The following is a 72089-nucleotide window of genomic DNA, read 5'->3' as shown; positions in this document are numbered from 1 at the left end:
GGAGTGATGAACGTGGGTAGTTTAAGAGACCGTGAACAAATGCCCCGTACAAGCCGAGGTAAAAATAGCACCACATGACCATTAGTAGATTCTTGAGGAGCACAGAATATAGGCGGTTTTACGAAAGTATTCACGAAGCAGCAGCCAAAGGGATCTCAGTATAAAATGTCCCATATTGTAACAAAGATGAGTGTAATATACATGTAAATGCTTCTCAAATTCCACCAGTTTGAGTCTGGAAAACCTCTATTGTGTCGTTGTCGTGCAAATCCAACTAAAGAGCCACGTAAGAAGATAGAGGACCACCTTACCGATTCTGGAGTATCTTCGTACTGAACGTGTTCGCCATCGCAAGTAAAACGGACATTTGAGAGGGTTAAACCCTGAGGCTCAGATAATCTGAATATGGACATACCAGCCGCTGGCAATAGGCGTTCATAAGTTTTTTGAAGGGCGTGGTACGCTTGATTTTAAAATGAATTACTGAACCATCCTGACCATGTACAGTAAGGTTTATTGGTTCATTGTTCTTTTCCTGCAAATAGTTACAAAATCATTGCAACGACACAAATGAAATACGCCAGGAAGCGAAGCAAACTCAAATACCTTCGGAGCGTTATCGTCACCCATCTTTAAGCTTAAAAACCTGTTCAAAGTGATTTTAAGTGATGGCGCATTAAAACGAAATCTGAGTCATTTGAGAAATATTACTACCACAAAAAAGTTGCAAACTAGTTAAGATTCGTTAATTATTTTGTTTTGTGTTTTGCACTTCTAAAAATTGCGGATAGTACTGGGTTGAGGAATTATATTTGACATGCAGTATTTAATATTTTAGTTTTCATGAGTTGTTGCCTCACCTAGCTTGCAACGAAATTTGCCAGATGAATCCTTTTTCACTAATTTAATTAACTTTTCCTGCTGCTTCTTGAGCATTAATCCTTCTAGCTAAATCGTAATTGCAATGAATTCCAAGGTTATGTTACAGTTGAAAGAAGGGCTTAGGCACTAATCAAAGACGTTTTAGGGCTTTTTGGACTGTGGATTGTCAATCACGATATACCGCTTCAAAAAAATTAGTACGAATTTAAACATTATGCGACTCCCCTGAAGATGAAAGCCGACATTTACTATTGGCATTCAGAATTGGCTCGGTGCCTCTGGCGTGGGGAAAGGGCCCAACCCCCCAGCGAAAGTACAATTGTGGAGACCTAAAGTGGATCCGTTACCAAATCTGGCAATTAAACTCAGAGCCAATTTGCCAAAGACCACCCTTTCTCTTTTGAGCTTCGTATCGAGGCTCCCCTCGTTCGATCCCCCTTGTCAGCTATCACAACATCGCCGGTGCTATAAGGAGATAACGTACAAGCCTCATATGCCACTTATCGAATTTCCAAGCAACGTTGCTGATCGGCAATTTTACTGGATTTGGATTTTCATCTTTTATGGAAATTGTGGTGGGGGGAAGCTTGTGGCCATCAAGCCTATCCAATTCTAGTCGTAGGAAAACTGGTTCAAATGTAGAATCATTTTACAAAGGACTGGGTTTAAAATAGAATTTCGTGCCTATCCCGCCTTGACACTTTCTTTCTAACTTCACTGCTGCCCAATCATATAAATTTGATTCCTCCACAGTCGGTAGAAAAGTGGAGTACATATCCCAAGTTCACATAATTTTCACATTCATAAAAAGGCGATAGGCAGCTCCCTAACGAGCACTTCCCAGATAATTACGGCTGGTGCAGTATCATTTGTTAATGGTTTTCATCCAGGACGTTGGACTTGAATAGTTGTTAAAGGTGGACCCCATTTCCAGACTTTCTGCTAGGGGCCATCACATACTTCCCCCATCTGCAGCACAATCAGTCCTTCCGTCCCGTTACGTTTTACCACTCAGAAGTAGAAATCAGGATAGTTGTCCTTTAAGATCGGGTTGGCTTTGTACTGCCACCGATGCGGCGCCCTTAGACTTCTGTGAAGACAAAAGAGGTCACAATACTTGGGCAGAACATGTCATGTCGGCATAGTAAAGGGACTGCGGCTACCAACATGGGCTGAAGTCTCGGCTGCCCAGCAAAGGTACGATAGCCACTGGAACACTACATAAACAATGCCTGGATCTTTTCCCAGTTTTCGAGCAAGAGGAGCGATCACCACCTGGTCCATTTCTTAAATTCACGATCAACCCCACAAATTATCTAATCAACTTAGATTCGCGCTTCTTTTTTATCGCTCACCAAACAATGAGTCATAAATCAAAAGCGAGAGACAAAAATCCCCTATTCTTTCCCAAGCCTTTTACGATTCGAAAACGATCTAAGTTTGTGCGTGAATCCAGAACAGTTCCAAGAGTTGCTTTGCCAGGGTGGGTAAGACATCGAGGTAAGCACTTCTATCTGGCTGATTAAACGCCCGCACACAAAACCGCTGACCTAAGACGCGGTGAACTCGACCTCGAGTCCAGGAAGAACCATGAATACGGCAATCACCTTTTTTGCCAAATGGTGATTACATAAAAACCAAAATTGATTTAGTGCAAACGCCTACGATTTAGAAATTAGAAATCATCTTTATTCAGATAAAATATATAAAAAAATGAGTGCAATGCATCCAACGCCCACTTCTTCAATGTATCACAGCCAATTCATTGAATCGTGATTGATACGCCGTCGCGGCCTTCAAACAGTCTCTTCGGACGTTCTGAACTACCTCTACGAGCTAAAAAGGCAAAAAAATTCCACAAGCTTACTTAACTTTTCACATTCACATTTGGTGGTAAAAGGTGCTCTGTGATGTTGGAATAAACTGAGCCTTTGTAGAACAAGCACGAATTGAGATTAAAGCAAAAAAAAACGGAGTGAACAGAAGAGATGGTAAAACGTCCCCAGTACGTGATTAAGATCAAGGCGTACCATACGATCGTTGTCTTCCTCCACATCACCCGCCGCCTCGTCATAGTATTTGTACAGATCCTTGGAGACCCGCAGTGTGAGTGATTCGTAGTTATTTTGAATAATTTCAAACACCTATAAAGTCAAATAGAAGACCTATTATTTGCCGAATTTTGCCTGTTTTGTGTGATATCAGAGGAATGGAGAGAGGACAAACCTGCGCTTCAGTCAATGAGGTAATGCTACTTTTGGCAACGTAGGCAGAAATCTTGTCATTGAAATGCTTCACAATGACCCTGCGCAATTAACCAAAGTCAGTAAATTTTGATAGCTAGTAATTACAAATAAGGCGCTATGTGGTACAATGAAAAACAATAAAAACAGCAAGACTGTGAACGAACTTTAAATTTTGCGCAGATTCACGAAGATCCCTGGCTGAGGATTTCCAGTCGCTTTTGGGTGAACAGGAGTGTTGATCGACTGCAAAAGTTTCACAAAGAAAAAAACAATTAGAAGAAAATTCCGGATTTTATGAAGCAATTGGTTGATTGCCCAGTCGCCATCATTTTGTGGGGTTCAGCCCACGGTCTGTAGCAACCCAATCCCTCCGTAGACCTTCCAATTCGGCGTTGAGGACGTCCGCGATCCCAGTAAACGCTCCCAATTCGATTCTCGAGGATTCCGGAACGTCTCAATCCCGACTTTAAATGTGTTGATAATCACTATAAAGTCGAGACTAATCAAGACACCGCGAGTAGGCTGGAAGGGAATCACTTCACGCCCTCGGTAGTCAGCCAGCAGTCACGAACACGCAAATGTCATATCTCCGACCTACTCATACACATCGGCAAATAAAGACGCCCATTTTGGGGCGTCTATGTCGCCTGATTATCCCGGTCCAAGAACCCAAAAGGGTTCAAGCTCACACACCTAAAAACCGGTGTAATAACAAAATTGGCAGGAAATTCGGTGCTGCAGCAGTATCAAAGCCGTTTGCATTTTAGAGACAATGAAAACAGAGAAAAAGCCCGTGAAGTTCACGAGATCAAAAACCATGTTTCCTTAATATAAGTTAATAAGTCCCACCAACTAGCCTTTTCGTGAAACTCTATTACTAAATCACCAGCGATTTAAAGTGTTGATAATAAAGCCTTTTGAGATATTGACACTGAAGCACTGACAGCAGCCGTGGGAAAATAAAAAGTGCGTCAACTGTACTTCAAAAAGACCACATGCCTTACTTTAGTCGTTCAAGAGTTCTACGTCGACAGTTTGTTAACTGGCTCCAGTCGAAAGTGGCTGTGGGAAAAGAACTGCTGGCGGCATTGCTTAAAAATTGAACGATGATGAAAGCAGCGCATTGTGACGCTTTTGATACTTGTTGATCGACAAATTCAAAGAAGGTGTTCCAACAATAGCTTTCACATTGGCTACCACCACCATGTGTGTGTGTACGTGCACGAAACCTCGATTTGCTTATATAAGCCCGCACGTCACACATATGTGACGTGTTTCCTCAAAGGGAAATAATTCCAGCAGAAAAATGTACAAGAGAAAACAATTAATCGTGACAATTGTGGTGGTAGATTGTCTACAGAGATTCCGTTTTTAGTCATTTTATTTAAATTAAACCAGCATTTTCGGAACTGTTTGATCACTCACCAAATTGGATCAGTCGCTCCACCACATCCTTCATGCGAATCAGTTCATAGTAGAGATCGTCGTAGGTGTTCGGATCCGGCAGAAAGCAGTCTCCAAAGGTGATGAAGAAGTTAAATATGCCCACAATCTGAAATTTACAGGGAAAACCTACTAAAACAGTAAATAGCAGTAGGAAAACAGAAGAGCACAAAGACACACCTTCAGGAGAGTGGTAAAGGTCTCCCCACAGACGCACGGACCGTCTGGCTTGATGACATACCGCATAAGGTCGAAGAGAGCTAGGAGAAATTGTAAATAATGAAGCTGTTGAACCCACCTTTCCATAACTGCCTCCAATCATAGTTTAACCGAAGACCGTGCTCTTTTTGATGCGAAAGTAGGTGGTAGCAAATGTTCAAACATTGTCTAAGTTAAAAAAGAGGATCATAACGACTGTTTACATCCGTTGCCTACCCATGAATTTCAAAAGGGAAGGACTTCATCAGGTGTGTGCAGAAAAATTCGACCAGAAGATCTAAAATGAGTAAAAATAAATGGATACTAGGATGGACTTAAACAGGCAGATGTGCATTTACTTCCACAGTAAACTAGCACACCATGATGTTTGGGGAATGGGAGCTACTCAGCTTCAATTTCATATCAAGCGCTACTTTCACACTCAGATGGTCAGAATTAAGCGCCATCTTTTCATAAACTCTGATCTGCTAGAACTTTGCAGTCAATTGATGGTCCACTGGCCACATTTCCCAAGCCGCTCCAAAGTAAGGACGACGCCATGGAATTAAAGGATCAAAGTAACCGATTGGTGGATAGTTCAGATGAGTGGAGAGAGGAGGGAGAAGGAGCATACCCAAAAGAACAGCAGCCATGGTGTTATTGGAACTGCGATCGAGAAGAGCAATACCAGATTTGCGATGTCGAAGAGGCTAAAATAATTAAATAGAAAAAAGAAACTCCAAGAATGAGCGGTCAAAAATTGCCGGGAATGGAACGATGGGGACGTGGTGGCGGGATCGCACCTACTACAGCGTCTTCAGACCTTTTAATCTTCAAGAATTTCCCATAAGTCATAAAAAATACGGCCAAGTCCCAAAACTCGGCAGCAAAGAATACTGAATCCTAATATGTTCTACTAGGCACCGACGCAACAAATCCAACTTTTCGTTGAAGCCTTCCTCACATTAAGTATGTCTGGTGAAGCATAAATTCGAAGTGGCATTTCATAACTCACCGCTCTGTGCAGCTGGATGGTAAAGTGAATGTTGTATTCGTGCAGAAAACGGCAGACGGACAGGTTCTAGGAGGAAGTAAAAAGGAGTAGCCGGCAGAAGAGAGAAGCAAATTGGTGAGAAAATGTGAAGCCTTTACCATGGTCGCATGGGACATGATTTTGAAGCAGAGACTACACGTACTCAGGCCCTCAGAATCTATAAAATGAGGAAAAAAGCGTGCACTGAAGTAACGAATCAGGAGGTGAGGTAATAACAAGAGCTTAAGAAAAGCGGATCGTGGTAACGAAGACGTTGCTCAGTGACTATGGGCAGTGGCCTTTAATGAATGCGCAGGGACTATGATGAAGAAGTATCAGGGGCAGGATTAGGAGTTAACCGTCCCTACAAGTTCTCCCAACCATTGAGATTTACTTAGTAGCAGGAGGTAGAGCAAAAGACAAAGGCTTGGAGGGGGGGGTTAAGGTCTTTTCATCTACTTATTTCAAAATTAAGTAGCATCGCCTCGAGTTTTGTTCAACCCTGAAATAACCTTCTGATAACATCAACACGAAATTCTATCCGGTGAACAAAGATGTTATCGCTGTTTTTAATTCATCGTAACTTGCAGTGCCACCGTTCATGTCCATTATAAAGGGAAGTCATACGTCCACCTATCAACCGCCATCAAAAATGGCGTGTGAGCTAGAACCCAACGACTGTGATTCAAGCTCGTCCCCCTAACAGATCAAGTTGAAATCAGTTCCAAAGTTGCGAGAAACGCTAGCCTATCGTCAATTTTGTAGGAAAGTGTTTGGAGGGGAGCACGATACACGTTAAGGGAATGTACCGTCCAGAAACAGTTATAAAACATGGCTTTTAATGATGAAAGATCCACCAATTCTTATTGATGCCAAAACATGCAATGCCACTGTTTGAAATGAATGAGAGCTAACACGCCAAGACAGTAAGTGTTGCATCAAGTCACACGTCAGCCAGAAAGGTCGTGAAAGCCTGGCAAGTAGGTGTCACACACATACCAGGGGTCAATAGATAACAACAAGGCAACAACAGCTTGCTTGTCAACTGACTGACCTGTGATGTGAATGACATTCGTGCTGGAAGCGTCGTTGAGTGAAGGAACACATCATTGCCCGGTTATCCCCAAATGCCTTAAGTTACTACACAATCCACGCTTCTAGGTCTCCAAAAGATAAAAAAAGGATGCCTCCCAAGGTTGTGATGTGGAAAGAAGTAGGAACTAACTATTTCAACGAATGAGCTCTTTTTTATTGCTCTAAAATCACACAATCTTGTTTTGGTCGCAAAGTTTACGACGGACTACCACTTCCACACATTCATACTCATCTAAGGCTTCTTCAGACAGTCCAAAGAGTTCACTTGGAGATGAAACTTAACTCCAGCTACGATCTGGTTGGTCTATGACCTCTTAATTAGATTTTGCCTAACTTTCTAGCTTGTAGTTTACCAGGATTTGGTAACAGCAAAATCCCCCTTCACCAATGCCGTCGTTTAGGGTGAACTAAAGATGTCGTCTGTCAGAGCCCGAGAAAACGACCAAAAACGGATTGGCTTATGATAACCGAGCTTCGCCGTCTTCTCCATCACATCCTCAGCCACCCGCTTTGGGGCCCCCAGTGAATTCAGGATGCGTAGAAGTTAGCTATTTATTCCAGAAAATCAACATCGCAATGGATTATAGGCGCCTGAGTTTAGGTTCCTGCCTTTTTCAGTTGCTGAAGCACCCACTTTACGTAAACCCAGGTGGATCTAACACTCACATTAAGCTTTAACTCAACCTCCTCAGAGGGTTGGGCATCCAACATACCGATTCGAACATCTTTGAACTTTTCAATACATAGGCCACTTCAGAAGAGACACGTTTGTCCTCGTATGGAGAATACATTCGAAATTTCGTAGACACATGGTTCCAAGACACCTTTTTCATCAAATGCCTGATGCGTAATGGCACATTTTCAGCCACTTTTACCTAAGGAAGACAGTTCTTACCATTTTTAGTACCGAAATGGCATTTTAAAATAATTATTAAAGCGCGGAAAGGAGAGGTAAATGCTTGACCTCATGCTTCTTCTTTATTTGCTGAAAAAACCTACTGAACATAAGACGGTTACGAGGCAAAAACAATTTGTCATAACACCTACGATCTTCCATTTTCGAGAACCAAATCCAGAGTTCTGCCTTCATTTCCAGTGATTACGGACGTAGGCAGACAAGAAAAACCTTCCGCATTCGCAGCAGCAGTACAACCTCTGCTTAACTCCATAATCTACTTTCAGGAAGAACCCTATCACAGCACTTTATTAGCGGTTGAAATCTGCAATCGTCTTCACTCCAGCGTGGCAAATCACACTTGAACAAAAAGGCCTCCACCTTGACGACAAGGAGTAATCACACGTCACGCAACTAAATCGCCTTTTAGATGCATAAACATACACAAAATTACTGGATTAGAGAAGAATGTTGTTTCCCTTGATGATAAAAATGTCGTAAATCGTTTTGCAATAGAAAGAGGTTATTATTAATTGCACGTGCTATACATTCTTCATGGGTTTCACTTCTACCCTAGCGGCATCACCAAGCACCTGCACCTACAGCTTTCTAACAGTTGGCCTTCCTTGCGAATGAGACTTGTTAAGACTTCAGGGAGGGCTTGGGAGCATCACATTCGTCGCAGCGACAAACAGCTTCGACCCGAAAAGACAACTGCCCTGAATTTCCAATTTTAGCATCACAGAAGTCATCTGCGCAGATCAACCACGGAGGAGTTGTTAAAGCAGTATCCAGCCATGGTAACTATCCTAATCTAGTGTTTTGTAAGAAGAGAATGTTCAACAGAAGCAACACTAGACAGGATTGACTTTAAAACTCCAATTATGCAGCTGCCTACAGCACTTATAGGGAATTTTATGTGTTAAGTAAACGGAAGACACCTGCTTCACGTCACTCCACTTAGATGGTTGGACGGGATTTAATTGATAACAGGATGGAAAGGAGAAATAGATACAGGATAGTTGCCTCGAGAAACCTCTCAAAATTATGTGTTTTGTTCAACAGCTGGGCTCTTAGGCCAAGGTTCCGACAAATATCAAGTGGTGCATGAAGTGGACCCATTATGGAGTGTTAGCCAGCCTTGAGTAGTGCGAAGCCAATGCATTTCAAGAAGAGAATGGAAGTTCGGATACAGTAGAATTAACGGAACCAAACACTGATGAAGGGAGTAAAAGTCTTTTTGGTTCCACGAAAAAATTAATGGCCACTGCTCCTGATGTTTTAAACAGAAGTGGCCAAGGAGAGCGCTGTGGATAACGTCCAGAAGAAGGGAAGACAAGTGGTGATTTACCGTCTAGTCAACTGTACATTTAACCATGGGTGCCCCCTAGTCCCCAAGATTTGTATTTCAGCTTTAGTGACGCGGCTTTGTCGTTGTCTAGTTTAGTGCCGGGCCTTTCCTAACAATGCTATGGGTTAGTACGACTTCAGGAAAGATTCGGTACACCACAATTCAATCAATTTATTACAAAATCAAGTAGAGACATGGTTGAATGGAAAATTGACAAAAGCTATCAAACGATAATGCATAATTAGGGAGGAAAAAATGTTAACTTTTATCGAATTAATGGTTAGGTCTGACATAGTTTAACGTCATCTTTGATACAGAGTTGCCAATCAGCTTAGATCTGCACTTGGACTAAAAACGACTCATCCAAGGAATATCCATTTGTAAACAACTTAACTACGGTGTCTCGATTATAATTACAAACGAATAAGTGGAACTCTTTTCAATTCACTTGTATCAACGGTAATTAATTAATGCAAAAGAGCATACCCCCCCGTATGCCCTGCATAACCACCGAGGCATATTCAATCAGATCAGCCATCAGATTGCGCGGATCTACAGTCGGTTGATACGGCGCGTGATTCTCATTTGTCCAATCCACATCGCCGATATCCATCACTTTTCCGCGCGAAGAACCTGTAGGGAGGGGGGACGTAGACATGAGACAATGCCTGCCTAGTGGACTAGTGAGCACCACCCTACCTCTATCAAACCTCATCACATTGTGTTGGTGCGCATCGGTGTGGGTGTGGGAGCAGTAGAAGAGAGAGGGAAAACGCGGATTGTGCAGAATGATCACGTAGAGACACAGTAGCAGTCCGTCATGCATGCTGAAATTGAAGGGCACCATGCCCCTGAAAAGTCTCTTAAGTAGCACGGAGTAATGGAGGGCTAGGTGGATCAAGGCCGAAAACTGACTTGACTGGTTTATTTTGGAAGTGCATAATAGATTAGTATTTTGTAATACTTCACAAAGGAAAAAGGGCTTAAAATCTCCGGTTGCAAAAGTGGACAATGGAAGTGCTCTACAGGGGGGCCGACTCAGCTCATTTGGCGCAAAACTGTTTTGTAAACAAGAAACGTTCTCAAATCTTTGCAGAACTTATAAATAATGACGTAAAGATGTACCTGAAGTCCTGTCTCTGTCCTTCGATTTTACGTCCACCAAGCTGAATCCATGAGAAAGAAAAAGAACAGGGAAGTTAGAGTTAGTAGTAAGTGTTACTGCACTCAAATTGGATTAACAAAGTACCCGAAATACAAATATCATTTATTTCCACAATCGACAAATATAAAAACTGCTTCGTCTGAACTACAGCAACAAATCGAGGTGTGGATTAACCCGATAGATAATTTTTCCCAGTTTACTGCATCGTCTTCGTGAAGTAAGTCATGCTGGACGAAAACGTCTATGGCAAAATAATAAGCCGTAATTTTACCAACTACTTTTGTAATCACTAAAAGACAAAAATAAGGTTGTGGGTAAATCGTTAAAACAAATCGACACTTGAGCCCAATGAAACAAACATCACAGCTTTGGAGAAAGCATGGCAAGCAGAGGCTAAGAAGCAAAGGACCGGGACCGGAATGAAAAGCCTCAAAAACTAGTCACAAGACCCACAACGCTTAAGAGTTCTACCAGAGAACAAAAGTTGGTGAAACAACAATCGCGACTAAGTAAAATTCCCACTCCAAAAAACAGATTATCACCTCTGACGTTACGACAGTCGCCCAAACGCAATTGGACGTTGATCATGAACCTTATCACACATTCAGAGGACTCAGAACAGTGCAAAGCACTTTAAAATAAGTAGATGCCTTCGACAATACGTTCTAAACGAATTAACGGAATAATGCAACATGAGAAATGCTACAAAAAAGCGCGGTAACCGATGCAAGTCAATCATGACACCTCTATTCGTAATCCGAGGGCGGTTTCAGACGACCCGGCTCCCCAACACAACAACTGGAAGTGTCGAGAATGAGATTCAAAGCAGGGTGCGGACAACCCGAATTTAATGATTTACACTTCAAGAGTGGAGGACAACAAAAAGCGAACACCACAACACCAACACCAAATGGACACAACTTTAATCCGGCCATCCTCGATTCTGTACTCCCCGTTTTTCGGTTAGTTGTAAATAAACTATTTACACTATACAGAGTCCAAGTAGTTCAACTCCACGCTTCACCCTATTCCTGACTTTTACCGTTTCGGACCCCAAAAAACTCAAAGTAAACAGACATAGAGAGGAACACGGATACCGTTTTATGGAACGCCGTCCAAGGCCTTTTGATTAGACATAAGTCAACTAATCTCACTACTATTATTTAGTTGTCTCTTGAATGCACCTACACTACTTCCTGGTGAATCATTGAACAGTGATGACCTCTTTTGCAGCTCATTTGGCATCAGGGATTGGAAAGAATTTTGAACATCGCAGACCCAAATGCTGCAATGCGCAAAAGTGACATCATCGAGACTTGTACCACCGAAGTGACCGATTAAACTCCTGCCCCGAGGCTAAACAAAGTGCAATTGTCCTCACAAAGAGAAAACGCCATACCTATCTGGCTGTTTTAAATAGGTTTCGTGCCACAAATTGATAAAGACCACATCACAAGATTGTAATCTCGAAATCAAAATATATGCATACATATTAAAAAAGAGAACGATTTTACCTTAATCCGACAGGAAAACAAGTTCCTTGATTACTTCGGTTGAAACAAACTTACCATATTTGAAAGTGAAGGGAAAATGCCACTGGAGGGATGAACATATTCGTTGTATTTCCTAGAACAAAATCCGTGAAAGAGCCTTCTTGTACAAAGTTCCTCTTCATGAACACTGAGGGCACGTAACGACAGGAAAACATACCTCGTGGACTCCGAGAGGGCAAATGAGATCACCGCAGATATGCTCTGATGGAATATTATTAGGCATAAAGTCAGCTTACATTTAGGAGGATTTCATCCTTCACTTGAGCAATTTTCATCAGAAAAGGGTTGTTCACCTACATGGAGAGGACGAAAAAAGATGAAATACGATGGGATCTAACACGTTCGCTATTGAGATCTTAGAGACAGGTCAACTACCACAATCCAGACGTTTTGCTGTTCTACCAAGATACAATCTTTTTTCCAGACAGTTCCTTCTCAGCGTAATTCAGATTCGGGTAAGAACAGCGGAGCGTCACATATAACGCCAGTAGCAAGAGTGTTAAGAGGATTTGAGAAGACACACCTCCTTCCACTGAAATTGGGAGACGAGTCCGAGGAGACGACAAGCACCAAAGCCAAAGCGGTGTCGTAGAACGGAATCACTGATAAGTGTGCCGAGGAGTTCGAAGAGGCTTTCGTCCATTAACCACTCGAAAAACGGGTTTTCATGTACGTGATTCAGTAGCTAAGAGAACAGTTAAGGTAGGGCAACATGACGTTAGAGGGGTTCAGAGTGTGCTTAGACAAATCTAATGCAATTGAAACCAAATGGCACGAGCAATGGTGAACAAACCTACTAAAGAATGATGTTTTTTCAACTTCTGGGACGTCTTGAGGACATAAAAAGATGCAGTTATGTGGCTACTAGCAACGCGAACAAGCCTGGTCACGCTTATAATGTTTTAAGTTATGCAAAAAATGTAAAAAGCAAATGGACTAAGAGAATAAAGGCAACGCATATTTTTATTCGGACGACAAAAATCACTCAAATAAAGCGATGCCTTTAATAAACGGCGCAAGAGTAAACCAATTTAGCTAATTTTGTAATAAAAGGGGGAGAAATACCGTATTAAACCATGTCTTCATTCCGAAAATGAGTTAGGAAATGCAGTTAAGTTTTCATAATTTCATTCCTAGAAAATGTATGCTGTTGACTCTAAGTTGGTCACAAAAGACAGAATAAGATGCATCAAATAAACATCAGTGAATGGTTAAAATAATTGTGTTTAAGTAACACAAGTCCCAAAGGGCACTATAGAGATAACATAACTAGCAAAGCGGGAAACATGAGAATAGTTTGAAGGCACAACTTTCGGCACTATTTAAAACACCGGACTGGCATTACTTACCACACAACGAATGGTTAGAGAGTTTATTACAAGTTCTTGCAATAACGGCGGCCAGTCATTCACGAAGCTAGCTGTACAGAGCTTCATGTATTCCTAAAAATCAAATATTTGTCAACCATAATGGAACTTGCAAGAAAACAAATAATTTACAACTAAGAAGCTTCATCCAGTCCACTAGACACCAAAAAAGGGACGTATTTATTTACAGCGATTATGGCATCAAAAGTGGACCTACAACTTTGGCGGGCACTAAGCATTCAGTGGGAACCAGCAGTTTGAGCCTGTCTTCTGATAAGAGAGTTATATTTTTGGACTGAAAAGTACCCAGTAGGAGGCAGTCTGACGTTTGAAGGGCATTGGCAATGCGCAGCCAATGAGAGGTATTCAAAGCCTTTTGTAGACATTCGCCATATAATCGACTTAAGTGAGGCTTAAAAGAAAGTAATTCTTTGTAGAAAAGAGACGACCAAGACAGTGTTCCATGATGAGGCACATATGAACAAGTTTTGATTGAGGCGAGTATCAACACATGCTTATCAAATGTCATGGAAAAGTAAACTGAAATAGGATTCATGGAATCAAAAGCTATCGGTAAATATGCCAACTAAAAAACTGTATGCTATTAGTGGACTTGAATCAAGCTAACCTTTAAATTAGTAATATGCTCCTGTGGGACTTTATCAAAATACGAAAGTAGCACTTTGATGTTCACTCTGAGGAGAAAGAATTCATCCCAAAATTCTGCTCTTCCGGAGGTAATATCCTGCCCCTGGGGAAATGAATTTGATGATGAATGAAAGAAACATACAGCGAATAGCTTTTCGTATACCTGAACGACTTTCTCCTTTAGCACCGACCTTTGCATTCGTCAATGACTGCAGTCTATTAATAATTAAGAAAAGTCATTCCAACACTTATCGCTGAAAATGTTAGAGGCGTGTTGTGCGCATTGGTAACCGAAGTAGAACAAACTGCTTTAGATATTAAACAATTTATTAACAGCATTATCCTAAAATAAAATCGGCAATTGAACAACAAGGCATTCACTCCACTATACACACGGACCTAAGCGAAGGGGATACGTGAAGGTCAAGATCAGTTAGGATAAAGACAAAGGTGACTGTAAAAGACCATTTCTCACAATAGAACTGTCGATAATTATCAGCAGCAAAGTCCTTATATAGAATCCGTTGTGGTTTTGGTATTAGATGGGAGCTTTATGCAGACAGGCCCAAAAACACACAGATACAACCAGTACAATAAAAACTGCATGCGCCTAGACTATCAAAAAAAAATTAAAAATCCTGAAGCAAAAAGAGGTCACCTGTGTTATAAATTTCTACCAGGCCAATAAGTAGCAGATGCAGCTGAAAACCACACACACCCATCAAAAATGTTGGGGTAATACGATAGTGGTTTATCCTCGGCATTGGTGAGGCGCGACTTTTGTACTTCGAATTAGCCCCCTTGTAACCGGCTGGGTGGACTGGCCTTTTGGGCCATGCCAATAGCCCGGACACCTTCTCCGCGCTGAATACATGTATTCTGCTCGAGTATTTCATCTTCTCTTGACTTCAGGGAGTCTCAGGGCGCTAAAGTTAGCCTTACTAGTTTAGCAGTTTATATTCTGTGGATAGCGTAAGAAGGCTGTTTATGGAACGGCGGGAGAACCGTAAACGCATTTTTTAAAGACAGAGCTTCGTGGCCATTTTTAAAGTGTTTTGAGGCAATGCAAGGCTAATGTAAGTCTTTCGAAAAAAATCGTTTTTTACATGGGTTTGATAATTTTTGCTAAAGTAATGGCTTTCTAAAAAGGAAAATTTTTAAATCCCATCACTTTTGGAAATGTAATTACGAATAATTAAGGGTACGCATAGGATAATAACACTTAGGCTATGCATTCTAAGGATTATTGTAAATAATATGAACTAGATATGTTGATATTGATGTTGCTCCTACTTATCCAATCATTTGTTAAGCCTGCTGGTTTGGAAACTCTGCTTATAAAAAATACGCGAATACAGCTTATGTGATGATTGCGGAACAATCCTGGGGAGTTCAGCTATGGGTAGTGCAACGATTCGGGTTAACCATAGTAGGATCAGACATCAAATCTTATAAAATATCAGGAAAGTGGTATTTCACTCCATGACAGATTACAAAAATTTATTCTGGATATCGCAAAGTTGCAAGGGGAGTCTTTCACCATCCAGAAGTAAGTATATTTTTTCTTATCTATTTCTAAGGCGCGTGTGTGAAAAGGCCTTGGTTAATATCAAAAAGGCTGTTGGACTGGAAACAACGTATGGTCGAGGTTATAATGCTTTTATACACGCAATCGCCAAACTCATTGATACAGAGAATTTATTGCCGGTTTCATTTAATCTACAAGCAAACGGTGAAACTAGGCAGTCTCTTGAAGAGGAAAAGAAGGGTCTGAAGCAGTGGAAACAGGAGAGAGATCGCTTTCAAAATGAAGCCAAATGTCAGGCCAAGATAATAGATGATGAGGCCAAGAGATTTCGTGAAAAATACTGGGAAGTTATTCGGAGCAAAGAGGAGTATAACAAAATCGACGAGGACAAAACATATTCGAAGCTGGATGTTGAGAAAGTAAACTAATTGTTGTAGTTGCTTTGAGTATTTTATCAACAAATGTCTCGAATTTGTGGTTAGTAAATGAAATGTAATTATTTTATGCCACTTTTTAAAAGACTTGATTTTAATAATTTTTGCTGTTTCTGCCTGCCCCAAATCATCTCCACGTATGGAATTAAACTGATAAATATTTTTTTACTGATGCGTCACCACAGTTATCTAACAAATAATCTATAGCTAGGAATCACTAATCTATGTAAGCGTTCTTTACTTTGGATTTACATTCCATTAGAATAAGACTTGCAAAGTAAATAGGTACCCTTGTATGACGATATTAAATAGTGAGTGCAAAGCTATTCCCCATAGTTGATTGTCGATTACGTTATGGTTGTGAGACCTTCATCTCTCCTCCATTATTGTGCACTTTATGTCTAAAATTCAGTTTTTGACGGTAAGGAAGAATTCTCACACCTTCATGTAGACCGCATTCTAATAAAATCCATGTTATAGCAAATTCTCCCTTTTAATTTCAGGGAGGAAAAAGTACACTGTAGGTGCATGCATGGATTTTTTGCGCCAGTACTGTATCTTAACAAGGTGTATCAATCTCTAAAATAAACGGCTGCCATACTTGATCAGCCCTTAAGAGAGAAAAGTGCATTTTCACTTTTCTAAACGTGTTGCAATCATAGTTGCTTTCGGAAAATGGTTTTCTCATAATGTGATTAACGATCAACAGCGATTGTTCTAATCAACCTCAGTTAAATAATGAAGAATATGTTCCTTAAAAACTAAAATTTTCGATGAAATTTTATTTTTAGCGAAAGTACCCTACGTGTATTGGAGTTATTTCTGTCCAGGCACTAGGCCTATTTTGAGGTAAACGTCCTAATGAATAATAGTTACTTTTACCCGCCTGGTTTTAGTAGTGAGATTAAACAAAAGCACCTTCTCCTTTGCAACAAAACGGGAATGCGATGCAAGGCTCTTGAGATTAGGTACGCAATTGTGATAACGCGGAGATTATTAGAACTTCGCATTTTAGAATAATGTGATATCGAAGGGATATTATTGAATTTATAGCCCTCTATGAAGTGAAAGGTGTAGATGATCAAGTTGGGAAATCTAGTCAGCCGGTATCACAGCTGCAAAGTAGGGTAATAACTTTGCGCAAGTATCCAAAAGATTCAATGAATCCGACTATTTAAAAGAGTTTTTCCACTATTTTGTCCTCATAATTTACAATAAAATCATCCTTCACAATGTATGTAGAATCCGTTTTTATAGAACAAAACCTTTTTATGGCAAAAGGAGCCGGGTTATAAGGCGCAAAATCGGGTACAAACAGTTTGCTAACTGTATTTCTGGATCCTCATGACACCTTTAACATAGAGCTGTTTTCTGAAAGCATCAAAAACAGTTCACTTTGACAATTTCCCATCTCTCTCATCCAGAAGAGGTATGTATAAACAACTAAACGTTATTGGCTAACAGTTTTCCTCTGCGAGTAAATTTGTTTATGTGACGTAAAGTGGACTCACTCACTTTCTTCACAAGTTAAATGCCGGGCATATAAGCATGTTATCAATGTCACAAATAAGGCTGTGAATTTCCTACACGATGTTCCAGGCTCTCCAAACCTACACCCAGAAGCACAATGAATTCAAACGAGCCCGTTCAGACTATACGGCTGCGCTGGATCAGTTTAACTTCTACCGTCGCTATCACTACAGCACAACGCTAAAAAATTGGGGTGAAGCAGGCCAAACACTGGAGTCCTATCGAATCACGAAAACGCAGGAAATGATTGGAGTTCTTGTGGAACGGCTTCGAGTTATGATTGACCGACTGCTAACTGTTTGCACGGATCTGGAAGCTGCCGTTGCTATGATGAATGCGGAGAAAGTGAGTTGATGCTTAACGCCTTGTTTAATCCATACCTCGTACTTTGTCTCTCACATAAGAAGCCTGCATAATCAACTACAAAAAGCAAAGATAACAGAGGAATTAAAAGTGGTTAAGTTAAAAAATATGCTTCTAAATTTTCTATAATGTCTGAATGATATCCGCCTCCTTTGTGCAATGACATTGTTCAGAAGGCGTTGCAGTTTTCCCGTAGTGCAGTTTTTGAGTTCGATTGCTGTTGTTGGTGCATTGTTGCTTGCACAAAATATGGTTCACCGATGTCTTGAGAGATATTCTTATTTAGCTACTCCTGTTGACTAATATTAGTGGCTTCGCAGCCTTCCGTCATCATTATTATTTCATACAATTTAAGGCAGAAATGAACTACCCAGTGCAATAGATCTGAAGGGTCTCATGAAACTCTATTTGGGAATGTCAGGAGGTTGATTCAATTCGTAGAAAACCGCGATACCTATCAACTTGTAACCAATACTCATGTAGATTGGAATGTATTCATGTCCTCTTCAATCAAAGCTACATTCAACTCATCATTGTTCACCACAGTTTGACTTCATATTTCTTAAATAAATGCATCAGTTTTTACATACAAAAACTAAATAAAATGGGAAATTAAAAACCCTTTACTAACATACACTTGCAACAGACCTTATTAACTGATATTTTTGATTATTTTCTTCTGCTTTTACATGAGTTAAAGTAGTACTCGATTTGTTTAGTTAAATTTAGAACTAAAAATAGGTAGCGGTCAAAATTAAGAACCAAAATGTCAAAGGCTTTATAACTAGTCTATTGTAAATATCGGGATTGACCACTCTCAAACTTGGCGCCTAAGGAAGTAGACTTTTTTCTGGCATTACAATGCAATACCTTTTCACCAGCATCAGAGAAAAAAAGCACGTCTAACCCTGTATTGCGCAGGATTTGATAACTTGAATATCGTGTGACTTGTAGGCGAGTTCGAGGAAAAATAGTCATTCAAAGTGAAAGCACTGTTTAGAGGTTCAACAACTAGTTCTCACTTAGCATCAGTCATGCACTTCTGTCTTTCGAGGGTAAGGAATGCGAAGAAGATAGTACCTGATTTGTTTTCTAGAATTTATACAACAAATAAACATCTACAAGCACATGTCATCAGCCAGAAGGGAATGGCATTTCGTAGCACATCGTCCTGTGCCACATAGGAACAGTTGCTGTACACTTACTCTGTCCTCAAAGCCACAAAGGCCCCAAAGACAAAATATTTACCACTAACATTATGACTTATTTGCATTTTCGCCAGATCGCGCGGTTGGAGTGGAAGGTGTGTGCTTCTCTGGTGTGGAGAAGTTCAGCTTGTAGAAAGAAAATCTGCTCCCTCATAAGCAAGCCGCAAATTTAGGATCCGAAACACTTATCACCTACACTTTAATAAGGAAAATAGCAATGTCATATTTTATCCTCTCTATACATGACTCCTCTGTGATAACAAAGAATGGATGAAGTTAACTAATTTTACTTTCCGGAGTCCTTAAATGTCTAATAAACTTCTTCTACATGAGGCATATTTAGAATTAGGACATTAGTCCTCTTTGATAGTTGAGTAATTTAATCTGTGTACGTATTGAAAAATATGATTTTGTTTCTAACGCGCAGCCTCTATGATCGTTTTCTCCGATTTCCGTGGTCTTACATCAAAAAGGTTAACGCTTACTGTTTAGTGATGTCAACATGGAAGGCTTTACTTTAAACTGATTTCATCGTTCCTTGGTGGTTAGAGGAGCAGGTAGCAGCATAAATAAAAACATCGTTATGTCTTCAATACGAATTCTGCAGTGCTTTTAAAGGCAAGGGTTTACATCCAATCGCATGTGCTAATTAATTCGATTTGGGCCTTACAAATCATGTCGGTAAACCTGGTACACTTAATGAGATACTCTTTGAGGTTCAGTTAATGCGGCAAGGCAAATCGCATGCGTGCAACGAGGTGAACTTTTCTGACTATGCCGTACTATCTGTGTATCTATTTTTTTGCTCTCTATTCATTAATTACTTCAAGTTGAGATCAAAATACTAGGCTGGCTAAGTGTCTTCTACATTCTGCGATTTTTTCTCGAACCCAAAAGCAGCAGAATTTGCGCGCTGTTTCAGATGACTCCTGACGCAAATGTTGCTTTTATCTGCGATTGCATTCTAGGTGGAACAAATACAGAAGATTGTCTTTTTGTTCTTTCAGACCTAAGATTATGTGCATAGTTTGACACTAAAATCTAGACTTGTGTCACGCACGTCGTAATGTGCAGTTTTTTTGGGAACAAATAAAAGTTTGGCTACAAATTCTGTTTGACCTAAAACGGCCTAGAAGCCAATCCTAGAGGGCAGGTAAAGTCCCCATTTCGTCTAAGTTTTAAAGTACACTCCTACCCTAAAATTAGGTAGCTTAAACCGTGGAGCTGTTTAATGTCCAAGCCTCTAAAGTTACTCAGCCTTATTATATTATTATTATTGCTGGTATTAGTCCATAAATCTAGGCGCCTAAGCACAGCGATGAGGTAGTACTGGCGATTGAAGTAGCCTGACCCATTTGACCATTAAATTCGGCACTGAAGATAAGAAGAAGAGAATTATTCATAGTCGTGTGAACTTGCTCACATTTTCAGTGTGATCTGTTCAAAGTTAGGCCAACTACACACCCAGCTTCTGGACGGCGCTAGGCACATGTACATGCTTGTTCACATATGGAGGAGGTTAAATGCTTCTAGCTAGCTAAACCTACTTCTCTTCTTTTCAAAAGCACGTCAATTTATTAGGTCATAATTTCACTGGTGCATCAAATCCATTTATGGAGAAGAACAGCAGCCTCAGAGAATGGGAATTCGGTTTACTCATAAACCTAGTTAAAAGTGTTCTTGCTAGGTGCTAATGCGGTTACCATCCTTAAATTAGCTAAATCCAAACATTCTTCCGATTGTAAGAAAACAAGCGATCAGCCGCTTCGTAGTCTGCTTGCTCTGAAAGAGGTGCGGTCGGGATTGTATGCTATCTGAAAGCTACAAATAGGCAAGGAGGCCAGTGAGCCAAGTTCCGCATATTTAAATGTGGATAACTTTTAAGACAAAATAAATAATAATGTCTGACCTAGCTAACAAACAGAATCGCATTCGTACATTTTAAGAACTTCCTAATTATTACCCTCTTTTCATTGAGTGCACACATTGTAGGGTAGTTTTACCTCACAGTGCTGAGAAAATCTGCTATGAATAGGTTTGGCGATTTTTTTCCACTTTCTTTAGAAATGGTCTAGACGTGGAGAGTAGTAACCAGGCTTGTCTGAAGGTGGTTTATGACTGTTTTCACCTCACAAGCCTGCTGTCGTTGCATTACGACGTCAGGGTTGTCACGTCAGAATGTAGGTGGCAAGACAGAAGCGTCTTTTTTTCTTGTGAATGGTAGATGCTTTAAGAGCATAAGTTGGGGTCATTGGAACTGTAGACATTGTAGGGGAACAGGGTTTCCTCCGTCTAGAAATCGGTTTACAAAAAAGAAGTGAATAATAGGTAAGGAGGTTATACGTAGGCTGGATGTGTGCGTTAGACTAGTTTATATCCTAAGCCGTGAGAGCCGTAGACTCATTAAATTGTGTGCATACCAGATCGGTGTTTGAGTGAATGATGTAAGCAAGTTGTTTTGCAATGGAGTGACGCAAGGGTTTCGTTGCAGTAGCAGGAATGAAAAAAACTCGATGAACAACTTTAACTAGGCAAACAATCACATGGCGTCACCTTAGTGACCCTAATATTTGACTTCTCCTTATGTCTGAGGTCGCTTTCGGCCTCTTCCTAGTCCACCAACTTTTGACCACTGTGTCACGATATACCCATACCAGTTAGGTACACATAGATACGGCAGAAATATTGTACAAATTGACTATTTTTGAAGGGATTTCATGTGGTTTGCTCAAATTAAGTAATATTTTTGTAGTATCGGCGTCATGGACCCACTTTGTTGCGTTTCAAATAACAATTTGCCCTCAAATATCAACAATATCATTACTCCTGAATGATTTCTATAAAGTTTTGCTTGTATCACCACCTGTGGTTTTTCAAGGCACGACCTAACATGTTCTGTGTTCAGCTTACTCGAAAATATGGCTTCATTCAATTATCTGATTGACACTGCAGTAAAAGACTGAGCTTTGTGAACCTCACTAAAACCAGTATTGGCCTTACAGTCCACTAAATCGCCATTGTAATGGTACTTACAAAGGCTAGACCTTCGCCAGATTTCTTCCAATCACTCCACTCAACGGTTGGTAATGGTACAGTAATGATGACCACTCGTTTTTTCCTTGCTGCCGAAGCCGTGACACTCATTAATTACCTCGTCGAAAGTGGACATGTATGTGCTATCACCCCTCCTTTGCCTTGTCTGCATTACAAATTTGTAGCGTCAGTTCTATCACACACTAGTCTGTTTAATTTATTCATACCATTTTTCTCACTATCACCCCCTCGTTCGCATTCCAGGTGATTCTCCAACAACCCCGCCTAGCCTGGTTCGCCTTACAGATAGCCCGAGCTGTCCCCTTTTTTCCGATGTTAGGCACAAAGCTACGAAAAAATTTCACTTTCTTTTTAACAGTATGCGTCTTCCTCAGGCGAAAGTAATGATTTCTAAATTAACGGTAGTAAATTTGAGAAAAATTATTCGTACGATGAGCCTTATGATGTCCGTGTAGGCTTGTCACGATGTACAAGGTGACCACACATTTTAAAGTGTTTTACCCTTTAAAATTATCAACATCACAATCTATAAGCATTTCCCAGTGAGACACAAACGTGCTAAAAATTCTAAGTTAATAATGCGTTCCAGCCCTAGAAACAAAACTTATTTTGGCAGTATCCTGGGAATGAGATGCCGCCTTAGAAGTGTGAGGTGGTAGGTAGATCATCCGAGACTAACAGAGGGCATGACCAGAACGTAAATCCGATTTTTTATAGCAGGTCAGTCGGTCGCCAAGCCATCCACTAAGGGTCCGTTTTATAACACCCGTTAGAGAAGCCAAGAACGAAGTGGTAGTGCCCAGCATTTATTGCCACTTGTTAATGCATAGCATGAGGCGTCTATTCGCCCAGTAGCTTCCACCACTCTCCCTTCCCAGTGGAGGCAGATGCAAATGGGTAGACATGACTGAAAGATCATGACAATGTATTCTTCAGTTGTTTCATCCAATGGCGACTCTTCATTTTTCACTGTCAAAGGCAGAGGGTCGTCTATCTTGGGGTGATTCATTACCAAAATTGAATTGTTTAATCCACTTGACCACGTCCTCTCCAAATGTTATGCAACAAATTTGTCATGAAGTGGCTATAAGTTTAGAGCAGAGTTTAGGTAGGTGAAGCAGAAAAATTTTACTGACAAAGTGTAAGGTAAAGAATAACGTAATAGCAGACTAATGCACTAAAATTCATGTGTATAAACGATCACACCTATTTTAAAAGGTGGCTAGAAGTTAAAACTTATGATTCCAGCAAGCAGTGGTGCGAGTTATGCCAATATTTCGGTCATCTGACAAATTGCGAGATTTTCAGACAAACACTGCTCTCACTAGCACTTATTCGATCAAATTGGTAATTTCCGGCTCCAATGGCTTGCGTTTATTTAATTACTTGGATGATTTACTCATATTTTAAGGTAGATCCGGAATTTTCAAGGTTACTTTTACCAATTCACCAAACTGAAGAGTCATGGTGAAGCGCTCAGTCGTTGCTATTTGCCGATAAGACATTCCCCTTTTACAATTCCTCGCCTCGACTTTCGCCACAATTTTCATCAAATGCACCTCAGTGTTTGGTTTTTTGCCCAAATGCTGTACTACCACTTACTTTTTGTACAAAGAGGAGCAGAACTCCATCCACATAAAGTATCATTTATGACTATTTTCAAAAAAGTGCCGCATTTCGCATACAAAGCGGCAGTTCAAGCACATCTTATTCACTTAAAATCATCACAATTTCTCCCTCTTCTAGTGACTTTTCTCACACCAAACAGACCTAGTTGTGGTGGTTAAAATTGCTTTCTGTATGGGAAAAATTTCCCATTTCACCTTGACACACCCACTGCACCTAATTCTTTCATATGCATGATGTTTTGACCAGCATGCGACATCTTTTCTCCTACTTAAGTTATGTGATATTTGCTTTAGTATACTTCTGCCTGTGCCGGCTGTTCACTTTGCTTTTTCCATTGGTATAGCTTAGTGAAGTTTCAGGAAAGATGCGGAGTGCTACATTCGGTTCTCAACTCCAACTAAACTCTCACGCATTCTAAGCCTAATCCTACGAACAAAACAAGTTCTCTTCAAAGCCAAACTTACAGACAACATGCTGCTAATTGGTTACCTAAAAGCTGCTAAATTAAGCCTTATTGTAAGGACTAAATCTAACGATTTTGTCGCCTTTTTTTCCCAGTTCTAAGACTATTCTTGCACATAAACGCCGGATCTTCAGGTTAATTCTAATGCTAACATTACACAGTTTATTAGTAATAGCAAAGCTTTATTAAAGACCAGCCCGACTGTACTTGTTTGAGCATATGAGTCAAACGAACAAGTCCACCTCAAAGCAGACTAAAAATAGCCAACAAGCCCTACACCAGTAGACCCACTTAGCCTCAATGATAATGAACTGTTCATCCAATTCCTTAAAGAGAAAACAATCGTTGAGGTTACCGTTAAAAGCAAAGACACATGACAGTATGATGCCGGAGATGCTTGGAATATTTACACGTACATGTGGCAAGGTATACAATTAAGCAGTTACCTTCAATGTTGACACCTATTTTTTTAAAGGTGAGTGTTTAGTCAGACGAAAGTAAGTAAGTAGGACCCAACCGGATTTATCGACTTGATGCACATTTACGTTCTGGCTTAAAGAGCTCACATTCATTAAATTGTCATGTCACGTCAAAATGCATGGAAAACCTGGAGATGGGGTCGATTGCAGCCCATCATCGACGACCCCTTTTCTGATTCTTTGTGGCAAACGCCATTTACCTAGGGTGCATTTTGGATTGTCACCTCCCTCATCAAGAAATTCCACGCCTTCTTTGATTGTAGGTAATTTGTAGACCCGATCAACTTTTTTGAACTTGTTTATAGGGTATTCGCCTTTATTACATATTTGAGCATGAACCTGTCACGATGATTTTTCGAGACGATGACATGTCAATAATGACTCCTCTTCAACATTTCTTTGTATCCTTTGCCTTGAAATTGAAAAACACCTTTTAATCGCATCATCTTTAAAGTGACATATACTTCCATATGAAGGAAAATTAAATGAGAATTGTTTCATTACTGATTTTTCAAGTAAATACTTTTACTAATCTTTCATTTTGCTACTACTTTCTACACTTTAATGCTGTAAAACAATGTCAGCCTTGAAACCAAGCCGTCATGGGGGATGACCTGATGCAACACATTTTGACATCAATTGGAATGTGTACTGGAGTGGCATGACCTCGTTTTTAGTCACCTGACAGTGAAAGGATAAGTTTTGCGGTTCTGGGTGGTTTGGTTGTTAGTTAACATCATGGAATTTTATTTAGTACCATTCATTAACAGTAACGGTTTGACCGAGGTCATGAGCTTACCATGGTACGATTCATCACATTCTAATCACTAATTGTGATGTACATTGGAATGATGAGACCGCAACTTCAGCCAGTAGCCTAATGAGGATAGACCTTAGCTTATCATTTAAGGTCTACACGATGACTGTGTGATTCCATAAGCACTTGGTACTGCTCATCATTAAACCGCAAGTCTGCTAAATTAATAGGAGAATGATGGTTGTTCAGTGCTTTGTCTTTTTTACTTAGGATTCTGCAGCATTAATTGAATGTCTCCGGACAGGAAATGAGCCTCCGGGAGACGTTCTCATCACTCACCCTGACATTGATGCCCCTCCTTGCACACCGAGTCGGTCCAGTAATGACCACGGCATATCAAATCATCGATCCGCCAAGACCGAGAACGGCGATAGTGGTACTTACTACGCCTTAATTCCCGTCTCTCCGGGGCCTTCTGCTAACGGAAGTTTTTTCATCGGTGCTGATCCCATTGTGGAACCCACGGAGACACACCGATTGCCGACTGTGTCTTCTACCTCTTATCCTAGTCTCTCTCGGTCTGCCCGACGCTTCAGCGTAAGTTCGATGGGTCTGGGATCCAATGGCAATGCAGGCGCCCATTCCTCCTTTCTGTGGAAGGTTTTTGCTCGAAGAAGTAAGGTAGGTGCACACAAATTTACAGAATATGTAAGAATAAGTCTTTTAATACGCACTCCTATCAGATATGCGTTAAGACTTTTTCCAATGTAGATAGGATTTATCCTTTAAAATAACCCTCATCAACGAGGTCATCGGTGGTATACCATTACAAAGCATTTATTGCCTTTTATTTGACTTTTTTACCGAGATATACAACCCTTATTTAAACGAAGTGTTTTCAGACAATATGAGAGCATAGTTGGGAGAGTGACTTTTGGGAACTTCTTTCGACACAGAATCGGCTCCATAATTTGAATTGTCCCCACTTTGATTCCCCCTTCTCGCCTTAATGGTAGGTGATATACACATAAAACGAGGCAGGCAATACCTAATTATGTTAAATGACGGTGCCATCCATGTGAATTTCACGCACAAACACCCTTTTAAATGATAAAATTCCCCACGAGGTCAGTCAATTTGGTGAGGTTGGCTGTTTTACCGCAGTTTTATGAGGGTGTCTGTGTTTCCGACCTCAGCTGTCATGACTATGGCGCTTGAAGTTGTCGTTACCTGTCCCGCTAAATAAAAAAACTGCCCAACCTCTGAAGATAGAAGTACTAAGTATCTAAAATTCGAAAGTGCCGTTTTCGATTTGCAGTAATGAGAATGCGCTAAATGGAAACACACACAACGGGCTAACAATTCATTTTGAGCTGTTTCAAATGCATTCGAACTGTGTGAAGCCAAATCTTCGATGTTTGCTTCAGATACCCTCACATGTGTAGTTGTTACAATCCTGAGTTTGTGTGCACCCACGTTACTATGGTTCCTGGCACGCCGAGTTGCATACAACCGTGCAGAAAGCATGATTGCATTACCAACCCCATCGCCTTGATGTGGGTAGGGCCGAAGAACAACCTTCCTACAAAATTTGTAAAGCCGAATTGCCCTCTGACAAATGTAACCATGTTTTGAAGAATTAGTTTAACTTCCCTATGAAAAGCAGATGAAGTTGCGCTTATCTGGGCTATTTATGTGTGAAAAAGTAAGTGAATGTTTAAAAAAACCTGATGGATAAACAAGACAAGTGATAGCAACCTGATTTTGTAATCAGCATTTTATGATTCAAACTTGTTTCATAACTGGTAAATAAGGGTGGGTTTGTAAACGTTATTTTAACAGAGGAATTTTTAAAAGAGGTTAATTAATGAATTGAAGCCAGAGTGTGGAGCATATTAATGTAAGGGTCCTTTACTTAGCTTATATGACTACTAGTTGCAGCGGTAACAGTTGTACCTTGAATTAAAATTTCAGCGAAAGATAAACGTAAGTTTAGCTCTTAACCTGAGTAATAAAATTCATGTAAATAGTTTTCACCTAACCTTTTCTTCCTAAAATATTACTAATAAATCACTTTCATGTAAAATTTTACTAATTTTTTCTCAACAATAAAACCACCTTTTAATTTCTTGCAACACTTCATCTCACTTGGGGGGCTGTCACATGTCCGGGTGTCAGTCACTCCATTCATCGTGGCTGGCAATGCGACTGCACGAAGCCACTACCGTCTTTACCTTTGAATTTAGCGCATTTTCTTGGGGGATGAAGGCAATTTCCACAATTTCATCCCCTTTGAGACAACGAGACCATGGCGACGAAGTCGCAGATCAAAAAGTGTCAGCAGTTACCGGATGCCGGAAGATGATGTCGAATTGACGAATCCGTCTGGTGAAGGCATTATGTGGAATCCGGCTGCATATAGGGTGATTGGCAGGCTCAGTGTGACTTGTAGTACGGCGGAAATAGCACCATCTTGCCCTGTACCACATTTCAACACATTCGCACAATAGATTGATCGGATTACTGTACACCGTGTTGGACTGCTCATTCCACTTTACAACTCCTTCACAATGATTTTAATGCAATTCTAGAGTAGGGAAGCGGAACGACGATCGGACGCGACGACGCATAATGCACGAGTTTCAGGATCACAGTCACAACGAGCCTCACCGACGAAGAAATTGTAAGTCCGTTCAACGTTCTACTTAAGATTTTTAAGTAATTAAGTTGTTTTTAAATATTTTAAGCACAGTAGAGATTTAGACATATTGCTGGCAAATTTTACCGTCTAGTCGTTTGAACAGTAGGTGAATTGGCAACCCAAGTTTATTTCAGTGTAACAGAAACACTTAAAGAAAGCAATCTATCAGTAAAAGCGCCTTATTGTTGCCAAATAAGGCGTTTCCCGACAAAACTGTCATCTTCTAAATTTTATCAACGGCAGACTTTGGTTATGGGTTCACATATGGTGAAAATGTTTTTCCCTCCTTGAAAAATACGATGGTTTTCAAGCTCAGTAAACTACGAAAAATACTACGACATTATTTATGGAGAAAGTCCTCATCAGCACTTTTTCAGTCCTTATTTGTGCCTTAAAATAAGGGGTATTTGAAATTCAAATAAATTTTGTCAACTTATTCAGTTACTCGCCTTTCGAAAATAAATTTCAACTAACTGACCCATTTCCGAAACATTTTCTCGGGCTTCTTTTTAATCCCCCACTCGTGATTTTATTTGCCTAGTTCCAGGTACTATTTTCACGTAACTTGCAAATGAACAGATTTGTGCTTTACAATTAATTTTGGCGAAATCAGGCGGAACTCTCACCAGGTCCTTTTTTGCTCCTCTTGGCATGAATGGAGATTGGTGATGGCACCTGGCTCATTCCCATGTTGTATGGAGCTAATTTCCATTATGAAATTACTTTGGATTTTTGCATTTCCTGTAAATATGCAAATTGGCTGAAGGTGATGTCGATGTAACTGATAGCTCTACAAAAGTATGTCTGCATCAATGTTGCAAAATCAGCGCCACATTCTGTGATTTCATTGGTTAAACTGTCTGAATTTGCGTGCCTAAGCGACTCTCTAACAGTCTTGCCTAATTCACAAATATAAATAGGTCGAAACTTCTACAAAAAGCGTGATAAAATTAGCCTGGCTTCTTCAAGAATAACTCTACGCGAGCTAAGCAAATTCGGAATTGTCAAGTACTTTTAGCCTTCTCATTGCCACGGGCTCACCACACACCGCAAACTTTAGGTTGCGTCAATATAAAAAACATCCTTCTTTCTGTGCCTGTTCTGACTTATTTTTTTGCCTAAAGTAGTTGTGATTAGCTTTATCACGGAATCCATAAAAAAGCCACTTTGCTGGTCGAATTTAGCCTGGCTGGAAAGCTCAGGAATTAGAACAGTACCAGTTAGGCGTTCGCCTGACATTACTCAAAGTCTACTGGGACTTTATCATGAAAACAAAACTGCACTACTTGAAGAGGTATTCAATTAAAAATAAAGGCGGATGTTGCTGTAGCAATAGGGTCACCTTGATGTATTAGGAGAGATAATTTCATGGGAGTTAATTGTAGTAAAAGTAATAAACCGTCAAGGAACTCACTGAGATGGTTGTGACGTTCTATAAACACGACCTTGAAAATACCGTTCGCGCGAGTGGGGAAGGGGAAGGGGAAGGCTTGAAATGGCTGCTTCACTGGGCTGGGAGTAATAAGCACATCCACTTGATCAACAAAAATAATTTCTCCCCTGTTTTGACTGGAAGTTAAGAGCTGAGTAAAGCGATTTTTGGATGGAATCTTTGCCTAGCATCATGATACTCAAGTAATGCATATGTCAAGGGGGTTTTTCAAGTAGTATTTAAACCTTTCGGGTTTAGACAAGCAGCCTGTGCCCAAACACCCACCCGCAGAATTTACGTCGTTTTCATGTGTAGCCTCTGTGAAGCAAATTAACTCTACCAAAATCACACAATTTTGGGGAGGACAACCAAGGGAACCAATGCTAATTAATAAATCTACTAGCATCTGTGTAATATTGGAGGAGTCATTTAGAGAAAATAAAATGTAGATTTTTGAAAGCTGCCATTCACCACAACTGATGGGCCGTTAACTTTATGGCATTTGCCTAATAAATACTTCGGTTGCCTTATTTATGGACTTTTAACCACCTAGATTGCATTTTGTCACGTGTGAAGACCTTAGCCCAAGTTAATGAGGTGCCCATTCATTACTGTTATAACAGCTACTAATATCGTTGCCTACGTTCTTCGGAATAACGGATAGATAACTAGTAACCCATTATGCAGTTGGGGACGGAGAAGAAGAAACTGGTTTTTACTTAGTCTTGCGACATAAACGTGGTGTAGTAGTAATAGCAGTGTTCTTCAATTATCATAAGCATTTTGTTTCTCATTCTATTAGGCAAAGGAAGTTTTGTAACTCCTTTCAGTAATTTGTGCTGAACGAGTGGAATTCATGTATCTGTTTTACTGGTTGGTAAGCTGGGGGGAGGGAGGATGTTCCTTTTTTTGCATGAATGTGCTGTTTTTGACAAAAAAGGTATCCACGTGTGAATAGAGGTGGTAACAAAAGGCGAACGTACAAAAATGCATCTATTTGTTAAAGCAATATTCAAATACTTCTTGTTTCTTTAGTCATTTTCGAAGCAGCTATTTAATAGCCCTTGAAAAAGTAAATTTTAGACTCAAAACACGGAATTAGTCGTGCTACTTTTTTTTCAGAAGTGTTTCATCCGACTCTCCCCAAGGGTCTCGTGGTAGCCATGGGAACCTTAGCTGTGCCAAACAAAATAAAAGGCACGTACTTCGTTTAGCTACTTTGGAACCGTATGATTATGTCTTTGGTCGAGTTTTCTGGCATTCAAATAAATTAGTTAGTTAAAACTTGTCAATGAATTGTGAAATAGTGCGACGACGCCTGATCTAGTACTCTGCTGAGTTGGTAAAACAATCTGCCAGCCGCACAGTGGAAGACGCTCAGACACTACTGGTCTCCACGGGCATTCAGCCCATGTGTCAATGTTAGTTCCATGGAATGGCATCCAAGCGAGATCAATAAATTCTTCTCAGTCTCCCTTTTTCTCTCTGTCATTTCATTGACTGTTTTCTTCGGAGTTGGTATGGGGCCATCTCGGAGACAGGTTATTTTTTTCCTCGAGTGCATATAAATCTCAGTCTTTTGCACCCGGCCTGTGTTGCTTCAGCCAAAAACGCATTCCCCAGTCATCATGGTTGAAGGAGATGAAAAACTGCTGCTCAGTGTATTTCAAAGTCGTTAAAAAATAAGGCTGTAAACAGTTCTTACTGTGAACATGATTTACTACTTTCATTTTTTGGTTAAATAAAAGGGTTTAAAATAAAAGGGAATTAAAATTAGCTGGGTGCGATTAGTCATTCTAATTAAAGCTACCTGGTAAGGATAATTAATATTTCTGCTTGCTCTCCATAACAAGAGGCGGGTCTTTTTATGCAAAAAACGACATTTTTTCCTTTTGAATTACAATTAATAGTGAATTACAGGAGACCGTACCTCCTGTGCCTAACCAAGGTTTGGTGGTAAAATAAATTTTGACTTTTTTCGAATAGTGGTAAAATTCTAGAACACATTTTTTGGCAAAAAATATTTATGCGTTTATTTCCCCGTAGGCATAGTGACATACGTAATTTGCTTGCAGTCAATTCCACTACTCGCTTGAGACCTGATGTCAAACAAAAGTCACCTCTCGACTTATCCATTTTTAATGATCATTTAATAAAAAGTTGCCTTGGCGACACTAACGAGTCATGTGCTGGCAAGATTAAATTAGGTGCTTTTGTTCATTTGATTAAAACATGATTTATGGTAATAGTTATGCTCGCTTTACGGAGGCAAATAAAGGTTATAAAAGCGAATCACTCTGTGTAATGAGGAGAAGTAACACTTCACCGAAATACTGAAAGGTGTGGTACTTCAACCGTAAATAGGCAACTTTTATGTGAATTTTATGAGACCTTCTGCGAAAGCTCCATTTATTTGGAATTTGTGACTACGGCGGTTCGTGCCGCATCAATTTTGCCATTGGCCGATGCTCCACCACTTTGCTGTGTGTGCAAATTTGCTTCAAAAATAGAAACGCCTTCCTTTTTTGTGTGTAATTGGAAGTGTGGCATTTACAAAATCGACACAGATATGGCAAAGCATTCACGTTGCTCTGTAAAAGAATTTGCAAGAAATGCTGTATCACATGCACCATTATAAAGGCAATTATACACTTGAGAGTTCTCTATTTAACTGTTCTTTTTCTCATGGAATTTCGGACGAGTTAATTGCACCATGAATGTACGAAAACTCCAGAACTAATCGGCACGTAGCTAGCTGTGCCTGCCGACGATAGCTTCGTTCCCTATTATTTGCAAGACATCATTTTTCAAGTCATTTTTTTGGCACTTGATAACGAGGCTTACAATATTGAGAAATGAATGATTTAATGCTTTCGCTTAATTCATAAATGCAAGCAATATCTCCAAGTCGTTGATTAGATATGGCTGCAAATAGTGATGGTGGGAGACATAAACAGAGGCGGAGACCGTTAATGGGTGTTGAGGTGGAGGTACGGAGTAGTGGCACCTCCCTCGCACGCCGCTTAGCCGTCATAACTAGTTTGAATGGCAACGCATGTAGTGGTACAAAAAGTGCGAAAAGCAAATTGTGGCTAGTTAACTCCTATCCTTCCCATTTGATAATATTTGTGAAAAATATTTCTTCTAAAAGTAAGACTTAGACTTTTAGATGTCGTCCATTGTCTAAGCACCGATAACATCTTCAAATGACTTTATCGGTCAGGAAGAGAAGTGGTTAAAATTCACCCATATCATATAATCAAGTTGTTGCATTACGTTTTTACAAAAAAAAAACAGGAAAAGGTTTTCCCTTTTATAACATAACTAGCACAGCTAGATATCTATTAATAATTTCCAGACACTGAATCTTAGTTTCCGTCAAGTTCCAGAAATATAGGCGAGGTAAGGCTCTTTTCGGTTAGTTATCAAAGCATAGAAGCGATTTTCCTGTTTCTTTTTTATCAACGTCGTTTTATGCAAAAGCTTGAAAAGAATTAGGCCAGAAGCCTTTGTTATACTGGTCTGACTGTTACATCCCAATAAAACTTGTCAACAGTGAAGGAATTTGTGACATAGCTGTGATTTAATGGGGGGGAGGCGGCATCTGTTGAAATGGGACAACGAAAAGGTTGAATCGGTGCTTGTCCCCCTAATGACCGTTGTTTCAAGCCCATAAGTGTGTGTGATTTCTTTAGATTTCTACGTGTTGATTAGTAAGTATTACTATGTCCCAAGTCAACAATTGAAAGGCAGGTTGATGTGAACAATTTCGATGATATTTTTTAGGGAAATTATTCACGTCGACCACGATAAAATGAAAGAACCGGCGGCAAATGTCGGTGACACCTCGGATGCCGAAGCAGAGGAAAAGGAAGGACAAGGTCAGCAGCAATCCACTCCCACACTTTCTTTTCGAAGTGCGCCTCCATTCAAATCCTCTGGATCGACGCAGGAGATGGCTCAAACTACAACTGAGCTCTCTCGATCCCTCTCCTCGCCCTCCTCCAGTAGTAATAGCGTCCGCGGTCATAAAAACACACTCACCAATCCACGAACTGTGGGGATTCCCGAATCACAGATCTCTGGCTACGACAAAAATGGGTCATTTAGAAATACCTCGCCTTGCAGTGCTCAATTTTCTAAAGGCACCATAGTCGGAGCCGCGCCGACTCCGCATGCTGCTCATCAGAAATCACTCAGGAGTACAAGTCCCCGTCAGGCGATCCATCAACCGAAGCGACAGCATGGAGGCAACCATCAGACAAGAAAGCCGAATTCGGAAACGAAGCCGAACCACCAGTCGACTATGAGCGATCTTATTGTAGTGGGAACTTGCAAGGCGCTGTATGACTTTGAGAGTAAGTCCGGGTGGAGATGTTTGTTTAAAAAGTGGCTTATTTTGCATATATGAATCAATGAAAGGAGGCAATGGATTGAGATCTTCCCAAAGTTAGACTAATGTTATCCTTCTGATGATATCGCTAATGTCGCTGCCTGGATTTTGACAATGTCGGAAAGAATAACTTTCTATAAATACGCGACCCAAGTCTAGTTGACACCCAAATGTTGATAGTTTAGGGATGTAACTTTTTGGAAAAGCGATACTAGGAAACGTAACATTGTTAAATGCTAATAAAATCAGCAAGAAGTTAAAATTTTCGTAGGTGAAAGGGAATTAGAAAGGATGTAAGAGCCAATGACAAGGTAGTGGCATAGCATTTCCCACTTTTCAAATTGCGGGTTAATGTCTCAACTTCTCGAGAAGGAAGGGCAAAAACCTAATCCCTGCAGTTTAATTTCTTAAGAAGGAGACCGAAAAACTGGCCTCTAAAGCAAAACTCTCTTCTTCATTTTGAATGAGTAACTTTTAGAACCATTTCATAGATAAACAATAGCGGCTATTAATTACCGCCAATTTTAACCCTATTAAAAGGAATGGTTAAAATCTTGCCTTGAAAAAGGTAGGAAGGTGTATCTAAAAGGTGGTGCTAGGACGGAGTCAGTTTATTGTAAATTAACCATCTCCTTCTACGAGAATGTTTTTTTAAAAAAACTTTTTGTCTCTATCTTAAATCTTTGAAAATTATAAATGAAACGACGCCATCAAAGTAGTGAGATGTGCATTTCCTCCTATTTTATACGTTTAAAATATTTTGGCGGAAGTGGTCTTTGAGGGCGCATAAAAAGAGGCTTTAAAACGCTTCGAAGCACCTCACAAAGATGAGGCAATTTTAATACTGGCTGTAGGATGCTTTGAATTTGTAAACACGGTTGCAATTAAAAATCATTTTTATATCTGTAGCACTGGCTTCCTGGTTTCGTGGATTAAGGAAAGCCAGCATCTCCCCGACTAGTAGCCACTCGCACCTCAAAAATGGATGACTTTTGTAACAAATAAAACCCCTCCCCCTCTTGGCCTGTTTATGTCGGACTCGGAAAGCTGGTATTTTTAGCCCTGTGAACAATTACATACAATGTTGGTTGGTTGCATGCTATTGAAGGCGAACACGGCTTTTGACTTTCTCATTTCACTAAGCCCCGAACCACAAAAAAATAGCGACATTTCCACCGTCTGGTAGAGTAACTCCCGCAAAACAGCAACAAAGAGTTTATGCTTTGAATTTTAACTGAAAACATCAAGTGTAGCATATCTGTTATGGCGATCTCAGAGGGAAATTGACCATCACGGTGGTGATGTTTTGTGTTACCAGCAATGCTATTTACAAGCTAGAAAGTGCCATATTCTCATCCCTAGAACAGAAATATCCTGTAAGCCTATTATTCTTTTACTTAACCAGTCGCATTGTGATTCTGATAGCGCAGTTGGTTAGTAGAGGGTGGTAAATGAAGTGGGTCACGCATTTGCGACGTCGGAAATGAATGAGGAAATCGGAGTGGCAGCTACATTAGGTATGCAAAAGTAATTTTTATCCAAAAACACCCCATAATTGAGTTATTTTATTCATTTCAATCCTTTTGCTTAGTTCAAAATGAACATCATAAAAGTAACCAACCAGTTAGTAGTGAAGATCTAAGATGACTTCAATGATCCCGAAGAAATAGATGATCTCGTTCAAACTATAGCGAGTACATTAGAACAAATTCCACCTTGACCTTATGTGGGATGTGCTTGATTTTCCTTCAAGGTTCACAATATGGCGAGACATTTTTATCCTTCAAAACTGGCGATAAGTTGAAGGTAATATCCTCTGGTGCACGGTGGCATGGTAGTGTGGACGCCGATGGATGGATCTACGCCGAGACCATACCACCGAATGAGGGCAGTCGAAGTCACCCTCAACGCGGCTTCATCCCTGCTGGTTTCGTGGAAATCACCCTCTATCCTGAACCCCTTCCACTCTCACCACCACGTCGACACGAACCGGACGAGGTAGCAAGTCATCGACGCATTCACGGTCATGCTCGGGGTGACAATGCCTACTTGGCATTGGGCCAAGCAACTGAACTCTAACTGGTGTATATTGCAACCAAGTTGGTGTCAATTCTCTTCGTGCTCCATGTGTAAATATTCTTTAATGCAACGTTTTTTACTTACTATGAGTTTGAAAACTATGATGATTAGTAGGAGCTTGAAGTTTTCCTGTCTTGCTTGTAAAAATCTCCTTTTTTGCCCGCGACTAGATATGTTTTGAAGGTAAATAATAAAAGATGTAATGATCACATCAAACGTGTTGACACTGCGTTTTTTCCGGGTGTTAAAAAGCAGTTGTCAAAATTATGTGAGCCCTACTTACTTAACGCACAGTAAGGTGAACTTGAAGAGCGTGATCCCATAATTCTAAGGGCCAGCCGAAGTTGGGAATCAACAGTCCATGTCGTGTTTTTATGAAAAAAGAGGCGAAAATCAATTTTTTGGGGGATATTTGTCTTTGTCACTGTTGTCAAACTGCTGCCTTACGTCGCCATAAACTTTTAAACTGTTTATACAGCCTCGAAAAGTGGCACAGAGCTAAACAAAGTTAATTGGAGGCGTCATCTGTGGAACCACTGGGTTCAAGAGTAGATACATTTTTATCAAGGAAAAACATTTTTGCAGATTACCCAAGGAGTTGGAATGTCAAGCAGTCTGAAGTAAAAAGATTATCTACACAAAAAAACTTTTTCAGTAATAAATCCTGCCTTAGGCGAACAATGCTTCCTTTGTTATTTGACCGCCAGTCACAAATAATCCGAACTTTCAACTGTGCCTTTCAATTATGCCTCGGAGGCAAAAAGATTGTTTACGAGTCGTTTAGGCACCACCCCATGCGAAGTTTCGATGTAGTTGATAAATAAAACCAACTGGGAAGAAAATTTTAATCAAAAGGAGAATGAATATATTTTAAAGGAATTAATTATGCAATAAGCAGTGACAAAATTTCTGGTTAGTGGATGTTAAGTTAAACTGTGGGAAGATAAAAGGAGGTGATACCGCGGTGGCAATGAGTTTGCGATGGACTAGTCCATGCACAACTAATCAAGGTGGCAGATGTCAACGGCCTTCGGTGGAGAAATAGTTCCTTCAAATATCTCATCGCGAGGGGGACTTCAAGCGCAACAGAATGTGGTGAGGATTCAGCGCCTGGAGCGCTCGATCCTGGATCCCTGATCGATACATAATCGGCGGTGCTCGCCATCTTATCGCAGAAAATGGCAGGTTAGATCTTCCTTCTTCCATAATCATGATGAGGTCATGTCAGTGTATCCAGTTTTTCGACCTTCTGCCTCGTTGCCCCTTGATGCATGTCCGGGGATGACCCGAACGCCATCCGAAGTAGACGTTCAAACCTGCGGAGACATTTGCCGGAAAGGCTATCGAACGAGATGAATACCTCTAACAGAACAGTAGGCAAAGGACTTCGACAAGTTTTGTTTTTTAACCTGCACGGAAGAGGTAAATTCTATACTGGATCTCCTCATTAGATGTCCTTTTTGGATTCAGGGGAACGATTTGGTTTTATCATCAATAAGGAAGTGAATAAGGTTATATCAGGGCGGTTAGCCATACGAATAAATTTTCCAGTATTAAAACCGCTTTCTGGGTTTCACACAGCCATTGAGACAAGCGGGATAAAAACGCAACATAAATTTTCGACTTTTTCCCATTTGACCTAAGAGCGTATTTTTGCATGGAAACTGGGCATCGAATGTGCATGACTTTGAGTGATGGCTGAAGAAACTCCGAACCAGTGGGCGAATTCGATCATCAAAGCGCGCCAATTGGAATAGGAGAGTAGTAAGTCATCCCCCCCGAGTCTGCCCAACGACCTGTTCCATTAACCGACTTGGAAATCCCTCTTCTCCCCACTTTCCATTTCAGCCAAACAATGAATTCATTTGCTCGCCCTCAGACCGTTTTTTTATGAAAAAGATCTCTTCTTCACGTAAAAGTTGCAGAAAAGTCTCTTCGTGTCATTGTTTTCTCACTTCCTCTTTCATCTATAGGCATTCATGAAAATTCATTGTTCAGATAGCCTCAATTTATTTTAGGGAGTCGCCAAATTCTAGCCTCTTTCTCATTAAAGAGGAGAGAAAAATGATTGGGGATGAAGAAAAAGAAGGACGCTGTTTACCGTTTATCCAACCAACTAATGTACTCTACCAGTCTTCTACTTATAAGGTAGTTAGTAGCGAATGTCTGTCCACTCACATTTCCAGATTTAGGCAAGTAAGATTATTTATTCGTACTTCCCCTTTTGAAACATCCGCAAAAATCCTGACGAAATTATTCAACATTAAGTGGGAATTATTTTTCTTTCTTATTTACCAAGCCACATGTCAGCATACTGATCGTAAACCGTCGTCTATTTGCGTCAGCTCGAATCCTCTCGAGTTTCCACCAATAGGCAAGACTCCCATACGCATGCCTTTATATTTACTTACGAATTTGAGTAAGCAAGGGAATAGGTGGGGTGTGTGCGTGTGTGTAGGGGGAAGTTAAGCGGCTGGTGAAGAATACTGGAGACATGGAGAGGTTTTAGCCTCACGTTTTTAGATGATTTGATTGACTGGCTTTCTGGTAGGTAGCAGTACACTCCGGATACATTTAACCTTTGCCTCAGCCAATCAGGAGAAAATAAATGAGAACTCCCTGCTCTTGCATAAAACAGAAACATTTTCTAGGGTTACAGGCATCCTCAACCGGAAATGGAGGAACTAATTTTGAGGCAACCAAAAAAATTCTTTCGGTTTTCCACACAACAGCTGCATCGGTTCATCGACATGGGACCCTCTATTATGATTTAAATTTTAGCTATAGACTTTTGGCTTCGCTGTGTACCGCCGCCAGGCGGCCTGGCCTATAGGCCATGCCAATTTTCCCCTCAAACCCTCCCCAAGTATTATGCCTTCCCCCATCTTCAGGGAAGTCTCGAGGCGCTACATCGGGTGTGCAGCATTGGAAGACGTAGTATTGGTTCTGGGATTTAAAACAAGTAGTTCTTATGATGACTTAATCAAAGGTAGATCCACTATATTCAGCATAGGAGGCCGCAGATCCTTTTTTGATGAAAAAAATTAACTTACCAAGAACAGTTTTCAATCATGCTTAACGTGAAATGTTGGTGTCGAAACAACTGACTTACACGACTTATCACGGTGAAGGGAAAGTGATGGAATCTTCTACCAATAACAACAAACAAAATTTTTAAAACCACTCATTTTTCCTTCCCTTCTCTCGAAAGCCCGCCCTACATTTTAGGTGGCTTTCCAACTAACTAACGGACTTAAATACTGACAGACCAAATTGTGGTGAGAAATAGCTTCTCCACGTTAACTTTCGTTAAGTGGGCAAAAATAACCGCGACGGGAGCCACACACTCCACTTACTACCAACCCCACTTTTCGCTGCCTACTTTGGGTGGGTGTATGTGTGTGGTGAAAGTGGACGAGAATGTTGACTTGCTGAAGGCCGAAGGCTCACTGCTGAGATCTGTCTACGTCCTACAACTCTAGGCTGTGGTTGGCAGGCTTTTGCTTAAGAAAATAGCCAAGATAGCAATTTACATACCGCACCTTAGGGAGGGAGTAAGGGAAAACTGCCTCATTCCCCATTTTTAAAGTAATATTTACCACCGTGTCTTGACTGTGGAAAATCTCGCGCGAAATGGAATAGAGGTAGAAGTTTAGGTAGCTGCCGGTGACAAAATATTTTATAAGGTTGCAATCCTCACCCATCTTGAGAGGTGCATACAGAGTACGGAGGGACTTGAGGGCGAACAATGTGACAAAATCCCCTTTTTCCATTCACTAATCTTGATCAATTTTATAATTAAAAACCCTATCATAGCCGAATGTCCTGACGTATTATACTACTGAATTTGCCTGGTTTTTCAAAAGTAAATATTTATGTACATCAGCTCCCTCTTAACCTTCATGTCACCTTTTTTTGATAGATATAAAAACTTGCCACTCCAGACTAGAACAAAGGTCTAGCTAACTTGAAACACTAAAGGCAATTTTAATTTTGATGCTTGTCTGGAAAATTTATGATACACTATCCATTCTTTTTAATGCTGTCCGACTTTTTGCCGTTTATCTCATCTCCCCAGAACAACTGTTACGATGTCTGTGGGAGGTAAGGTTGATGAATTTACAACGTGTGAAGAAACACGGAATTTAAACTTATGGCTGCCTAAATCTTGTTTTCGAAAATTTATTCACCCTGCTCCTTTGATATTCCATTTAGACTTTTGTACGAAATAAACAGCACCTTTAAGTGAATATCCCAATAAACAACACTCGAAGGTGTTTAGTAAACACGTAAAAATTCTTTCCCTGTACAAATAGCAAAATTCGAAAGAACAACACTTCAGACTTTGTTGATAAGACGGCCACTTTATAAAAACCTACACTGCTTCGATTTTAGAGCCCGAGTTTTTTTTATCACCCTTTTAAGGCAGACTAAATTATGTGGTATCATTTTTTATGCACTCCGATTAAATAAGAATACGTTAGGTTCTAATCTAACTTAGAGCCATAGCAGATCAGTGGGGTGATTTCAAATTGGATCCACGTTAAATAGCTTTTTGATGCAGTGCTGTCGAATGATCACATTTGCATCCACCCTTAAGTGAGGCCTCCGATGGCGTCTAGCCGACATTATCTGAGAGAATGAGTCGCTTCCGTACAAAATTTAGTTTTTTTATTGGAAAGCCACTTTAAGTAATGTTTTTTACCGCGATTTTCCGCTTGAGTAAATAATAACGTGAGCCTATGCGAAAAGGAGGGAGAAACAGGCTGGAATATTCGTATAATTACTTGACTAATTTACTTTTAAGCATAAAAACAACCATTTGGTAGATTTGATGTTTTTCTTTCTGGATTTTTAGGTCCTTAAGTCAACCTGGGATGGCCACGATAAAGACCTTTCAAATGAATTGCTTTGAGTTAGTTTGCATGTGACTCTTTCAATTTGTTGACTTAAACAAATCAAAATAGCAAACAAGAATTAGCAAGAAGGAACCAATGCGTCCTAATTATTTTTTTATGTAAAATTTTGTGCAAATAAACGAATTGCTCGAGCAATACAGAAATAAAATCGACATAGCTTTTAAGAAACCGATTTTCTATAATGAATAACAACACACGACTGATGTGAAGTAACAAGTGACCAAAAATTGACTTAGCCAGACTTTACTGACATTTCGGGTATTTTGTTAATTGCGTTGGCTTGTTGAGGGGCAGTACAAAGTGTAGGTCACAAAGCTGAGGCATGAATTTACATAATTCGCCCAGGGTTACACTATTCAATGGTTCCACATTGTAAAGTTATTTCTACCAAAGTGATGTTAACACACTCGAAATCACAAAACACTTGTACATCATGATCGCGAAGATAGCTGCTCCTCTCGGTTTGTTGTTGTGCCTTTTCTCCTACCTTTTACATGCCTATTTGTACCTTTTAGGCAAAGCTTTTTTGCCGAATTTATATCGCTGTAGCATCTCGAGTCTTCCCCAGAGTCATAAGAAGTCGTGGTAGGGTGGCAGAAGATGTATTACTGACTTACGGGAAAGCCAAGGCTACTGGCGTCATGTGGCCGTGCGAACCACGAGAACTTAAACACCTACATCATCAAACTGGGGGTTAAACAAATTATTAAAACATTTTAGCACCACCAGGTGGAATCCATTCATACCAAGTTTTGTTGCCAATAGGAAGTGATTACCTTATCGGATTGAAAAGGTTAAGGCTATCTTTCTGGAGAATAAATTAAATTTCCCTCACAGAAAAGAATTGAATTCCTACCAAGTAAACATTTCTAGAAACAGTTACACATACACCACAGTAATTTTCCTAATTTAAAGTGGGTTGGTGGGGCTAAAAGCAGTGGAGGAAAAATATCTCGTTTATCACATTAATTAAATTTTATGCTTTTTAATTGTACAAGGTAGGACTGCGAAATGCAATGTCGTTTGGACTTATGACCTTGAAAGAAAGTCTTTTCCTTTTGACTTTTATTAACCATACCACATTTTAAACGAGATTTGCATTTTTTCTCTCAGTAATACAGTAATACATTAATTCCTGCATTCGGTGAAGATGAGTGAGGTGGCAGCTTCCAGTCAGTTTTTGTCCCACCAAAGTCCACTTTACTTACTTACTTAATAGCTTTATTACTTTGTCAGAAAAAACCTCCTCGAAGGTGAAGCAACCTGCATGAGGGCAGTGAGAATAAAAGACTAAACTTGGCTCTTGGGAGGTGAAAACCGAACTTTTAATATAATTCTACACATGGAGGCGACTCACGAAATTTCTGCTAAATTTTATTCCTAGTTCTTAACAAAAATAGAAACTCAATTCCAAATGGCCTCCGAATTAGTATTAGCAGCCTAAAGAACGTTGACTTTCATTGGTCTTTGAAAAGAGCTTAATCTCTAAATTTTTCCTGTTTTTATGCTTGTCAGATTCTATAATTGCCAAGCCATTTGGTCACCCCCACGCCCCTACCCTTGCAGTAGGTGGCCGTGGCTTTTACTGAAAAAATTTCTTATTGTCCATCTAAGATGTTTAGTTAGACCACTGCCTGCACAACTTCGATAACATAACATAAAGCTCTCATTGTGAATTTTGCAAGAGTTTGTCGGTTACTGCAGGACTACAGCATCATTTTTCCACCTTGATTCTTCACTCTTGACATTTCTGTCAACACGAATTCATAAAAGCGCTAAATAGACACGTTTATCTTACATCATACTCAGAAAGGATTTGTTAGCTGCATTGGTGACAGGGAGTGGAGAGTGTAGAATCCACCCTAAATAAACATCAGCTCTGATAATGTCAAGTGCAGACAGTCATCCCAAACTCCTGTACGACAATACGGCAATTAATTGCTGAAGCAAGATCAGACTGGAAGGTTGTAGTAACTTTGGTTCAACTGCTGTCTGCAAAGCTTATTCTGAGGTATCCCCAACTTCTAAGAAGCCGGAGAGCAGTTAAATGAGAATAAGACAGAGTGGAGGAAGGAACCCGATGCCTGGTATATAAACCGAGGCAGTCAAAGTAGATTTACCAGCCTTAGGGAAGACATTACTGCCTTTAAAGTCAAATGTTTCCTCTCCTTAATGAAATACTCACTAGTGATAGTCGCTGACTCAATGAAAAATTGGCGGCCGACACAGAGAAGCACTTGCGCAAAAAATGAGAGGTCAATACAATGGAAGAACATCTGCTTACCTAAAATGGGATAGAGACGTCTCAAGCACTCTTTTCTTCCTTGATGAACACCATACACAAATCTCCAATACTGGATTGTGTAATGACTCTCAAGGGCAATAAAAATTTTACGGCGTTCCGGACTACTGACGTATATTTGCTCTTAAAGGGTTCACAATACTTTATGACCATAAGTTTTGGCACTGTCAGCAAGAGCCTTTAGGCTTGTTTGTTTGACAAACTACAAAAGCGGCATGATAATTAAAAGGCAAGTGATTATTAAAAGAGATCCCCCAAAAGTCAAAATTCAGCCACTTTGTTTAAACAAGTAGGGGAAAATTTAAAAAGCCGTCTTTAAGAGGACGCCTCCGTGAATCCCACCCTCGTCGGGTGCTTCAGAATTCTTTCAATCTGTCCCACTGTTTTCGTACAGCCATAAAAAATTAAGACCTCCTTGGCCTGGTTCACAAGCACTGTAACCATGAAAACCTACCCACCACCCTGAATCATAATCTATTTTGAAATAAAATAGGGATAAGAATATAAGAAAAAAGTGATCCAAAGTAAATGACCTAACATAATCCCTGGTTTTACGCGATTTGCTAGAAATATACTGTTTTGTTGTATGACCTTTATAGTTTGCCACAATTTCCCTATTTATGTTATTCTTATAGGTATAACTTCAAAACAGACTCTCAACTGCTCAAAGCTGGAACAAACTAACGAGCAATTAAAACAAGCAATCTACCTAATATTTTCTATTTCTTTTGATCAAAAACCTTAAGACGTTTTCTATAAATGAATCGGGAATTAGAAATAACACGTTTTTACAACTACCAAAGACAAAAAACGGGAGATCCAAGCATACGGCCTAACTTGAACGCTTGTTTTAAGACTCTTTTGAGGACAAATGCAAGGTTTTGTTAATCAGGCTACATATCTTTAAGCCTTAAATATTTATGGTTTGTTTGCCAAAAAATATTTTGATAACGCTTATCAAATGCTTAAAACTTATAACCGGCTAGAACACGCGGTGTATCAAAAGCTTCGAAAATCTCCTGTTTAGTGAAAATGAACGCACTTAATTGCTTCGATAATTAAGCTTATTTAATAAATCGTGATTTATTTGCATCGTCTTTGAGAAATCGCCTCTTTTATAGGATAAGTCGCAAAACGCACGACTCGCGTGTGGTAGTTCGGTAATAAATTAGAAAGTTTTTCTTTGAGTGAACAATTAATGCGACTGCAAGAGCAAAGACTGTCGGAACGTCCTTCTCTGGTGTCATAAACATAAATCGCATGCATTTGTTTATTTCCATTGAACCGCAATACCTGATTTGTTTGATTAGGGCCGATGTCTTTTTTTGTAATCTGAATTTGCAAGATTTTGCTGGAATAGGCTCGGTGGCTCTCTTTTCCACCTCAGCTTTCATGTCCATTAAAAGGGCTGGACGGGTTGAACTCCTACATCCTTTACGGGATAGTAACAATAAAAGGTGTGCAGGAATGATGTCTAATCTTGTTCAGAGTCCTTTTCCCCCTCCCCGGAGGACGATGGCGTCCACTCCGTCGTAGGGCTGGTATTTATCAATTGCCTCCCCCTAAAAAGTACACACAAGCAGACGTGTATTATACTGTACTGTCTACACCTGGACACAGCAGTGATTTAATTGCGCCTAGACGCTCCAGACAGAACCAATCACCCACTTGTGCGACCGAATAATTTATTTTCAAGTGACTTTTGGAAGCCAAAAGTACACTGTGAGAGTAGTCACGAAGTAGCCTTTTTCTAAAAATTTACTAATTTTTTTTTTAATTTCGTAATTTGCACGAATTCAAAGTATTCCTAGAGAATCACTCGACTTTCACCTCCTTTGGTTTTCTTCATAGTACTCTCTGTCCGCCTCTATGGAAAGGTGGGGCGGATTTACCAACCAAACCTCTCACATAACTTTCAGTAGTACAAAGAAATTAATCTTCTTTCTGCCAACTCTATTACTGCTCGAATTCCTCATTTGCATATTCCAAAGGCAGTTACAAGAGACAGCGCATTTCTTTTTCACTGAAGAAAGAGGGGGTTTGATACACTAAAACTATTCTTATATTTAAAAATAAATTTAGGTTTATCCTCTCAATTTTGTACAGATGGAAGATACGCTATTTTCCACGTGAGCTGGAGAAGTTGTGGAGGAATTTGCGTCTGGAAGTCAGACAATAAAAAGCGCTTTTGTTCTGTGGGGGAAAAAAGTAGAAATAAGCAATCCAGGTGATTAATTATTGCTGAAAGCAAGGGGATCGGCCAATCGAATCCATGGCAGCTTGAGGTCGGATCATCGCTTTGAGGTTGACCGCTACATGCTTTGCACAGAAGGTGTTCAAGGCAATGTCAGAACTTTTAAACTCACGATCTGTAAGAGGAAGGAAAATACTTCTAAGAATAGGATATGACCTAAATTTTCAAGGTAGCTCTCTGTTACACTTTTCCACCTCTATCCGAGTTTAGCTAACTCCTAAAGATCGGTTTTCTGAACTATCCTAGTTTAGCCTACTTCACTCCTTCATCAAAGCCGAAATGCTGACTATCGAGGGGCTTTTCTCGAAGGACGAAGAAAATCGTCTCTTTACTGCAAGTTATGCAACAACCAAGCGTCCATGTTCAAGCATTTTATGCATTGATTGTTCACAAGAATGCCGGCCAAGGGCCTGGGCAGAGAACTACTGTCAGATGTACATTTGAAGCCACTCCAAAGTCACACGACTGAGTAGAAAAGCTTCCCATTGCCACACAACACGATGCTTGAAGTCCCCTGAGAGAGTAGCGACTTGTGGATTTCACACCTTTGTTCACAAGAGACCTCGTTTATCACTGCGCGTTTCTGCCTGTACCCACCACGGCTGTTGCTTGCCACCAAATGTTCACCTGTAATTGGTGGTGGAACACATTTACCACAGTAGCATTCCTTTTCAGAATTGTAACTTCAAACGTCTCAGTTGGCCTTGCGAGAAGCTACCCCCTACACATTCCGGATCAAAAGTTGGCTATGGCAGGTCTTGCCCCTCTACAAGACTAGGTCCAGGAGTGGATGGTCCACAATGGTACATTATCTCGTTGGCCTTAATGTCTAACTCTCTAGACCTCCTCATATGAAGTGTTTAAAGAGAAGGAAGGGAGGGAGACTGAAACGAGTATATTCGCTTTGGGGGAAATAGATTCGGGTATGGTTCTTTTAGTGGGACGGGCAGACAGACAGCCAGACAGGAAGTAGTCATTTTGTAATCCCTGTCGGGTGCTTTGAGCTACTTCAAACAAAATTGTTTTGTGCATCAAAGCGCGTCGATTTACGCCGCGTTTAACCTTCAATTCAATTTTTACAGTCTCTCTGTCACCCTGATAACAAACAACCCCAGGGTTCTAATGCGCTCTGCATCGACAATTTTGATCTTATCATTTCAATTTTAGCCAGCTGTAGGAAATAGCGTGTAATCAGAGTGGTATCTCGGCAGTTTCACTCCATCAAATTTTCCAAAGCATATGCCACTTCTTCAATTTTGTCAATTGGTTGCATCACAGGCAATAAAGAAGTTGGCTGGTGGGAGGAGATTTGCTTTATAGTCAATTACATACTGAGCTAAAATGAGCTTAACATATTTCCTAGGAAAAAAGGCAAAAATTGCATGGAAGTAATAATTTGCAACTCTAATTGGTTCAATTATTCGCCGTAAACCAATCAGGAATCCGCGTCACACATATGTGACGCTGGACGCGAACATCCTTTAATATTACAGTTTTTAACACAAAAGGGCAAATTTTGGGATTTTTAAGAGGATAAAATTTCATCTTATATACTACGCTTTTATTTAATAACCTCTTTGTTAATATCTGACAAATGCCATATCACGGTTGCTGATGTAAACTGCCACAACTCTCTCATTACCTGTTCCATCACCATGATAACAATCTTATGCCATTTTTTAGACCTAACATTTAAAACCCAATCTTTTTTCAATTGTTTAAAAAGGTTTGCAGTCCAGATGCAAAAAACCACCATCCAACAGAGCAGTAGAATTGACACGAAACTGACTTTGCGGTGACAAGGACATCGCATAAACACCACCCAATCCACTTTTCATAAACAAATAGCTGCAACATAAATAAGCATGTTTAGGCACGATCAGCATGAATAGACCATTTACGTGTGCACAACCTAGGTGACCAGCCATGGTGACGCGAGTTATCCTACTGTCAATCTTTGCTTTGGTGATAGCTGACAATGCTCCCGAACAGATTCACCTCTCTTTGGGTTGTGAGTTTTTCCTTCCCTTTACTTACCACAACTAAGTGTGCCTTTATTCTTTTGTCATTTTTTAAAGTCTAACATAATTTAAATGGAATATGCGATCGTGAAGGAGGAATTGTATACGGTTAGACAGTCTCCCAGTTGCCTACCTTGTTAAGTCACTTATAGGGGCGAACGGACGGAGGCCAGAAGCCTCTATCCTCTCTTGCTTCTGTGGTTGGGTTGTAGACAAATGATTTAACATTTTGACAGATGAGGTAGACAACTGAGCAGGCGTTTCAGGAGTAAAGTAACCTGTGCGATGTGATGGGCACCGTTCCTGCCTTGACCTTTCAGGTGAACCCAACAGTATGACAGTAACGTGGACAACACAGCATCAGGCTTCCGCATCGGCAATTCTCTATGGTCAGAATGAGCCCAAGATTTTCATCTCGGCCTTGCAAACACCTTTTGTGGATGGAGGCGAAGAGCAGCGTGTAAGCTACATGCATAAAGTCACCCTTCGGGATCTGCTGCCCAACACCACTTACGGTAATTGCGGAAAATGCTTCTTGAAAATCTACCTTCTAAGACTTACTTAAGAACAGATATATTTACCAGTTAAACAAGACGATTTGTAGAAAAAAACAGGTAGTCATGACAGAATTTGTACCTAGATTAGCCCACTTCTGCCCTATCTGTTATCCGTACTGCTTTTCTCGCCTCTTAACTCATGGTGGACTGACCTTCGCCCCTCTGTTTACCCTTCTGTCCAGCTGAGAAGTAAAGGAGGAAGGAAAATGACATATCTAGTATTAAGCAGTAAAAATCTTACTAATGTTGATTGTTTAATCATGATGTCAGTAGGTCGAATGCAGCAACCACTTTGCCCCAATCATTGCCCTCTGACCTTGTCGCAAGTCACCTTACCAAACCTCCCCACCTTTGACATTATAAATAAATGCCTAACTAGAAAGTTAATACTTTAACCATTTGTCTATGCCCAGAAGGTAATAGAGGATGTAAAAATGAGTCTGTCTCTCTCCTAAGCGTGACATCTTTCGGACAAATGACATAGCGACATTCATTGGGGCATGCAAAGTAGCTAGCCGCTAAATGAGGAGCTTCTTTTTAACTGTTCCATTTTTTCTAACCTTTAAAATGTCAATTTGTTGTAGTTTACAAGGTAGGCAACAACGCCTCAACAGAAGCATTCATCTGGTCAACCGTCTACTCATTTCGGACACTGCCTTCGGGCAGTGATTGGCCACTCTCATTTGCCATGCTTGGAGACATGGGAGTTGAGGGGGGCGTCTCAATCCCCTACCTGGAAAGCGACGCCAAGTCGGGAGTTTTTCAATTGTTACTTCACAATGGTGATTTTGCATACGACTTCGATACAGTAAGTTGGAAAAACAAAGGTTATCCGGTGGAAAGAAACAAAAGGATTTTGGTACACGTGAAAAAAATACACGAGACGTGCTTTAAAATAAGCTTTTTCATAGCTGGCTTTATAACAAAAGGTTACGTTAAGAAAAGAGATTATTCTCCTCCTTTATTTTACTTGTGTAGTTGACAAGGGAGGTAAAATTTTTTCTCTTTCAAGTGACCTTAAAGTTGATTTTTCCCTAGAGGGAAAAACCCGCGAACATTTGACTCGAGACAGCGTTAGGAGAAAGATGACCAAAAAGGAAGCAAATGTTATTGAAGAGGCATATTTAAGTGATAAAACTGCCCCCACCTGTCCTGAGGCAAAGCTGGTACTGCATACGGAAGCACCAACAACTCAGGGTCTTTCATAAAACTACCACAAACAAAAAACACTTTATTTAAACTTTTAAGGCATTTTTGCTCCTATCCCTCTGGCGCTGACCTCGCGTTGTGGTCTAATTTTAGGGAGAATAGAGACTCACTTTATTGCCTACCCCCCAGCCTCCCTCCCTCCTCCCCCGATAAAGCCTCCTGCCCTGCCTGCATTTGACAGAGGTCGCCTTGATTAAATCTTTAAATGCCCTTCTCTTTTGAAGAACAATGGACGTCTCGGCGATGCATTTATGCAACTGATGCAAGAGACCGCCGCTCGAGTGCCTTACATGACCGCGGTGGGTAACCACGAAAGCGCTTAGTGAGTTATTTAATGCTCAGTATTTATAATCTCTTTATAGGGTGTACTTAACAATGACTTCTAGGCAACTCATTGTCTACGCAGTAGAGACTGGCCTCCAATGTAACCAGGTTGCTTGACTCCAAATATGTACCCACTGGGTGTTACAATTAACCTGTCTAAGTGATGGGACAATTTGAACGATGTGTTGGCAACAGAGACGTGCTAAATAGCGAATTGTTTTACCTAAAAAAGGGGCACAGGTTGTGTGGATCGGAGAGGCACAGCCTTCCAACTAACTTTGGGTAGGAAAAGCTAGTCTTTCCAACTAAAAGAAACAAGCAAAAAGCGGCAAACGATATGTATAATTTAGCACTTAGCTTCTGCCGAAAAAGGAGTTAAAATCACCAAAAAAATGATATTAATGGTGAAAATAAAATCCTTGTTTCCTTTTTTTCCCGCTTCAGTAACTTTTCGCACTACAAAGCGCGTTTTAACATGCCCGGTGAAAGAAACGATGACATGTTTTACAGGTAGGTCGTATGCTACAAAACCGCTTTCTCTTCCCCATGTTTTTTTTCAAAAAATCACAATAAAGTATGAATTAAACTTCCACTTTTAGCATAGATGTTGGACCAGTTCACTTTGTGGCCTTTGTATCCGACTACTACTACTTCCCGCAATTCGGCACGCAACAGATCTACCGACAATACGTCTGGTTGGAGAAGGACCTTCACGTATAGCTAAATTACTATCTTTTAACAAATAAGAATCGACATGGTTGGAAAAAAAATAAAAAAAAATAAATAAAATATTTTTCAATTTGTCCAGAGGTAGTGTTGATCACTTTTCCGCTTTTTACCAAGCAGTCCTGTTGTAATAATTTGTTTATTTACTAAACAACTGAATTGTTGTACTCTCCCATCCAACCGAAGGAGGCAAACAAGCCCGAAAATCGAGCCAAACATCCGTGGATAATCGCCTTCAGTCACCGACCCATGTACTGCTCCAACAGTGATGACCCCCAGCACTGCACCAATCCAGACAATTGGATAAGGACGGGAATACCCTTTACAGACGGCATATCCAAGTACTACCTCCTTGGTTTGGAGGAGTTGTTCTACCGTGAAGGCGTGGACATTGTGTTTGCCGCACACGAACACTCCTACGAGCGTTGCTATCCCGTCTACAAACTCAAGGTCAGTTGTGACAACACGCAAGGATTTATTTATTATTAGTATTTGTTAAAATTCGATAGAATATCATAAGAATGTCTATTTTGCCTTCTGTTGATCGTCTTTTGACTTTGTCCCTCCTTGTCCCATCAGAGCGTCTTAAACAGGCTCTTGATCCAAGAGGTGTCAAGTAATCACGAATTCCTTTACCATCAAGCAAAATGAAGAAAAGACCTTTATCAAAAATAAGGATTTAGTAGTTCTACGACCGTTTAGCTCCATTTTTTGATAGTTGTGACAGAATTCTGCACCAAAATTCCTTCTGATCTGTCAAATAACAAATTCCGCCTTTCATTCGCTCGCGATCTATGACGCTATTTTATTTCTCACTTCTCCTTTTAATTAATAATAGCTTGCTTTGAACTCTTTTTTTCCTCTGCAGCCACTTTTTACCAAATTTGCCTTGTTTTATGATCTGTAAAGACAGGTATTTAAAAATAACTTTTATTGGAATGCAATGTATAATTACGTAATTATCCAACCGGAGGAACCTCCATTGGGAAAGCCAAATGGAAGCATAAAAACTAAATCTGGACGCTGTTTAGAAGGTCAAACAATAAAAAGACAAATTTACCTCTGTAAATTAGGTGGTGAAATATGAGTCTGACGCTGTTCCGTGTGTTAATCCTGTTGTCCAAAAGGGAAGGCAGCAAGAGGATCACCACACGGGTACAATGTCCTTAGAAGGGAAGGCTATTTCGCCTCGAAGGTCTTGACGGATAGGACTACTTTCCTTCGTGTCTTCCAGCCATAAAGTCCCTCCTTTCCAGTCAATTAAACTGTCGAGCACCGGTGGAAATGCGCTCTCAGGAGAGAACAATGACTGCCCAACGGTTTATCTTGCCCTCCCTTTGTCATGGATCAAAAACAAATTCAAAAGTGCATTAGCCAATTTTAGAACTCAAGTAAACATAATAGATTCTGATCTTTTGTTTTATTGGACACTTATTTTTTTCCCATAGACACAATAACTTTTCTCAAAGTGCCTCCATTTCCACGTTGACAACCTCTCGCTGGTTAGTCTAACAAAGACCTCAAAATAAAGATTATCAGTGCCATACTTTTTGAGAAAGCGTAATTCATTCTGTCTCAAAGGCCATCTAGGTGAGAGATTCCTTGCGATCCTTTTTCCTTGGCGTAGATCACCTCCTCACCTTGCCTGACACAGCTACTTAAGTAGGTATTCAGCGTCCCCACCTTAAATCCCAAAAATTGTCTATTCAATTAAAGAAATTGACTCTTACATTGACTCAGTCACTTTGCTTTTTAAGTAAACCTACTCCCACCCCATTTTTCATCTCAGTTCGATTACCCCGTCCGTTTCCATTCCCAAGTTATTAATAGAAAGTAGAGCGAATTGGGCTTTTGACTCCCTGCAAAGTGTTTAAGGGAATGGGTAGCTCTGCTTCGGCATTTCCACCTAACAGTTGCCTTGACAATTGCTTCCGCTCTAAAAGTAAGCTTAGCTTCAATTAGCAACAAACATTTGCCTTCACGCCAATTTTACTTCCCCCCTTCCGCTCACTTTCTTCTTTTTCCCAACTCTAATTTGCAATTGCTGCTTTTAAGAGCAGAAAATAGGCAAATCACTGTGCAAGCACATTTAAAATATGTTTTGTTCTCCTCCTTTTTCTTCACACCGTAGTGGAAAAGCACGTATTCCGTGGGGAAATTTCTTTTTTGAGGAGGGGAGGGAGAGGGGGCGGGTGGAGTGCGTGAGATGAGGGAATGAAACAAGCTTTTTGCTTCCCTTCAGTCTACTAGCTCTAGGCATCAGGCAGTGCAAAAAGTTGCTCCGGTTTTCACCGCAGCTCGGGGTGTTGGGAGCTTTTACATGCTTGCATCATAAAGGAGTGACGGATGGGTGTCGGTCCACCGCTGCATAATGGATGGGGGAATGTGTTTCATTGCATTCTTAAAGTAAACATTTTCCGTCCTTTGTGTTGGATAGCTACATGCGAAGTAGGAAGGTGGTGAAAGGTGACCAGGTTCTCTTTTAATACACAGTCCCCATCAATGAGGAGGGTAAATTAAAGTCATCTAATCATCGCACAGCCCTCTCCAATTACCGTCAAATCAGACTTAGAGCCTATGTCTCCTTTGACATTTGGTGCTGACATTTGCCACTCAGCTCTTATAGCAAAGCCAGAACTTTACTACTTTATTTGCGAGATCAAGCTCGGAATTGTGGGCTTCGCTTCGAGTGGGAAAGCCATAAGGCAAAAGGACTGAAACGTGATCCATGACAGCACCTTTTGTCCATTCATTGTGCCTTATTCAACCTCCAGACCAACCGCTACCCGTATTAGCATGCTAACCCTACAATGAATAACTTTTAGTTGTGCCCCAGTCACGGAAACGATCCCTACACCGATCCCACAGGACCTGTACACATTGTCGCAGGCTCAGCGGGCAACAAAGAGAGTCAGGATCCTTTTCTGCCCACTCCACAGTCCTGGTCCGCTTTTCGATCTGATGACTACGGCTACATGAGGATCACTGTACACAATGCCACCTATATGCATCTGGAACAGGTCTCTGTGAAACCCTTTCAAGGCTACTCGGTAAGCTTTGCGAATGTGCGGTTGTTTCACCTGAAGTAATTTCAGACATGCGGGAAATTAAACCCCACTAAACCAGCAAAATGTAGTCAGGACGGACCAGATAAATAGGGGAATTTTAAGGGTTTTTGAAAAATAACAAAGGCCTCTTGTTTATAAATATATTTCATAAATAAATAAGTTTTATTAAGGTAACACCCTTGTAATCGGGCGAAATTGTTTAAGTCGAGTTTCCTTCCTGGGGTAGGAGGGCAAACACCGTGAAAAGAAAAAAAACAGTCGGCTTTGTTAAAGTATAACCTTTATGCATAAATACACAGGTGAGTTCGTAAATATTTCTTGGTCTAATTGCTTTTACGATTATTCCTCACTTCGCTGGAGTGACCCTTTGTTCCGATACTCTAATCTGATTGGTTGAACACAAAAAGTGTGATTAGCATGTTCCACCTTCGGTGTGAGAAATTTTGCTAGTCTTTTTTTGTCAGAAAATGCCCAAAACTTCTCAAATGGTCAATCGTAAATGATTCTTTTGAAAAATGTATGGTTAAACACGAGCACTCGAAGCACCCGGATTAGGTGTGACTTAATGAATACATTTGGCAGAGCAATTTATATTTTCTATTTTAAACTTCCTTTTTCTGATGGAGAGACCACTTTTTGCTCGTTTCTTTATTGTGGAGCAGGGATAAAGCGCCCCACTTTAGATGTGGAAAGTGTGGGAGAATGCATAATTAGAGGAAGGGTCTCACCACTGCCTATCCACACACATTAATGACCCAGCCGGCATGATAAAGCAACTTCTTAAAAAAGTCAAGTTCCCACCATTTTTCGGGATTTTTCATCTCACAGTGGAAAAAAGAACTCCCAACTGGAATGCCTTTTCACACATGGAAATCGAAGGTGATGAAAAAACCTACGTGTATGGCCAGTCATTTTTTGGACAGTCAACAAGTTATTTGTTTGCGGGAGAGGCTGTCATCTCAATTATCCACTTTTTGTGTAAATTCAACAGTAATTTTTCCGTATTTAAAGAAAAATAAATTTCAACACTTGTGCATATAACTCTGGGCTGTAGGTCCCATCAGCATTCACTTTTGACATCATATGTCAACCAGAGAACTTCAGCAGGAAATTGCCAGTCGGAGTTACTTCAGTCAAGATAAATGGGATCTACGAAAAGTAAAAAGAGGTCTATATAAAAAAGGAAAATTTGTCTACTCCTTTGGAAGCAAATGTTAGTGGTATTTATACCCGTCTCTATCTGAGAAATGCACAGACGAGGCATTTTTAAAAAAAATTTCTTTACCACGAATCACCTCGGCTCCTCATGAATTGGCGATTCAAACAATTTTACTAAGCATGGCTCCTGCACAACTACTTATTAACTTCTTTCGGTTGCAGGGGGAACACCATGGAGTTAATGAGAGATCGTACGTTTGAAAATAATTAATAAGAACTTACTTATTTCAAATAATTTTCTTGTATGAATGGCAATGAGTTTACCACTATTAGGGCTGAAAATGAAGGCCAAAGTACGCGTCAGATTAAAAGTGCCTGTAAAGAGATTGGAGAAATGTTGTCAAGCCTAGAGCTCCCATTAATGCTGCCTCCACCCTACTCAAATAGGGAAATAAGTAGTATCAGTAGTAGAATGACTTGATTTTCTAAAAATAAACTTTTGGTTTTTTATACCACTACACTGTACTTCCTCTCCTCAAACTGGCGATAATTAGGCTGGAAGAAAAAAGAATTGTATATTTTTGAAGAATGAAGAGCGCTCTGCAGATGTCCTCCTGACTGCCCTCCGCCCATCAGCATGATTAATTAATTGATTGACAGGTTGATTGACTAGTTGATTAATCAATTGTGGCAGTTTAGATGGGTGGAATGAGGTAGATAGGGGGAAGGGGGGTTGAACGCTCCCTGCGCAAAAGTGGCATTTAAAAACAAAAATTGGCATTAAAATAAGAACAAAAAGCGACACCTGTCATTTGAAATGATTTATGCACTTACATTTACTGAGAAAAAATTCATTTTTCCTCACAATCAAATAAAAGCTTTTGTACTACGGTTAGCTTCCTCACGGATTTTGTAAAAATAAAATGATTTCCTCAGCATTAATCCCCTATTTTTTATAAAAGTTGGAATTATTTTATTTTGATAGCCCATTTTAATATCAAGGGTGGCCGCGCCTGTTCTTTATTGGTTCAAAAAAGGAAACAGTCGTTGAATTTATTTTGGTGTGCAAAACAATTCCTTCTGTAAGATTTCATCATACATTAACCGCCTTTCACACTTACCTTATGAGGCATAAAAGCTGGAGAGCCAAAAATAATAAAACTATTTAATCAGGAGGAATCGGAGTGGGATAGCGAGAGCCAGCGATAGAAGCACCGATTGTCAAGCAATAAACACTTTGTCTGAGTTGGGTCTTCCCTCCTTTTTTTGCTCATGAAATCTAAAAATGGCCATTGTAGGCCTTTGTTTTTCCTTCTTTTGGCAAAGAAGGAACTTATACAACACCTAGCTAAGCGTAACCTCTCACGTTAATGAGTTTTTTGACCACGACCCATGTTCCCTTTTTTATTGAAGGTCAGGAACAAAGAAAAAAACCCACTTGCTTACATTGTGTTGGCTATGCATTCCCTCTAGGAGGACCCCACAGTGATTGATGAATTCGTGATTCGAAAATCCACCAACCGACCCAACTTCACGTGCCACGAAGGTCTTCAGCGCAGTGGAGCTCCAAGCCTCAGCATATGGGATTTACTGTTCGTGCCAAAAGGACGTGATATATAACCCCGCTAAAGTAATTGCTAACTTTACGCCCTTATATCGTAAATGTCACCATAATTATTTCATTCCTTGCCACTTTTATTTCATTTTTGCTGGGGGTGTTTGATGGGTTAGACATCGTTGACAGCAAAGTATGCTTCATTGTGAGAATTTGTGGCACGGTGACTTTATGTCATGCGTGAAGAATGGAAGGTAAACAAAGGGCTTCATGATGTTTTAAAAAAGAGTGCTACCTGACAGGAAAAAACTTTACATTTGCATTGCGCTCTATAAGGCCTTCTCAACAAGACAAAAGTTGGCTTGACATGTGGGGTAATCGTCACCTGGAGAGCTGTCTATGGAATACGGAGGGTGAGAAAGAGGCGGAGTCTCCCTCTTTAAAGTGCCATGAGAAACAAGGTCATGTGTTGCCTTGAGGAACTAGGAATGTGATTGGCTGATTTCCTAACCATCCTTTAGAGGAAAGTCTCCTAGACCACCATTGAGTAGATTCACCTTGGGTGTTAATGAACACTCTATGGTGAACCTCTGTATCTGCAGATCGCCTCACACCCACAAAACAAGCAGTCTTGTGGAGACGGGTAGTGAGGAGATCGCTTGGGGCTAACCAATGTAGAGTTTGTTTGTTTAAAGAACTTTGTAAAGGAAAAGCTATTTCTCAGCACAAGTCGGTAGGCCTCTTGTAAGTTCATGGCTCGTTTTTAAGAGCAGTAAGAAGTGTGTCACAAATGGGTGGTTTTGAAGTCTACTGCCTTCTCCTAATGGAAGGAATTAGCCACCGCCTTGCTCTGTACTATTCCCTTCTTTCCCTCCCTACCGTCTCATGATTATCTTAACTGGATGGAAGCTGTTTTTGATAGCTTAACCATAGATTTTTGAATTATGGTCTCTCTGAATTGTTCATTGCCAGGAGTAAAGTGCTCTCTGTTCAGTGATGCATCTACCTTAGAGGTGGTGCTTTCTACTACCACCTGCAACACTTCCTCCAAATAGTAGACGAGGAGGCTCTACTCCATTGTAGTCGAGTGAAAGGGCATTTGCTAGACCGATGGGCTCAAATTGCTTCAATTGTACTTTAAGCGTCTTCAAAAGGACCTCCGCCTTCTCTGACCCACTTTTTTAACTCCTTAGATGGGTTAATCTTTAAGATTTGAAAAAAGGAAGCATGTCGGAGCCTACTACCACCCTTACTTTGCCTACATGGCAGTACTAAAAGCATTGTTATTTTTAAGTCGTAGTTATATGCAGCGATTTGATATTTTGCTTAACTGTGGACTTAACCACGCGCGTACTTCATTCCTCCGCGGCTTACGGCGACTTAACGCTGGCCAGTGACCCCCCGGCTCCTCAGGGGAGACTTGAGAAGTTGCATAAACACACTTGTGATAGCAGTACAATTCAATTAACATATTGCACTTTTAGCATAAAAATGTAAATAATTGTACTCAATTTTTTACGTTAAGGTGGAAAAATTTGGTAAATCATTTTGTATTTAAGTCATGCTGTGCTTCATTAATGGAAGTCAGTTCTACGCATGGAATAATTTTTGAAAAGAGTAGTTAAAAGCTTGATAAGCATGCTATGCTATAGTTCTTGTTAGTATGGAACTATAGAAATGTCATTTTGATTTCGAATTAGACGGGCGTACATACTACTTATGAAGGACTTCAATATAAGTACTACAGGTGAGCATGAATTAAGCGGTTATGTGCACTACAAAAGTGTAGAAAGGTTTGTAAAATGGTGTCTTTGCTAACAAAAGTAAAATGGAAAGGCTTAATTTCAATTTTTTTTTAGGATGTGGATTTTCGAAATAAACAATCCTGTTAAGTCGAGTGGCAGCCCTTTGGAAACCTGTTCCCACATTTTTACATAGGCGAAAGTAATTGAATTTGTTTTGTTTTATAAATGTCTCATTTTACTTATCAAGATTTTAGTGAAGCAATTTATTTATTGAATTCGAATTTACAGAAAGTCAGGCGACAAACGTGAAGGTTGTCGCATGTTTCTGATGGGTGGCGCTTTAAAAGGCAACAAAAGTCCCGTGATCTTTCTCATTGAAAACAGAAAAGTGCAAACTGACCCCATTTTGTCCGTTTTTGAGACAAAAGTACAGCATAATGATTAGTATTTAACGGTGACATTTTTAGTGATCAAGAGGTGTAACCAAGTAGGAAGAAAATAAGCGGCGTCAGTTTCAAATTTTCCGTATCTTTTAAGGCGACGCTTCATTTGGAGTTGGTGACAACGCTTCAGCGAGCCTGAAGATGCCGCATTTCTAAAGGGCCTAGAAGGTGGCAGCCTTCAGGCTCAAGTGTCCATGCAGGTCGCGTCTTAGCGTGGGCGGGAAATTTTTGCCCTCCAACAAGCGAGATTTATACGACTGCCTACCTTATTTCAAAATGGAGGGAAAAATTTTACTCCATTCCTTAATTATTTAATTAGTTGGAGACAGATTGAGTGCCTTTTAATCAAGATCTTGAATTTTATTGGTGAATCACATAAAGCGGTAGCCAATATAAAAACGGTGGAGACCTGACTCACCAAGACTTCCTTCTATTTGAGAAAAAAATTAACCAAATTTATTTTTTTCCATTTTTATTACTTAATGTATAGTATTTTGCCTTATTTTAAAAACGAACACCTAAAATAAGCCAATGCTGTACTTTTAGTAATTACAAATCCAATTGGCTGTGTGTAAACAGATAAAAGGAGAAATGGGTGATTATGACAATGACACCATAAAAGTTGCGATTTCCTACGCTAATTTACGTTTATTTTAGTCTGCCCGAGACCACTAGTGAAAAGTAGCAATTTTTTTGCTCTCCCATGGTGAGTGGGGCTTTTGGGTCATATGACTCTAATGGCTGCTAAAAATGTCCACCTCGTCGACTGTCTAATTTATTTATGGCGATGGTTACTTAGCGCCTATTATAGGTAACACAAGAGTAATGTCTGTTTGCTAAAGAGAATGGACATTGCTGTCTAGTATCCGTGCTGTCGCAGTAAGGGAATTCCCCCCCTTCCCCCCACCGCCCAGCCAGGGCGGTAGAGAAGATTGCACGGAAGGGGACGCTTCGTCGCCTTGTCGATGTCTAACTTATCCGGAGGCGAATCAATGCACATTTACTTCTCCTTTTTCATGAATTTTTTAACTGTTTGCAGAAAAAAAGTTTTTTTACCCCTCACTTCTTCCCGACTAATGGCTGCACTGCACGTGCCTGCAACGGGAGTGGTGGAGGGGGAACTAATTCCCCCACACCCCCACGCAAAGCCGACATTATAATGGAATCGGGGATCGGGGTAGTACAAAATCAACTGTTTTTTTTTCCTGCAAAAAAACAGAGAACGGAGGTGTGATAGCGATAACAACAATGCCTTGATTACACTTTTAAATGGCCTCCACCCTGCAGAAGCTGGTGAATAACAGTGTGTGGTTATAGAGGCTGGGCTCGGGGGTTAGACCTCACAGCGGAAGGGAAAAAAATTGGGGTGGTTAAAGTGGGCCCAGAAAAAGTTGCCGTAAAGGACGGGGTTAGTAGGACTTAGGCAAGTGACTGAAAAATCAACACAGGCGGATGACAATTTTGACAGTTATGAAATTTTTTGTAGCCACCTACTCCTTCTAGATTTACTTGATGGATAAAATAAAATAAAAATTGTTGGCATTATCACCACTTAAGTTTTATTGAGAAGGCGTGACATTGACATTTGGGGGCTTGGTTTTTTTATCAAGCACGCGAAAAAAAAATATTAAATCAAGCAAATTTCCTCATTCGAAGTCTGTAATTTGCGACCAACCTTGAGGTGGACACTAAGGTTGCCCAAGAAGTGACAAACATCTTAATTGGAGATTTTATCTAACCATTAAGTATGTAGGCCTCCATCTTCTCTCTCGCTCTTTAGTGAAATTTTAGAGTCCTAAAATCTGAACAATTTGTGGTGCTGTTGCCCCTTTCCCTTCCACGTGTCTCAGCTAATGGAAAAAAGTCAACTGATCAAATCGCCTTTCAGTGTGGTGGCTGCCTTCAAGTGGACGCATTTAAGATGTCCGTCTGCGAGTGTGTGTTGCTTTTTTGACTCAGACACTAACTTACATTGCTTTGGGGGATAACCGTCTGGACGTCTGGAGACATGCCCAGGGAGTAACTTGATTTTATCCCGACACCAAAGACAGAGCTCGATCTGAAGGTGCAAAGTTGAAAGAAGTAGGAACTGAGCACAATAGGCAAAAAAATATTATTTAATTTGTGCCTTCCTTTTATTCATAAAGTATGGTGGATTGTAACGGAGCCCAAATTGGTGTGGATTGTCAGACTACACACATTCGATGGCAGTCACAAGCGATCACGTGGGGCGCTTGTCATTGTGCGAATACCTGCCGAGGTGGCTTGTCAAAAGTCCTTCCCATACATGCCAAAGTTGTGCACATCTCAAACTTTACCCGAATATTTCGAAATTGGCCTATTTATATTTGGAAATGCAGATTTGTTCTTTAAAAAATAAATAAGTAAAAAATCAACTTTGGTTCTGATCAAAGAGGATGAAAGAAGATCAGGTGAATAAAAAAAGCGACTAGCCTTAAAATTTATTTTTGTGTCAATTGAGAGTTGGGTGTCACATTCTGGTGTGATGACAAGTACCTCCGCGTCACTAAAAGTGTTCATCTGTGGTGCCCATTACTTATCACAAAAGAAATTATAACGACCAGGCGGGAGGCAGTGGTTTTGCTGCCACGTCAGAGACTGGTTGAATGCTCCGACAGCCGAGTAAAATCACCCACCAATGAAGGAAAAAAAACCATGTACCTCAAAAGGTGAAGCAGCTGGTCATTATTTCACAGGTGGGATTTTCACCGCCTCCCCCACTAAAGTGCCTCTCGGCGTCCTGGCCAGGTTTATAGCCCCTTTGGCAATTCCATGCATTCTTTGTGAACTGCGTATGCTGCATTATGCAAGCAGGAGGACCTGCCTCCGGCCGACACACGACACACTAAAAAATTCAAGCACACACAATTTTTGCCGTCGTATTTGCCAGTGCTGATGCAATGGCAGAGGCTCCATTTGACAGAGTGCATCTTAAATTATGATCCACTTTAGATCTGAAAGTGGAGATGAAGCTGCAACTAACTCCTGCAGTCGACAGAAAACTTTGGGGAAAAATAGTTCAACATTTTCCCCCAAATTTTAAAGTGATTAATAATAAGGAGAAAATTTAATTGCAAGTTGGAAAACCTAATAAAGCTAATTTATTGTCATTGTTTGAAGTAATTATTTTGTTTGGCTGCATCCCACACCGGTATAATTGAATTCCAGCCCGGAATGTGCTTTACGACATTCATTCCGGCGAATTGCTGATGCTCGTAAATCCTATTGCAAACTTATTTGGTTCAAAAATTCTGTTTGTCCGAAGCCGGTGCTAGAGGTGACTGCATGAAACGGTTTACCAAATTTTTTCTGGCAAAAAAAGTTTTCTCCCCCTCTGTTTTATCCTTTTACCTCCGGTTTCATTCCCACGGATTGAGAAGGGGAGGACATCAGTCGCTGGGGTAACGTGACCCTTTACGAATGGTTAAAGCGTAGAGGAGAAAATTAGAGGCTGTCACCACTGTGGTGATTGATGTCCCCTTCTCGGTCGCGAGGTCTGTCCTATACCCCCGGTTACCACCTAGAAAAGTGTACTCCAACAAATCTGTAATAGTGCGAGGCAGTATACAAAATGACGCTGTTGAAATACACCTTTTGGTTGAAAAGCATACGGATCAAATCACTCCCAGGACTGACGAGAAGAAATCAACCACCAAGGAGACGGAGGAGGAGGAGGAGAAGGAGGAGGAAGAGGGGGAGGAGATCCTCCATAAAACATTAATCATTTGCCCTCCTCTAACCGAGATTTCCCAATCCAGTGGTCTGGACCTGTAGGTAGAAGGACAAAACAGTACAAATAATACATTATTTCTAATAATACCTTTTTACTTAAGAAAGCGAATTAAAAATCGAGCTCTTGTTTATTTGTGAAAAATTTAACGTTGAAAAATAATCTCCAACAATTTGGGACTTTTCTCCCTACTAAGTTAAACCCACTCTTTTTAATTTCCCCTCAAAACTCATATTTTGCTTTTCTACAAGTGCTTCATTTGCATTAACAATGAACCTTTGTTCCTTTTTGGAAAAAATTGCAAGGAAAACTTCAAATGTTTTTTGAAATGGGTATGCTCAAAGAATGTCCAATTGGCAGGGGAATTACAAAGATTAAATTGTCATCCGAATGACAGAGTAAAAGACATTTTCTCCTTGAATCCTTTTTTGTGCCTTTTTTACTTCCAAATATAGTTTCACTGGACGTCTATACCTAGTCAACAACCCATGACAGTGCAAGCTACTGAACTTGATTATTAACCATTAAAAAGACTAGGAATTCTCCACAATAAAAATATCTGTTTTTTAATGTAATCGACGGTTAATTTGCGACTCCGGAGCAATTCAAGGGGAAATCAAAAACCGCTTCTGAAGAACAAAATGGAGTTGATTTTCCTAAGCTGGTGTAATTAAGGCTGTCATGCGCCAAGAAATAAATTTAGGCGCCTCATTATCACTTCTCCCAGAGTAACAAAATTCCGAGTATTTTAACAATTATATTACTAACTTTTAATAAAAATAATGAGTTCAAGTAGTATCCAACATGTTCCCCTTAAACTAGCCAATGGGAGAATTGGAAGAGGTCTTGGGGCATTCCTATTGGCTGGGAGAGATGTTTGTTGACAAAGGGATCACTGGTTGGTGGGAGGCGAAAAATGGTGAAACCGCAAATCACTGATCATTTATTCCCTTTGCCCCATCGAATGGAGTCCGCAGTCAATGCCTCTAGTTTGCGCAGCCCCTGTGATCTCACATTGCCTGAATTTGTAGTCTACTTCTACGTGCAGCCTACCATCTGCTTGATTGGCTTCGTGTTGAATATTATCAATTGCCAGGTCTTCAGGAAACCAGATTTTGTGGGACCAGAGTACAAGATGATGATTGCTTTGTCGGTTACTGATGCTATAACCCTCCTGTGCACATTTCCTCTCGGCTTCCAAAGGTGGGTACCAACGATTTACCGCCTCTGAATTCACTCTTTCTAAATATTTTACTAAATTTTGCATACCCCTACTTAAATTAGCCACTTTTTATGTAGTGGTCTGGTTAAACAACAAGTACATGAATTACTTAAACTAAAAAAGTGGTTTTCCTTGACAGATTTTTAAAGAGTTCATCCAAAAGTGTCATCTTTGCCGGAATCACTTGTCGATGTACTTACTTTATATTACAAATTAGCAAGAAATTGGTTTAAAAAGAGGACCGTGTTTTGCGCTGTATGAGTGGCTTCTCCACAGTAAGTAGGTGGCATTTTAAACGACCTTTTAACTGTTTACTTGTAGGTGTAAGGGGTTTCTCGAAGCCTGCTTAAAGCCCTGGTTCAAAAGTTTTCGCCTCGGTATATCCTACTACACAGCCTACGTGCAATTTCCTGTCTCTAATGCCTCCGAAACGGCCAGTATTTTCCTCACCCTCATGTTGTCCATTAAACGCTACGTAGCGATGCATAAGATAAGCTGTCCGGGAATGTGGCGACCGAAGTGTAGGCTTCATAACTTGCTCTGCCATCAGACCAAATCGCATCGCCTCAACTTTAAGTGCCACCTCACAAGGTTACGTCTCCCCTGTTGCAGTGGGTGTCACCACTGCTTTAATTCCATCATTCTCTCCTTTCAACGCCTATTTTCAATATTTAATGACAACGTCCTGGTGACCATAATCAAGGTGATTTTAATGAGCCTTCTCATAAACATTCCAATGTTTTTTCGGTCAACGGATAATTATGAAGTATCCAGCCGATAATACAACCACAAGTGTGGATGACAGTTTCAGTGTAAAGTGGCGTGTAGATGTAACCGACTTCGGTAAATCTCAAAGCTATGCTGTATATACCTGGCTGCGTACTATCTTCGTGCATGTAATACCCCTCCTTCTCCTCTGCGTCATCAACTTCTACCTTATTAAGTTCATCAGAATTGCAAATGCACGATGGCGAATCTCACGAAGGGCGCACAAGACTAAAAATCACCCACCCGACTTACTGACCGCCGAGCCCCAAGATCACTTGCATAGCAAGGAGGAAGGGCTGGTCACAAGTGCTGCAACACTCGCCGCAAATCGCCGAAATGAGAGACGCCAAGCAGCACAACGCAAACTCACCGTTCTCCTGGTGGCCATAGTCGGGCTCTTTCTGGCCGGTCAAATACCCCAGGCCTTTGCCTATGTGTCCAATGCCCAAGTCGTTCTTCGACTCTTTGGGTGGTCGTCGCAGCCTCTCTCGTGCTGTCCACCCTATCGCCTGTATCGTGCCATCACAAATTGCATCTGCCTAATTACCTATTCCGCAAATTTCTTTCTCTACGCTTCGCTTAACAGTCATTTCAAACACCAACTTGGTAAGTGGATTGGGAAGTGCAATTTGCGTCGGCAACAGACTCCCCGGCTGCAACCCATCACCGCGACAGAAAGTGACAAGTATGATACGATAGAAAGAGTTAAACATCGTTTGCAACTGAAAGAAACTGTATCCGCTGATGAATACCAGGTGAAACGAAGAAGAACCCCTCGGAAGGCAGCCCTCAACTCTGTTAGCAATGAGGTGCCTGTCACGGACCCAATTGCTGTTTCTGATGTCTCTGATCGTGTGTCTTTCTACTCCCATTCTGACCATGTCTGGCGTGTCAGTATTGCAGTACTGCCTCAAGCTGGTGGTAGACCCGTAGCACTTGCCAACGCCACAATGGGAAGGTCGGTAACTGCCACCCAATCCCATTCATCATCACCGCGTGGATCTGTAAAAGCGCCACGTCATGCCATCAGCTTACCAACAAACCATATGAGCGTTTCCAGTGACCTCATTATTCCAAATTCTTTTAGTGAGGCACAACCTTCTCACCCAGCCCCTTTGAGAAGAAGTAACCAATCAGTCTTCAATTCACAGCCACTGTTGAAACAGGCAAAAGAGGACTTATCCACTGCCCCCGATGAAAAGATCCTCGTTCGTATGCACAGCCATTCAAAACACTTTTGGTCCAAAAGACGAAGACAACTGGCTGAGACGAGAAAATGCGTAAAATTTAAGAAGACTGGGCATCCAGTTGAGAGTGAAACATTTCTGAATGAGAACCGGTTTCATTTGAATGTCACCTCGCAACGATTTCCGGGCATAGGTCATCAGTGCAGAGACAGAAGTAATCTTCAACTCTCCCTCCCCTCCTACCTTGCTAACATGTCCTGGTGTCCGCCATTTATTGTGGCAAGCCTGCTACGTGCTAATAGGAGCCTGAAAGACACCATCAATCCACATTTACGCAACACCATCCCAATCGCCTACCAGGAAACCCACCTAGATAATATTTTGTAAACATCCATAAAAATTTTTTCCAGTGATTAATAACGGTACCACATTGTTTTTCACCAAATCTGTGGTTTTCTTACTTTTGACAGTTAACTTTGAATTTGAATACACTTTAAATATGGCGATAGGGTGGATGAATAGGCGGACTGAAGGTGCGGAAAAATGCTCTACTTAATTGTGATTATCAGTAGCATGCACAGAAGACAGGGGATTTTTTGCATTCAGCTCACAGGGTTTTACATTCCACTAAAGCGTTGTTGCCATGGCAAATAAGTAGTGGGTCAAATAAAAGTGAGGGCAGTGATTGGATGTTTTGTTTAACTGGGTGCTTGACTATGCGGGCTCTTCAGTCTTCCATGGGTTATGCGCCTCTCCAATGGCCTCAAGCGCTCCAGCATGCAAAAAACTACAAGAATTTTTAACAAATTTATTGAAATTGAGGCAGCTTGAGTGTTCGGACATTGTTCTCAAATTAGAACTTTATCACTCCAACTTCAAACTCACCTCTGCCAACACTGTCGCTGCTTCTCCAAAGCACGTCAAAGCCACTAATCAGGGACATTAAATATTTTTGGGCCTCACCGGGAAACCTCCTTTACTAGTAAAAGCCACACAGTCCCATATGGATGGGAAGGAATTTCACCCATTTTACTTTTTAAAGGAGAATCTTCAACCACCTAAGAATAGGTACTTCAAAAGTCAATACTATTTACCTTTTCATCCTCAATAACTTTTAAAACAGGAATTAAATTACTGCGTAATCGTAGAAGTCTATGATTATCACGCTTTGCACCAGTCCCCTTCAAATTCCCTCCAGTAAGTGAGTTCGAAAAAAAAAATGGACAGGGCCGTTGTAAAGCTGTAGCAGCACTTCATACGGTGTCAGCGCGAGTCTGCAAGGGTAATCTGGTTTTTCCTTACTTAAAATTGTTACCTACACTTAAATCTTGTCTTCAAAAGGTAGTTAGCTGACAAAACAATTGCTTTTGCGCCAAATGGAGCGTTGCACTGCCCGAATGTTGGCCTTCCATCTACCAGCCAATCGGTCAGTCAACCACACTACTTCCACAACGATCAGCAATCTACTCTACTGCAGAAATAATCGCCCAGTTTGAATTAATAGCTCTGTTAACCAAACACCCCGACAATTTGTGGCACCTGTTTTGAGGTTTTACATTGAGTGGTTGCTAATCCAAAGGCGGTGGATTTGAGGAGGCAAGTGTTTTCATCGAACCTTTTATGTAACCACTCGATTTCTTTCCCAGCATCCTTTTACATAACAAAAGTCCAGAAAAGTTATTTACAATGTCATTTATTTTTTGATAAAATATTTTTTTGGGAAAAGATAGGAACAGGAAGTATTTGATAAGTTTAAGGCCACACACAGCTGGATTTATCCGACTGTGGGTTGAACTGTGCGGTGCCAGATTCTAGACAGACGGACAGGTAAAAAGATAAAACGACAGAAAACCTTCAAATAGATATACAGACAGGCAGGTAGGTAGGCAGGCAGGAATGGATAGATAGGTAGACAGATAGACAAGGAGATGGATGGCTAGAGAGACAGACAGGCAGACAGACAGTTGCATTAATAGGTAAACAGACAGGCAAACAGGTAGGGAGGCAAAGAGACAGCTAGACAGGTGGATAGATGGACAGATAGACAGAGAGACGGATAAATATGTTCCTATCTGGTAGCTTGACACTTTTTCAATGCTCAAAGACCACCGACAGATCAATTTATACTATTCCGGGTAATTACGACTTCAGGGGCTCCAAATTCCTACTTACTTGGTTAATGTTTAAAACCTCCCACCCCTTGCCTGTGACTGTTTACGACCTAGGGAGCAAATTTCAATTTTTCCCTTTTTTTTCAGCAAACTAAAATTGGGCATAGCCCAATTGCAGTCCTCTTCTAACTGCACGCTTCCCCGGGAAAAAGGTATTTGATTTGACAAACAACTTGCCTTTTGGATAAAACTGTTAAGAAGAAAGGAGAACAATGAGCACTCGGGCCTTTGAAAGCCTTGCAATGAAGGCTCCGGAATTGCGGAAACCACATCCTTGGAGTTAGAACTTATGCAAACTTTGATGCTCAAGCTATGTGGTTGACAACTTTTTGGTAATTGCTTCCGGAGGCAGGTGGGAAAACTCCCGACCGTACACCAACTTAACAGAAGGAAGAACTTTTATGCTGCTTGTGTGTTATAATTTACATGAAATCTTTAGCTCTTGCGGGTTTAGCTACTATCTGGATATCATGAAGTCTTGTCTGTGTCCCTTTTGTGTAGTTATAAAGCTATTCCATCAAGACTCCCACTCAGCCCTCTCCCATTTCCCCTAGGGGCTGCAAAAGTTTTGGATTGTGTTGTCTGGATATTATTATCGTCACCGAAAAAAGATACATGTTTTGAATCTCGTAGACATCTAAAACGGAAAGGCTAAAGCCATTAATACTGAAAGCGACGTCAGATTTGAATGGTCGAGACTTTCCCGGGCAAAATGTATATTGCAGACGTACAGTGGGGATCGTAGGCTACTGGCATTGCCTAGAGGCCAGATCATTCGATGGAACTCCAAAGAGGCCCATTACCAAAACAGAGTTAAAATGTCACGAAACACTCAGGGATTTGATGGTTCTTCTCCGTGAGATGCGGGCGTGCATATTGTGTTTCTACACAAGTTCCCACTCTCAGGAGCAAAAAGGTAGTAGTACTGATCGCCTCCGCTCTAAATCAATTCACTTTTATTTACGAATTATTTTCCTTTCTTGCAAACACGTAAGTGCGAAATGTAAAAAGAGGGTGATAATCATCAGCTAGGCAAATAAGAGGGGACTACGGAAGATGTGAATGAGGCACTATCTCCTCCCCTACGTCCCTCCTAATCAAAAGCGCCTTATAAAGGCTCCTCTCTCAGTGTCTTGAAATACAAAAAATGCTCTTTTCGTTAGGCTGACTGAAGAAAATTCCGGTCCTTTCTCCTGAAGAAGTTGTCGAGCACACCTAGTTGTAGTGAATCCAGTAGACTGGTCCCAAGTGTAATTAAGTGGCCTTCAGTCTGCCGTCCCCCATGCATACACATCCAGGCCAGGAGTAGTCCCGTCAGGGCGAGGCACTGGGTGCCTTTGAAGGGTGGAATCGTCTGTGAGTGGGTAATTGGAGACTAACCAATGATGCGTTTGTTTGCTTACTTCCGTAATACAAAGGCCACCTCGCATAACAAGACACACAAACAAATTAGCAATCGCGCGTTTTTATGAGGTGGCGGGAAGATGGAAAGGAATTAGGGTTAGTCTCTAGACCTTATTATGGTCTGGTCATGAACAGTAAATGAGAAGCGTTTGTATGGTGGATTGGATTACCTTTCCCTTCCATATTGTTCCAGACGTAAAGGATTTGCTTTGCCCCTTTCCCTTCTTCACCTTCTACATATTAAACATTGGAAAGAGCTCTGATTAGCATACCAATTGCAATTTAATTTAGTTTGTAGTAGGGCATAAGTTTATCTCCTCATGCAAGATGTTGCATCATCTTAGCTACAGTGCATCTACCTTTAGGCATTTCCTCATTAGATTTTTGCGTACCTCGAAACCAGCCTTGGAAACATGGCCCGTTATCGCATTCCACATCTTCTGAGAAAATCGAAAAAGTTACTTATTCCCAGCCTTGCAACAACTGTAAGCTGGGTTTGTAGATCTGGCAAACTTGAATCACATCCACCATGTTCAGTTGCAATTTATGCGATGCAGTTTTAAGATAATGGAAAGTTAGTCAAGGGTAAAGTAAAGATTCCCAAAGATGGGAAAAAATATTTTTCCTTGTTATTACGTGCATTAACAATTGCAGACATTTTACAAGTGCGCACAAATGTTAAAACAAGTCAAACTACTCCCCACCGGAAGCTGCTCAAATTTTTGGCTGTCTGATTTAATCTACCTTGTTAACAGCCAATATTCCAAACACAATACACTTGCAGATGCTATTTAATGCCAAGAAATGAATCAAATTACATCAGAACTGTTGAACTATAAATAAATTAATTTACAAATGCCACCTCACACGTCCATTCATAGCAAGGAAATAGCGTTCTACTTATTTTATATAAGTAAAAAGTAGTATTTTACTTTCGCAACCCATGTTTAAATGACGCCTTTAATTGGCAAATTCTAACTTTATGGCTTAAAAATACTTATAAAGAACTTTTAGCACATTGCTTCCTCATCATTGGTTCCAATAAAACTATAAAACACCTCGCGTACAATTTAGACCATAAAAGATACCCGAAACGCATTAAGTGCTTCAAAAATCTTACGTGATAAATAATTCCAGTAAAAGTGGCTATAATTTGCTATTATATTGTAATACGCTAATTGTTTGACTTTCAGTTTTGGTGAACGGCTACTTTTGACTTGGCCATTGTACCACACCGGGTGGGCTGGAATTCGGATTATGCCAATAGCGTAAATGTCTTTTTCATGCCACATGCATGTATATTCTGCCCAGTTACTACGTCTTCTTTCGTCTTCAGGAAAGTCTTAGGACGCTACATATTGTGTTAAATCAAAAGTGTTTATTTTATTTTTAAGAAATGACCTTGGCTTTGAGGGGCAACAATAATTTCGCGAAATTTCCCAACAAAACTTATATTATTAAGCAAATTTTATTGACTAATGATATATTCATCAATTTGCTTATGCGAAATTGTGAGTTTAAACAGCTTTTTGTTTGACGATGGTTTTAATTAACTGTTTTCTCTGTGGCGGCAGGCAGGCGTTTAAAATCATTGGCTGAATTGATTTTGCAAAAACAATGAGCCAACCTCATTCAATTTCTGGTTTTATGGAATAAAACCGAAGAAGAGAAACCCTTCTCGAATTAGAACCAGTGGTGAGATCTTGGATTGCTTGGTCATTCTACGTTCTGACCTTTTCGTTAGGCATTAGGAGATGCGTGTAAATTCCAGCACATAAAATCTGGCTTTGGGAAGCTTGGTAAGATTTCCTTTTTTTTCAGAAAAATCTGACATTTACCGTGGGCCTACTATGCCGCTCTGCATTGATGAACCGCGGACCTGGACCTTTCTTTCCAACGATTGGTCCGTTCGAATCTGCCGACGCGCGCTGTCCGACCAAAATAACGCCAATTTGTGCTCTTCGTGAAAGTGCTTGCTGCAGCCACCTGATATTTTGTTTTGCTGCGTGTTTAACAACGCGGGCAAATGAGTTTCCGCCGATTGCACTTCCGCTCTGCCGCGCGGCCCTCGTACCATATTGGGTAGCCTTCCAACCGTTAAAAACGTTGATAACGTAGGCTCCGTCGCACTCCTTTCGGTTGGTATGACGCCGGCAAGGACTCCAGATGCGGCAATTATGATAGGTAAGGTGGAAATAGGTTGTCCCCTCCTCCCCCTTCTAAATCGCAATCAAAACAAACTCTTCCCGCAGAAAATCGAATTGCTCTTTTCAGGCCAACTTGCTGACTTCCAAGCCTTCTGTTGGTTGATAATAATTCCTCTTTCCTATTGAATCAGCTTATTGCTACTTTCGAGGGATGGGGGGAGGTGCAACTCTTTCCATTTCCTTGTATAAAGTCGAGTTAGTTCTCACTGGGATTATCGGAGCTATCTCTCTCCTCCACTATCTTCCTCACCAACTTTACCTTCAGACTCATTGTACAGCCTACACTACGTTTATATTTTCCTTAAAAGAAAGGAAATAAACAAATGTGTTAGAGGTTTTGTTTTAAATCTTACCTGACCAAAGCCGTAATGGCCTAAGTAAGCAGCCTCCCCTCCTCTTCCCTCCCTTCTCCCCCTCCCCCTGTCTCCACCCTACGTCCATTTTATTACTACTTCCGTTGGAGTTTGTATAAACCCGTTTTGAATTATTTTGCCGCTTATGCCAATTGAGTTAATTTAAAACTCAAGACTTTTTACTGCTAAAAGGTTTTAGTAAATGTTTGTTTTGCTTATAGATTTCCATATCCTGTGAATGTCGTAAGTTTGAGGCAGTATTACGAGAAGGCGGTTATTTCTAGCATCGCATAGTGGTTGTAAAGGTGTTTAATGTATCCCTCGGGTAGCTTTGGCTATCTGTGCTAATAATCGTCCGAGGGGAGCAGGGAAGAGCATTCGATCACAGGCTGAGGTCACCGGATGGCCTCCCCTCACCCTCCCTTACACCGCACCCTCCATTTATCTGGCGTCTCTCATCCGCCTGCTATCGCATTATGTTTGGATGGGCCGTGGTGATGTAGTAGACGGATGCAGTGGGGACGAAGGGGTATCTTCGAGGGTTTTACCATTCTGTCCCTATCATAGTGACACCCACGGCTGGCAACCACTAGCGATCCACCAGAAGGTCTCGAGGAGAGGGGAGTGCATTTGACAGAGCGATGTGATCGTGATGGTAAAAAAGTCACTTTATGGGAAAAACCATTCTCTCCTTTTTTTCCACCATTTAAAAATGGAAAAAACATGAAGCATGAAGTATTGGAGGGGGTGCCATCGAATGTCCACCCTGAATAAATGACCCAACTGACTGATTGTCAGACGTCAATTGACGGAGTTTAT

General features: G+C 40.6%; 7 protein-coding genes across 7 annotated transcripts; 4 read left to right on the top strand and 3 right to left on the bottom strand. All coding sequences in view use genetic code 11, as the record gives it.

Moving 5' to 3' along the window:
• Positions 1-214: 214 nt before the first annotated feature.
• EGR_06119 (Small ubiquitin-related modifier 2-A) lies at positions 215-630 on the bottom strand (the record flags this gene model as incomplete). The annotated part of the gene is made up of 4 exons (XM_024495368.1): positions 215-274; positions 312-383; positions 416-535; positions 607-630. The coding sequence occupies 4 exons, from the start codon at positions 628-630 to the stop codon at positions 215-217; spliced, it is 276 nt and encodes a 91-aa protein (XP_024350199.1).
• A 1995-nt stretch (positions 631-2625) lies between these two features.
• EGR_06118 (hypothetical protein) lies at positions 2626-14075 on the bottom strand (the record flags this gene model as incomplete). Its single annotated transcript, XM_024495367.1, has 21 exons — positions 2626-2718; positions 2913-3026; positions 3109-3187; positions 3293-3371; positions 4554-4680; positions 4752-4831; positions 4870-4958; positions 5007-5067; positions 5404-5479; positions 5785-5850; positions 5922-5980; positions 9630-9776; positions 9843-9970; positions 10269-10309; positions 11877-11934; positions 12019-12062; positions 12098-12154; positions 12385-12546; positions 13446-13640; positions 13857-13979; positions 14019-14075. The coding sequence occupies 21 exons, from the start codon at positions 14073-14075 to the stop codon at positions 2626-2628; spliced, it is 1935 nt and encodes a 644-aa protein (XP_024350198.1).
• A 1167-nt stretch (positions 14076-15242) lies between these two features.
• EGR_06117 (Formin-binding protein) lies at positions 15243-35926 on the top strand (the record flags this gene model as incomplete). The annotated part of the gene is made up of 10 exons (XM_024495366.1): positions 15243-15278; positions 15310-15425; positions 15457-15823; positions 17438-17713; positions 21977-22108; positions 25592-26002; positions 27568-27744; positions 27913-28004; positions 33241-33812; positions 35601-35926. The coding sequence occupies 10 exons, from the start codon at positions 15243-15245 to the stop codon at positions 35924-35926; spliced, it is 2505 nt and encodes an 834-aa protein (XP_024350197.1).
• Positions 35927-45382: 9456 nt separating this feature from the next.
• EGR_06116 (hypothetical protein) lies at positions 45383-47209 on the bottom strand (the record flags this gene model as incomplete). The annotated part of the gene is made up of 2 exons (XM_024495365.1): positions 45383-45516; positions 47155-47209. 2 exons carry the CDS (start codon positions 47207-47209, stop codon positions 45383-45385), a joined length of 189 nt encoding a protein of 62 aa, XP_024350196.1.
• A 118-nt stretch (positions 47210-47327) lies between these two features.
• Positions 47328-56084, top strand: EGR_06115 (Iron/zinc purple acid phosphatase-like protein; the record flags this gene model as incomplete). The annotated part of the gene is made up of 9 exons (XM_024495364.1): positions 47328-47412; positions 47743-47937; positions 48564-48787; positions 49413-49510; positions 49957-50022; positions 50112-50226; positions 50425-50688; positions 53064-53288; positions 55938-56084. 9 exons carry the CDS (start codon positions 47328-47330, stop codon positions 56082-56084), a joined length of 1419 nt encoding a protein of 472 aa, XP_024350195.1.
• Positions 56085-61700: 5616 nt separating this feature from the next.
• EGR_06114 (hypothetical protein) lies at positions 61701-63189 on the top strand (the record flags this gene model as incomplete). Its single annotated transcript, XM_024495363.1, has 3 exons — positions 61701-61774; positions 61858-61998; positions 62781-63189. 3 exons carry the CDS (start codon positions 61701-61703, stop codon positions 63187-63189), a joined length of 624 nt encoding a protein of 207 aa, XP_024350194.1.
• Positions 63190-63941: 752 nt separating this feature from the next.
• EGR_06113 (hypothetical protein) lies at positions 63942-65522 on the top strand (the record flags this gene model as incomplete). The annotated part of the gene is made up of 1 exon (XM_024495362.1): positions 63942-65522. The coding sequence occupies one exon, from the start codon at positions 63942-63944 to the stop codon at positions 65520-65522; it is 1581 nt and encodes a 526-aa protein (XP_024350193.1).
• Between the last annotated feature and the right edge of the window lie 6567 nt (positions 65523-72089).

The sequence above is a fragment of the Echinococcus granulosus genome (genome assembly GCF_000524195.1).
Source record: "Echinococcus granulosus chromosome Unknown EG_S00051, whole genome shotgun sequence".
In the NCBI taxonomy this organism is placed as follows: Eukaryota; Metazoa; Platyhelminthes; class Cestoda; order Cyclophyllidea; family Taeniidae; genus Echinococcus; species Echinococcus granulosus.
Note: the sequence above shows the minus strand (reverse complement) of the source record. Positions and strands in the feature narration are given on the sequence as shown.